We start from the raw sequence: 65991 nt of genomic DNA on the forward strand, positions 1-65991 counted from the left end.
GCCAAAGAGGCCCTTATTTCTAAATAGCCTACTGTTCTATGATACCAGCACACTTAACACATTTCCCTTGACTATAAAGCACAGACAAACAACATACATATTGCAGCAGTAATCTATTTATAAAGAGAAAACCTCCAGCATAATGTTATCATGCATAGATTCCTTTATGAGTCAATGAGCATAGTCCTTTATGGTGAGTGTGCCGCCAAGCTCAGGATGCTGCAGTGCCCTCTGTCCACAACAGAGACAATGGTCTGTGTGTGTTGACAGCCAGTCAATGGGTCTCACGATCAACCGTGGGTTTCTGGGCTATGCAACACAGTCCCTGTTCGAAACAGAAAATGGCCGCCAGCCTGCCTTTGCACTAGGCGTTGCAGGGAAAGTGCAGCAGTTTGACATCATAACCGCAGTGTCCTCTATCCAATCCAAAGGCTATAGGCTATACATTCTTAGAAAAAACGGTTCCAAACATGTTCTTCAGCTGTCCCCATAGGAGAACCTTTTTGGTTCCAAGTAGAACCCACGCATAAAATAACCCCCATCAAACAAACCTATATTCCTCCATAGGACATAAACCAAGTTCTCCCTTACGAGTCATCTAGCCTGTCTATTTCTCGTTTACAGCTTAATATTTCCCTACATCTGTCTGTGAGTTTCCATCCTAAACTCTGCCCTGCTCTGCTCTGCTCCACCCTGATGGGCCCCACACTCAGCCATTAGCTCCCTCACCATGGGCCCTGCAGTGGAGAGCCCACATTGATTCCAGCTCTCAACCCATGTTCTAAGTGATTTCTCAGACACCCAAATGGCTCCCAGAGCAGGACACCTGTTGCCATTTCCTGGAGAAATCAATAGCACTAAAAAGCCCAAGTTGAAAAAGCCCTGCATCCAGTCAGATTTCAGCTGATTAAAGAGCTTAATTTCTGTGTACATACGGTAGTTTTTTTCCTCCCCTATTGCTTATCTAAAAGCCGTTTGAAATTCTATATTCATCCAATGGATGAAAATAATTAAAAAACGAATATAAAATGCAGAAGATTCTATGAAAAAACAGAGAGATTTGAAATGAAATATAGTATGGTAAACAAGTCATTCACAAAGTGTTTTATGTGAATGAAGATGAGGTTTCAATCACTTTAATAAGATTAGTTCAAATTTTGACACAGAAAAGAAATGACATTTTGGTTAGATTGAGTTTTCATTGATTTGAGACATTTTTAAACAATTAACAATTGAATGAGTAAACTGATCCACATGTATTATGTAGCCTAGGCCTATCTATGAATAAAGCTATTTTGAGTACAGAGACAAAACAAACCTTAGCCTACTCAGTACTCAATGCCAACTAAAGGTGCTGTGTATTGCGTGCCCGTCTCTACCATGGTGTATTCTGGACACCCATCGTTCATTTAACCCCAATGACAGTTGCAAAGCCTTTTCGTCTAATCGCATTTGTCTGATTACGGAGTCTGCAAGTCCTCCAACTTCGGTTATTTTAGGAGAGATTTGGCGCGATGTTGCTATGGTCTCTCTCTGAGGGCACGATAGGGTTGACGAATTAGTTGACAAGTGTGATTTCCAGTTGATGAAAAAACAGGACTGTAAAAATGGGAAATAAAATCTGAATTAATAATATATATAGAAATGTGCAGCATTATATGGCACATAAATAAAACAAACGAAAATGTAAATAATTACATTTTAAGATCATCATATTGTAGCCTAGGCTATATGGGGGATTTCGTTACATTTTTCCATATACAAATGATTGTAGCCGAAATACAATTCCAGAAATATTCCACACTACAGTTAGACTAAATGAAATACAGACATATGAAACTAGTTGTTGCAGTTAAGGTCCATACCTTATACAAAACGTGTAAACTACTGTATAAACAGGTGTGATGGCTCAAAATACACGAATTAGCCTACACCTGCTCTAATTAAACCCCCAGAATGTGGCAGGATGCAAATCATTTCCCTAAGACATTTTAAAGAACGATATTGCTCGTTCCGATGTAATAGCTAGGCCACAACCTTCAAGGAAAATATTGTTCGAAATCTTTTATTGTAACTAAATAAGAAAATTAAATGTTAGGCTACACATGGTTGATATATTTTACTGAATGTATTTTCTAGTCTAGCCTAATTTATAGGCTAATAATTGTTCTAGTTTGCTGAAGCATGTCCGAATTGCTTTATCTTGGAATAGGCTAACGGATCACAGAAATGTAATGTTGCCAGATGAAATGTCTCTCCAACAAAATAAATACATTTTTAAAGGAAAATACAGTCATTAAAAAAGGTTTTTGAGGACCGATGGTCTACCAAATCGAATTATTAGCCTATATAAAACTATTCTCAAAAAAGAATCAGCCTACCTGTTCTCGATGCGCGACGAAACGTGCATTAGCAAATCGAATAAAAAAGTAACCTAACCTAAAACTAGACTTATTCTGAAAGCTGGGGGAAAAAATAAACACTTAATTCAGGTCCCCTTTACTTTTTTCAGAGCTCACCACTTTGAGCAGAACATATTCAAATCAACATTTGACTAGCCAACGCTTTTTAAAACATAAAGCTATTTTCGACAAAATAAAACGTCGTTCGAAGCTCCCTGGACCTCAGCAAAACTGTAGAATTACAATGAAACAAAGAAATCCAAGCGGCGTCGTTAACTTCCTGAGTATCAAATGTCAATTCCAAGCCCGTTCCCCCCATACGATTCGCCTGCCTTTCCCAACCTTTCTTTACCTGCGAGAGAGGCTCAACCCGCGGCGTTTTGTCGACTCCAGGTGCGCGATTCTCCTGTTGCCTCGTTTCCTGCCCCATGCTGCAAAGGCTCTACTTCTGCCCACAAGCCGTTGCTCCTTGTTTGGGCTGTGAGAGCAAGGATTTGCCAATGGAAAAGATAATTAGTTTGTAAGCATCTTACTATCGTACCAAAGGAATAATCCAAACCCGCCTCTGTCTCTCCTATTCTGCGATGTCACTGGCTCAAGTGCTTTTTTTTCTTTTAAGGTGGAGCTCGCGGGAGGCAAGGCAACATTAAAAGTGCTTCGATTTTGGCTGGAGGACTATTGCAGTTTGAGCAGATGAGGATTGGTTGCTCCCTGGATTAAATTATTTAATGGAGAATAATTTGGTCCAGCCCCTCTTTAGGCTATTGCTTGATTTAACAAGAGGCTCTCTATGATTCTGTATCTATGGTGCTCTGATGGTTTTGGGACTATATTGGAGAGAGACCTACGTTTTAACCATTAGGAATAATACTTTTCTATTGTAATGCCTTTTAATTGCTATTTCTAGCAAGTCTTTTGACCTCATATACACATATTACAAATTAAATAGAAGTTATCAGAAATTCGTTCAGCAAAATCCTGCTGTGGGTCATTTGACCATTGTTTTATGGAGGACAATGATACAACATGATACATGTTATATAACATCTAAACATAATAGTAAGTTCTTTTTGCAACGGACATGTACGCAAGACAGTCCTGATTGTGTCTGTCTGGATAAAGTTAGACAGGTGTTTACCTGCGGTGCCCAGCAGACAAAAGAGGCTCTGTCTAGGGTGGAAAGGAAAGGCAGAGGGGGAGGGAGGGAGTATAACGGATCGACGGACTGTACTGAATTGTATTTTTTTGAAACATTTAGAAAGGGCTGTTTGATATTACCTCTGATGATTATAATTAGTTATTTATGGATGTAGGGCAGGCAAAGCCTATCCAATCACCATTGCGCATTTCACGCAGCCTTTTTATCTGTTTTACCGACAATCTCTACATATGGTACAACACATAAACTAAATTAATATAAATAGTTAGTGCACTACTTTTTAGCTACCCACAACATCAGGCATGGCATATTAGAGTTTTTATTTTAATTTAATCATATGATTTTTCTAACTGTAGAATAGGTCTAGCTATGCTGCATTTTCTGATATTAAGCCATAGGCCTGTGATACAGAGAAAATGGCTGCATCTTCCCAGCCCCCACTCAAGGATTAGGTTTAGTCGGCTGGAATACTGTTGAGCCTGCAGTTCTTGGGTTAAATTGATGTAGGAGGATCAAATGACCGCGTCCAGATGGCCAATAATTATCAAGAAGAACTAAAAAGCAGCATTTCATATGAACACGCTGTCACAATGCGGTATACGTCTGTCCCTATTACCCATCATGTTAAGGCTGACAGTAGGCTTACACTACTTCAGTCTACCAATATGTGTATTGTAATTTACCAAACAGTTGAGATAATTGCCAAATAAATCATCATGTGCTTGTTGGATGCATGTAAGACTAAAGTGAATGAAATGTTGTCAATTGTCCGCCGACGACATCCCCTTTCTGCTATACTATTATTTCAGCACAATCATGATCTTATACAACCTGAAGAGTGAGGACCATGACGTGCAGAGTCCAAGCAGTTGACAGTCAACTCTCCGGCGAAGACGTCGCTCGATTCGTTCATAACGCATCGTCCATAACGCACAAACCGGTGAACCGACAGCCAGGCGGTGCGGTTTTACGCAGCTGAGCGCCTCACCACTAGGCCAAGGTCGCTCTACTAGGCTAAACTAGGTTTGGCATTCTTGAGCTTTGGATGTCTAATATATGCAGGTGAATTCTACCCATACTCCTCTCTGAGAGCTAACCAGAGTCCATTTACCTGCTGTTGATAATTGGACAGATATCGCAGTGGGAAAAAACGACCTAATATTTTGAAGTAATCCAAACGGCTTCAGTAGCACTATATGGGCGATCTGGTTACCTCCCTTTCAAAAAGAATAGCGACAGTGAAATCTATCCTTGGTTACTTACACATTGTCGTAGTAGTCAGCGGTGAACCTGAGCGCGGCCTAAACCTCTCCAAGTCGCATACTTGGTTTCCACCTGGAAAAGTGGAAATTCGAGCTGCGAATCATCTGTGCACGAAGCACAGTATAGAAGAAAGAGTAGCCCAATAAATATTTAAAATTCTAATTTCGCTCTGCCCCACTGTGCCATGCCATTCCAGATTACGTTTTGGGTTCAGCCTACTCTCCCACCTGCCAGGAAAGGTATCGGATGTACCGCCGCTCGTGTGGCATGGCGTCTCCTTTTCAGGGTTTAGGCTATGCGATAGCGGTGAACTGAATAAATAATGCGGGCCCTCAACATGTACACTTGTTAATGATGGACATCAGTTTTTTGATGATCATTCGAGATCTGAAGTTGATTCATCGAGCAAATTGGTGTTACAGTCTGCACTTTGTTCATCTCCCATTCACCTTTAGGGACAAGTGATGTGAAATATGCATACATTTTCGACCACATATTCTCCTTGATAGACCTTCAGTAATAAGAATAATCAAATAAATAACATTATCCTGTAGAATAGTAAGCTTATAGGACTTTTGCAAAGTCAAGGCAACCCACTGGGCACAGACTTCAATTCAAAGTCTATTCCACTGGCCCAAAGTTGTAACCACTAGGCTACCTGCCACCTATAAGCCTAGGATGCCACTTTTCCAACAAGTAATTTAGTCAAATTTCTGCCCTGCTAGAATTGCCCCGTCAACTGTAAGTGTTGTTATTGTGAAGTGGAAAGTCTAGGAGAAACATTGGCTCAGCCACAAAGTGGTAGGCTACACAAGTTCACAGAACAGGACCTCGGTGTAGCGTGTAAAACTAGTCTGTCCTCGGTTGCAACATCAGCACAACTGTTCATCGGGAGCTTCATGAAATGGGTTTCCATGGCCGAGCAGCCACACACAAGCCTAAGATCACCGTGTGCAATGCCAAGCATCAACTGGAGTGGTGAAAAGGTAGTCACCATTGGACTCTGGAGCAGTGGAAACGTGTTCTCTGGAGGGATGAATCATGCTTCACCATCTGGAAGTATGATAGACAAATCTGTGTTTGGCGATGCCAGGAGAACGCTACCTGCCCGAATGCATAGTGCCAACTGTAAAGTTTGGTGGAGGATAAATAATGGTCTTGGGCTGTTTTTCATGGTTTGGGCTAGGCCCCTTAGTTCCAGTGAAGGGAAATCTTAATGTGACAGCATACAATGACATTCTATATGATTCTGTGCTTCCAACTTTGTGGCAACAGTTTGGGAAAGGCCCAAAGCAAGGTCCATACAGAAATGGTTTGTCGAGATCGGTGTGGAAGAACTTGACTGGCCTGCACAGAGCCCTGACCTCAACCCCATCGAAATTGTTTGAGATGAATTGGAACGCTGACTGAGAGCCAGGTCTTATCGCCCAACATCAGTGCCCAACCTTACTAATGCTCTTGTGGCTGAATGGAAAGCTTTTAGTCATGTAGTGTACGTGAAATTGCACATTGATAGAAATATCACTATCCTAGATGATAAAAATAAATTGTCAGATTTATTATGTTGTTCCTCTACATTCTGATTCGCTATCATTTAATTAGTTTTATCTGATCACACTATTCGTTGCATTTTCCCGAGCCTATCATACAAAATTGATATAGCCTATAGAATAAAGGCATAATATCATGCGCAGTATGACGCATAATCATTTGGAAAATCCAATGAATTTGTTAGGGGTAGGATACATATTTTCTTTATCTCACAGTGCACATTTTGTTTCATGTTGATATGATACAATGCCAGAATGTGTGCATAAATAAATGGCCAGAATGTTTCAATACTTTTCTTAAATGAAAACGTATACATCCTCGACCTGAATTATATATTCTTAACAAATGTAAGAATATGCTTATTGGATAAAATATGTTTGTTCCAAAAAATTCATTTGCTCGATATTTCTGCCTGATTTCGAACGCAAATCTGGTGCTGCTAATCCACCCTTGTGTAGCGGATTACGACGCATTAATCTTTCTGGGATGGAAAGGACACCACACAACACCATTTACCATAGACATATCAACCAGTAGGCAAATATGTCCATACATTGGTTTTAGGTTAGATAGTCTATAATATATTGATATGTTTAGAAGGCTGGATATTTGGTGCGGGCTATGGTTACATGCAATTGTTAATAAATACAATGAAATAGGCTACACCAAATTCATTACGTTATATACAATTTAAATATTCATTTAAAATGATAGCCCGTATTTAATATGATAGGCTACTCTTTAGGGTCCATTTCTCACACGATGCAATTATTGAAATAATATCAGATTAGAATAACGGAGTCTCCATATACAACTACGGGGGAATCATTGTCAATATACATTTTGAATATATATAGGCAATATATATACATATTAGCAACATATATATAGATATATTTTCCAATGTAAAGGACGTCACGCTGCTTGCTTACAGAGTACCACTTCCTTCTGACCATACTAGTGGGTATAATGTTTTGTATTTTTTGCCTGAATCGAAAATGATGGTGATGATGCAATGTTGCTGCAGAATATTGCACTACCATTGGGCATCAGCGGCACTGTTATCCATAAACGCTCCCTCTTGAGAGTCTCTGATCATTTGAATAACATACAGCACACTTGAGGGAAAACTCGACATCAAAGCATGAGGACTTCAACACCAATAGTGTTTTAGATATTATTTCAATTTTCCATTCAAGTAGTATTTAGTAAAAAAAATTATATATAGCTTGAGGTTGTAAGTTGTGTGTGTGTGTGTGTGTGTGTGTATACCTGTATATGTGGACTGGGAGGCCTTTTTAATCAGTAGGTCATCCATTAATAAAGACCTGGGATCAATGTTCAGTAGGCCCCCACTGTGCCCCTGAAACTGAGCTGGAAACCTGAGAGAGTCTGCTGCCTGCCTGCCTGCCTGCCTGCCAGCCTGCCACCCAGCCCCAGCCAGAGAAACCCTGCCATTTTGCATGGTGTTACATTCACCCATGGGGATGTCATTTCATCCACCTGGGACCGGCACCCAGTCTCCTGACTGCCAGGCTCAGATGAGAGAGGGAAAAGCCGTCTTGTAGTTGTACTTTCATCACTAGTAGGCCTCGGCTTAGAGTTAACTCGTTTCTAGCCTCAATAGCCTGGGGAGGAGGTTCTACTTAAACATACATGTATTTGAAGCCAGGTCTGGTGTGAAATGCTGTTTGGGTGAATACCATTTCAATTATATTAAATGGAAATGGACATCGAGGGAGTAGCGTGAACCGAACTGTTGTTTTCAATTAAAATCGTCAAAAAGGAACAAAAATAGCTTCTTAGTAAATAGCAATTTCTCAAGCAAGAATTTTGCAAGGACTGTCTGGAAGTGGTCTGAGTTGGGAGCAGAAAATCTAAATTTAGCTGTTATTGGCAGATGTTTGGAACTCTATTTCTTATTGGTCTATTAACTAATTTACCGCATGGTGATGTCACCATGGAAGGCCAAAATTCCATCCCACCAAAACTGGCTGAAATTTCAAGTAGTCTTTTCAAACAGCTCTATCACTAAAAAGGCATTATCATCATTTTCACAATTTCACAGTATTATTCCAACCTCAGTGGGGAAATACATAAAACACAGGAAATCACCCATTGGACCTTTAACCATCATTGGGGGACATGCTAAACTGACCCAAAATCAGCGTCTATGGGCAACTTCATCCTACTCCATTATAAACAGAGAGGAGAGAGCATCTGGGCGGTGACCATTCCTCAATCCCACTGCGGCATTCTGGGACAGCAGGATTCTGACTCCACACCCTTGTACCAGCATCCTGCATTAAGCTCACAGAGAGCCCCACCCCCAAGCAGCGCAGCAGGAGATGTGTGCATTGTGCACGTTGTTTACAGAATTAGATTTCTCCCAATCTCAAAATGTTTCTGTAGGTTTCATTCAGTTTGGATGTTTTTAGATTGACACAGTGTGTTAGGTAATCACATTCTGTAACAACATTATACCATGGTTACAGTTTTTATTTGATTTAACATTTAAATATACAGTTTAGTCTCACTGACATCAAATCTATTTCACAAGAGAAACCTGTTAGAGATGGCAGCAGTCACTGATGACTGTTAGTAGCTAAAAAGATACACTGATGACTGTGTGTAACTCTTGGGTAAAACACATGTATTGACAAAGGAAGGCCGCTGTCCTGCAGTCCTCGCCAGTGAGTATCTTTACTCTCAGTATTCAGCTAATGGGTCCACAGGTCATCATTCACCAACTAGCCTTTCAGTAGTCGAACCAATAGCAGTCCGCTGTGGAGCCTGGGGGAATTGGGATGGTTTATAAAAGCGCCAGAGGCACAGCCCGCGGGTCACCTGACCAACAGGGCTCTGCCTCGTCCTATCAGAAGGTCAGTATGAGGTTGTGCATTACGTCATGCAGCCAGGCCCGGGTGGCGCAGCTCTTTTGACCAACGCACTGCGGATAAAGCAGCAGCTCTAAATATTTCATTGAGGAGCTCGGGTTTCTGGACTCTTGGAGGTCAGGCCTGTGGAAAAAAGCCTCTTCCTCCGCCCCTCCTCCACAGCTACAGGGAGAAGGCAGGAGGGTGGAGTGGTGTGGAGGCTGGTGTTCTTCCTCTCTGTGTAGGCTGTTGCCCGGTACTGCGTGTTTCAAATCCCACCTCTGAAGACCAAAGTGCTTGTGACTTTGAGCGACGACCAGAGGCATATCATGCTCATTTGTCCGTTTAAAAAGTTCCGCCTCAAGAATATTAGGTTCACGGCTCCCGTTTGCAACAATTAAATCAACCGACAACTGATGTCGACAGTATAACAGTGGTGGTCCTGTATAACTCATGTCTGTGTTGGGGCCTATTGGCAGTAACATGTCCATCACTGACATTCCTCCCAGTGTCCATGTCCCTTTAGGGGAGAGCCCTGGACAGGCTGGGGCTTGTCCCTTTAGGGGAGAGCCCTGGACAGGCTGGGGCTTGTCCCTTTAGGGGAGAGCCCTGGACATGCTGGGGCTTGTCCCTTTAGGGGAGAGCCCTGGACAGGCTGGGGCTTGTCCCTTTAGGGGAGAGCTCTGGACAGGCTGGGGCTTGTCCCTTTAGGGGAGAGCCCTGGACAGGCTGGGGCTTGTCCCTTTAGGGGAGAGCCCTGGACAGGCTGGGGCTTGTCCCTTTAGGGGAGAGCCCTGGACAGGCTGGGGCTTGTCCCTTTAGGGGAGAGCTCTGGACAGGCTGGGGCTTGTCCCTTTAGGGGAGAGCCCTGGACAGGCTGGGGCTTGTCCCTTTAGGGGAGAGCCCTGGACAGGCTGGGGCTTGTCCCTTTAGGGGAGAGCCCTGGACAGGCTGGGGCTTGTCCCTTTAGGGGAGAGCCCTGGACAGGCTGGGGCTTGTCCCTTTAGGGGAGAGCCCTGGACAGGCTGGGGCTTGTCCCTTTAGGGGAGAGCCCTGGACAGGCTGGGGCTTGTCCCTTTAGGGGAGAGCCTGGACAGGCTGGGGCTTGTCCCTTTAGGGGAGAGCTCTGGACAGGCTGGGGCTTGTCCCTTTAGGGGAGAGCTCTGGACAGGCTGGGGCTTGTCCCTTTAGGGGAGAGCCCTGGACAGGCTGGGGCTTGTCCCTTTAGGGGAGAGCCCTGGACAGGCTGGGGCTTGTCCCTTTAGGGGAGAGCCCTGGACAGGCTATGGCTTGTCCCTTTAGGGGAGAGCTCTGGACAGGCTGGGGCTTGTCCCTTTAGGGGAGAGCCCTGGACAGGCTGGGGCTTGTCCCTTTAGGGGAGAGCCCTGGACAGGCTGGGGCTTGTCCCTTTAGGGGAGAGCCCTGGACAGGCTGGGGCTTGTCCCTTTAGGGGAGAGCCCTGGACAGGCTGGGGCTTGTCCCTTTAGGGGAGAGCCCTGGACAGGCTGGGGCTTGTCCCTTTAGGGGAGAGCTCTGGACAGGCTGGGGCTTGTCCCTTTAGGGGAGAGCCCTGGACAGGCTGGGGCTTGTCCCTTTAGGGGAGAGCTCTGGACAGGCTGGGGCTTGTCCCTTTAGGGGAGAGCCCTGGACAGGCTGGGGCTTGTCCCTTTAGGGGAGAGCTCTGGACAGGCTGGGGCTTGTCCCTTTAGGGGAGAGCTCTGGACAGGCTGGGGCTTGTCCCTTTAGGGGAGAGCCCTGGACAGGCTGGGGCTTGTCCCTTTAGGGGAGAGCCCTGGACAGGCTGGGGCTTGTGGGCTACGACAGACTGGGGCTTGTGGGCTACGACAGACTGGGGCTTGTGGGCTACGACAGACTGGGGCTTGTGGGCTACGACAGACTGGGGCTTGTGGGCTAGGCCAGGCTGGGGCTTGTGGGCTAGGACAGGCTGGGGCTTGTGGGCTAGGACAGACTGGGGCTTGTGGGCTACGATAGACTGGGGCTTGTGGGCTACGACAGACTGGGGCTTGTGGGCTAGGACAGGCTGGGGCTTGTGGGCTAGGACAGGCTGGGGCTTGTGGGCTAGGACAGGGGGCATGTTCACAGAGGGAGAACAATGGCGGGGGTGAGGCAATTAGAGGTTTAGAGAGGGAGGCAACAGAGAAGAGAGAAAAATAGGGGGAGAGAGAGTGAGGGAGTGAAACTGAGGTAGCGAGAGAGAGGGAGTGAAACAGCGAGGTATACAGAGAGTCAGTGAGTGAAACGGAGGTAGCGAGAGAGAGAGAGAGGGAGTGAAACAGCAAGGTAGAGAGAGTGAAACAGGGAGGTAGCGAGAGAGGTAGAGCAAGTGAGGGAGTAAAACAGCAAGTTAGCGAGAGTTTTGTTTTCCCTGTTGTACTTTAACTACTTGCACATCATTACAACACTGCATATAGACATATGAACCTTTGTAAGTGTAATGTTTACTGTTAATTTGTTATTGTTAATTTCACTTTTGTTTATCTGTTTCACTTGCTTTGGCAATGTAAACATACATTTCCCATGCCAATAAAGCCCCTTAAATTGAATTGAAATTGAATTGAGAGAGAGGGACGGAGTGAAGGAGGAAGTGAGGGAGGTACAGAGAGAAAGATAGGGAGATCTACCTTCAGGTCCCTGTGAGTTCTAGGGGCTCCATCCTCCCTAAAAAAATTAAACAATGAGAAGGAAACGACATATGACACATTTTAATTCTGCTCCTCAGGATTCCCGTGTTCACATGAAAGCAGACAGAGATAGAAATCTGTAATCTGTGAGTTTATATTTTTGGGTGGAGGAGATGAATAATGCCTTATAACGTAGAGTGTAGGTACAGCAGTGATAAGGAAAGGAAATGAGAGGAGCAGCGCCATCATCTGGGCTAATGTGGAACTGCAGAAGCTTTGGGGATCAAGTGGCATCATGGCAGCTACAAACTAGCCATCCCTTCACAGTAATGTGTCTACCCCAACCATAGTGTGGTGGCTCAGATAGTAATTTTCACAATGGTGGCTGTGTAACCAGTTCACCACAGTACAGCTTGGCTCAGTACTGGTATATCAAGGTTCACCCAACTCCCATGCCCAGCATGAACTCTTTGTTAGCCCCTAGCAGAGACACTATGCGATGGTTGCTTGATCGTTCTGAAAGGATCTGGTTTCTGTAAGCACTAGAAGGCTGAAACTCCCTAGCCCTCATGAGAGTTTCTGCCATGTTGCTTACACTGATCCAGTTCTTTCATATCCATCTTGGAAGGTCCACCAATAGCTGTCTGGTTATCCACACTCCAAGCTGGTACATATTCAATAATGATAAGTTCAAGCTTTCTGCTCATTTATTCAACTTGTGAAATACAAATATATTTGGTTGCAGTCATTAACAGGTTTCAGCCACCTAGACCTGGCATACTAGCCTGAATCTCAGGATTCGCTGCACCCTGGCTGTTCATGTGGAAGTTAGAACAGTGGTCCACATTGTTCGGAGAGTTTGACACAAGTACATTGTGGGAGAGTGGACTGTAGTGAGAGAGAGGACTGTAGTGAGAGAGAGGACTGTAGTGAGAGAGAGGACTGTAGTGAGAGAGAGGACTGTAGTGAGAGAGAGGACTGTAGTGAGAGAGAGGACTGTAGTGAGAGAGAGGACTGTAGTGAGAGAGTGGACTGTAGTGAGAGTGGACTGTAGTGAGAGGCTGCCATCTAGCGGTAATAAACAGCATGACAACCATTAAAAGTGTAAGGCAGGGCTCTAACTCTGGTTCATTACAGTTATCTAAAAACTCTACTTTGAGTCAAGGCAGATCAACTCAACCATTCATAAAGGACTAATAATTCTCTAAATTGAACTTTAAGCTGAAACCAACTGTTGTCGATAGGGTTAATGTGCATACATATACACAGTTCACTACACTATGAGGGGGGAAAACTACTACTATACACTAAAACATGTACTCTGGGAACAGTGTTATAAATACTGGGCTAGATGAGGAAAATCCCCAAACTGAAACACAGACAGTTTATACACAGTTAATGTTTTATTAAAAAAAAGAACTTACAGTTTATTTATACACAACTATTTATGAGGTTATAATCCTGTAGACAGAGAGCAGTGGAGGCTGCCGGGAGGAGATATAGGAGGATGGGCTCATTGTAATGGCTGGAATGTTAGAAATGGAACAGAGTTGTGGTTTCCATGTGTTCGATACCGTTCCATTTATTCCATTCCAGCCATTACAATGAGCCCATCCTCCTATAGCTCCTCCCACCAGCCTCCTCTGATAGAGAGCGTCTGTCTTGTGACAAGCATGCCCACTTCACAATGCAGAGTAAACGGAGAGGAGAAAATGTAGAAGAGAGAGAGGGGATGAGGGACGAGGGGGGGGAAGAGGACTGAAATTCACATAAGACCAAGGACAGATAAAAATAAATAAAACACCCCTGACTTAAGTAGTAGACAGGTACCAAATACAGTTCCTATAATGTTTTTTGTTAAGCAATTTTCCATGTTGTGTTGCCCAATGTCCCCTGTAGTGAAAGCAGTAGGACTGTGTCTGGGTGTGGTGCGTTCCACTCTGGAGAAGCACAAAGACAGAACGTGAGGTGCACATGATGAATCGAGCCCCTCCACACCAGATGCATGCAAGACAAGTGCATGGGAGAGGTACAGTACAGTCAACACAGGGGTCAGGCCACGAAACAGGACTAGGGGAGGGGGACGATGGTGCAGATGGAAGCCAGGCCTCTACTTTCCCCTCTAATGTAATAGTCTGGACAGAAGCCACCAGCTGAGTCCCTCAGTACTGACTTCACTATGCACAAAGTGTGGTTGGGTGTGTGTGTGTGAGAGATTGGGTGTGTGTGCGTGGGGCTATGTACCACTATCTCTTAGTAACACTAACCTTTACTACAGTAATTGGTTTGGCCCCCTCCCACCTCGATATTACTTGGAACAGGTTGACTTGGGTCAGTGTTGATAGTGTGTTGGGGGAAATTAGATCTCACATTGGGTCAGTGTTGATAGTGTGTTGGGGGAAATTAGATCTCACATTGGGTCAGTGTTGATAGTGTGTTGGGGGAAATTAGATCTCACATTGGGTCAGTGTTGATAGTGTGTTGGGGGAAATTAGATCTCACATTGGGTCAGTGTTGATAGTGTGTTGGGGGAAATTAGATCTCACATTGGGTCAGTGTTGATAGTGTGTTGGGGGAAATTAGATCTCACATTGGGTCAGTGTTGATAGTGTGTTGGGGGAAATTAGATCTCACATTGGGTCAGTGTTGATAGTGTGTTGGGGGAAATTAGATCTCACATTGGGTCAGTGTTGATAGTGTGTTGGGGGAAATTAGATCTCACATTGGGTCAGTGTTGATAGTGTGTTGGGGGAAATTAGATCTCACATTGGTACACCTATGGTCTAATGTATTTAAGAGAGCGAGGGGCTAAACATCTAGTAGTGAAACTTTTCACAATCTTTTCAAAAATAATTTCAAATCAAAGTTGCAACAGAAGCACACATGTTTATTGGAGATTTTTGGATTGTAAGAGTCATTGAGTCCTCGACTTGGGAATTAAAAACAAACAGAAAAACAAAGGTTATAAATAGTCCTCTCATCATTGAATTAGTTTGGGGGGAATAAAAAGGAGTGAAAGAAAACAAAATGTTTACCATAGCAACAGACCACAGCTGAGTACATGTCGTCTTTGGATCGCCCCGTTTGTGGGAACATCGACACTTCTGCTTGAAAACCAAAACCATAGTTATAACAAGGACAACACAAGAGCACTCTCTTTAAAAATACCGAAATATCACATTTGCTCCCCTATGCAAGTGTCCAAAACACAAAATGGCCTCCATTGCCTTTCTCCACTTATTCTGATTGGATTTATTTTTCTTTCTTTTTCACTTTGGTACAATACTGCATAAATGTGAAAAAAAGGGGGGGAAAAAAATCATTAAATCCAAACTGAATATTTAAAATAGAAAGAAAATTCAAGTTCTAATTCTCTTCAGCATGACACAATTTGGCTGAAGCCTAAGTACATACACCTTTGTTTTAACAGCGGTGCCCGTAAATGATTTGATTAAAAACGAGAAAGAAAAGCGAAGGTTTCAATATAGAGTGAATAAATATAGGCAGCTCAGGAAACGGCAGGAGCCAATTGCAAGGTACTCTGCTGCGTATCCTTGTGACATCATTCAGTTTTTGCAGGCTCCATTTGGACTGTGAGGAAACATGGGAACCCCAAACCCACTTTCCTGATTGGAACCCAATCCATATTTGACCATCTTTATCCAGGAGCCTTGAACAGTCAAGCTTTTAGGGAACACTGAAATTTAAAACAAAGAAAAACGTGGTCTCCCATCCAAACTCTATCCCAATGTGGCCTTGATCACACTGCGCAGTGTCTGATACTTTCATCAGGCCCAATGCTTTTGTTTTGCACAGACTATCATACATTCAGTCTAGTTTCTCCACCAGTCAATTCATTGCAATTGTCTGGAATCACTCTCACGTTGATCTGTACATCTCTGAAGGGTACCAGCAGGTATAGATCCATGGAATATCTGATGTAAACCCTACAATGGACATTACCTTCAAACTTAAAAATCAGCTATTGTTGTTTTACTTATCAGACAATTGCCTGAAACAAGCTAACTCTGTAATATACCCATATGTGTCTTTAGTTGAAGACACCGCCCAGTAAACTAACTATCGCTACATCAAGTCAAAAACACATATCATAGTTTAGCGCGAGCAATAGGCAAAGTTGGTCATTTCAACAATGTTAGCAAAAAAAGACCTGCAGATATCCCCCCTGCATTTCCCCCATCTAAGAGTGAAGGGTAACCCAGGTAAATCACTAAGCCTTGTACACAACGCAACTCAATACTTCAGACAGTAGCCACACAAGCAGTACTACTTTAGTTGAGCCCTACACTAGCCTAGCGCAATACAGACCAACACAACGTCACTTCTGGATCATGCCCAAACTGTACAGAATGATGTCCCCCCACCCCAAAAAATCCTGTCTTTGCCACCAAAATAAACAAGGTCCAAATCATCTAGGAGGGAGGAGTTTGTAGGAAATAAAACCTTGTGCTTTTCTTTTTTTACAAAAATGCTTCTTGCAATTTTTTTCTACGCTCCTGTAACTTTTTTACAAAAACAGAGTGGAGGAGAATTTGTTAGGTGTCTGTGCTGTGGCCGGTGAGGTACGGTCGGCCACTTCTACCTCACTTTCCAACACATCAGCGTTTAATCCCTCATTCTGGGCATTATTCACCCCTAACAAACTTCAGTGGATACATAATACCTATGGCGTTCCAGGAAGTGATGTACTTTTCTAAAGGGGTACAGGTAGTCTGACAGCCACACCAGCTCGGACAGGCTCAGAGAGATGTAAGCGCTTTGATTGACGCGCTGGCTGGGTTCATAAGGCTCTAATGAGAAAGGTGAAGTATCACTGTACAAGCTAGGTGCTGCACACACACACACACACACACACACACACACACCATAGGCAGCTCCTAACCCCAGCCAAATGAAAAGCACAAATGAACACTAGAAAAACAACATTGGTGAAAGAAAATAGATATAGAAGCTGCAATTCCCCTCTTTCATATTACTTTAAAATACCCAATCACCTGTCTAGCAGGACAAGTCGACAGCCAACGCCGGCAGGGTGATGTATCCAATTCAAATCCAACTTTACCATTCAAACAAAAATCAAATCCAGACAGGTACAAATTCAGCTGAAGACCTGGACCATAATTGCCATGACCATGAATATGACCTAACTCTCTAGTTCCTCTTCTTCAACACATTCATGAGATAAAGAGAAGGGAAATCCCCCGGTGCCCACCTCCCACTCAGCCCAGCCTATAGAGCTAGTCTCCATTTTGTCCGGTAGTTGGTGCAGTGAGGGTAAGGCCAAAGGTCACCGGGTCAAAGGGGACATTCCAACTACCGGTGGAATGTGGGGACTGCTACCGCTAAGTCCAACGCACCTTTACAGGGATTGAAGGAGGAGAAAGCGACTGGGACATGGCAAAAACACAAAGCGGGTGGTGTGTGATATACGCCGAGGCTTGATATCCACAAAAATCCTTGTTTTAGCAATAATAATAATAATAATAATAATAATAATAATAATAATAAAATAAAAAAAATCAACTTATATGAATATGATGTCTGCTTTCTCATGGTTAGGAAATCATACAGTCTGTGGTTTTAAAGGGGAGTTGTCTCCCAGCACTACAACTCCATATCCTGGGCTTCGTCTTCAGAGAAATCCGACATGGAGCTTTCCGATGAGGAGTCGCCCTGGCCCTCCTCCTGCTCCTTGAGAGCCTCCTCTGTTGCATATTTCTGGATGTACTCTGTGGAGAGCAAGGCAGCAGGGTCAGTAAGACTCAACCTCGTTGGCTAAGCGCTCCGAGCCAGGGAGCAGACAGGCGTTTTAAAACAGGGAACAAAGCATCAGCCAGGAGTGACAGACAAGACATACTTTACTATATCAAATCTGAACAAAAGGGTAGACTATGGGGGGTATCTACTTCACATGATCAAATAGTAATAATAAAACAGAAATGCACAAACAAAACAAAAATGTAGCTGCTGTATGTCAAAGTATATTATTGACCAACAGTATTAATTTCATTAGTGAGCCTCCTGATCCTACATGGACCCATTACGCAACGTTTGAAATGAACATCTGCACTTCTGAATTCCCTTGAGACAGACAACACTGAGAAAGCAAGGCGTAGGGAGAGAAGCGTACCTTTGATTTTCTGTTTGTACTCCTCTGGTCGGTGGAGGTACATGGCGGCCGCGTCTCCGTTCAGCGGGTCGATGGGGTTGGGGTATGCCAGCAGCTGAGGCAGGAACGACTCAAAGATATTGGTGAGATCTGTGGGAGTGGACGAGAGAGGCAGCGAGAGACAGAACACAATGTTATCGATAAAACAGGGCACAATGAACATACATATGACTTGCTAAATACAATTAAAGCATTCTTTAAAAAAATAATTTCTGACATAACTGGATAGGTGATGGTTATGTAATAGAACCCTTGCTTACACCTATCCAATCACTTTAGGATTGGGCTTCTATGTAGAAATAAAATAAAAATCATCCTGCCAGAGGAAGGACCTTCCACTAGACATATGGTTGCAGGCCTTGCTTTGTCTCTGCAAGAAAATTAGCACTCAACGGAAAATGGGCAATGCTGCAGATGTCTACTGGGTGCAATGATTTATATATACACACTAGATGACCCTTAGGGGGTGCTGTTTTGAAGCCACCACACCATCTTGGAACTCCCCCACCATTGGAAGATATAGAAATGCATTTATTAATGTCTACATTTGTTTTTACCACATTTACTCTATTACAGACTTAATTATATTATGTGAGCTAAACATAATAAAAATATATATTTTTTCCCTTAAAGCATATATCTTTTTTAGATTATTAATATTATTGTCCCCACGACAACAACAAAATACATGTCATCTTGTCCTTGAAACATTTAATATAAATACTGTAGAATTCCACTCATTCTTTTGGAGGACTGCTCCTACTGGGGAGTGCCAATATGGCTGACCGGTGGCTTCAAAGCCTCTCAATGGCCAATACACAGCATCAGCAATCCAGGGTTTATATTCATTGACTGGGTGTCACTATTGCTTAAGTACAAATATAACGAGAAAATACATTACTGGGTAAAACTGTAGACTGACTGTAACCCAGTGTATGTTCCCTACCCACAATCAGGACCTAGGCCTAGAAAAGACAACGCTTCATTGATTGGCTTGTTTTTGTCCCAAGCCCTCCACTACAGTTCTGGAAATCTAATTTGTTAGAGCTCTCAAAGTCCATTACACTGCTGGAAGTCCACAATAGCCAAATCAAACATATTAGCTCATCAACTTGAGTGACTCATCTCGAACAACAAAGTCGCGGTCCAAAACACACAGAACGAACCCTGCGTGGAATGAACCAGGAGGCTTCAGAACTTCAATAATCTTCTGATAAGAAATCCATTCCATTCCATATTGATTCATCTCTAAAAACCTTCAGTTTCTATAAGTGCAGAGGTCAGCAATGTTTGGCGTCCCGTATGGGTTAATGTGAAAACTCAGTGAAAGTAAATAGTGAAGGCTAATGAAACATCTGTTGTGGATAATCACAAGGTCATTTACACCAGTGTGTTGCTGTCTTAACCTTGTCGAGCAGGGGGGTGGGGGCAGTGTCGGCTGGTTTTTGGTTTCTCCTTTCAGTTAAGACCTAGACAACCAGGTGAGGGGAGTTCCTTACTAATTAGTGACCTTAAATCATCAATCAAATACAAAGATGGGGTGAAAAAACCTGCAGACCGAGAAACTGGTCATTATTACTGAGGAATTCATTGCGATATGAAGGGGGGACAGACAGACAGACAACCAGTGCGGTTTTGTTCTCTCAGCTGAAGAGTTGTTTATTATTAGTGTCAGGAGAAGCAGCTAGGCTGTCTGTTTTCTGACTTTGCTGGCTCAGGGTATTACCTTGTTAGCCTTCTAGCACCAGTAAGAGGATTACAGGAGAACTGACCGCGCTGCGCTCCTACATGAAGCCACAACCAACACTTTTTACACTTGTTTCTCCAGTGACGCCAGCGGTCATGGTTTTGTTTTCTTTACACTGGACAGGGGAGCCGTGGCCCATGTGCCCGTGTCTCACACACGCATAGACAAACACACAAATTCACACACACACCTCCAAAACATCCAAGCTCTGAGCCACCCTACTCACCGTAAAGGGCTGTCCACGTCTGGTTGATGACATCTAAACACACTGTTCCTGACCTGGAGATGAGAGGAGAAGAGAGGGGGTTAAGGAGGAGGCTCTCTTAGACACTTCCTCTCTACACAACACGAGGAGCGCCCCAAAGTGACGTTGGTGGCAGAGGGGAATACATTCCTTAAAAATGACCCACTGAAATGCTCGAGGCAGTGTTTTCATCATGAGTGTTTTGATGTTTTGTATTCACGTCAGATTATTATGGTCAGTTAACGTAGAGGATCAGACTGTTGTTCTGTGCTTTAGATCCAATGACCCCTCTCACCATTTGATCTGGGAGACAAGCCAAACAACCCATTGATGTCCTTGAATGGACATTCAATGAAATTGAATTATATTACGCTACAGGACCTTAGAGATGGGTATGCAGGTGGGGTCATCACTAGACGCTTGCGCAAGCTCATTAGCTATTCGTTCTTATTTACGGGTTAGAGTCAAAAGGTCAGGGCCAGGGTTAAGGTCAGGGTCAAGGTCAGGGTTAAGGTCAGGGCCAGGGTTAAGGTCAGGGCCAGGGTTAAGGTCAGGGTTAAGGTCAGGGCCAGGGTTAAGGTCAGGGCCAGGGTTAAGGTCAGGGCCAGGGTTAAGGTCAGGGCCAGGGTTAAGGTCAGGGCCAGGGTTAAGGTCAGGGCCAGGGTTAAGGTCAGGGCCAGGGTTAAGGTCAGGGCCAGGGTTAAAGTCAGGGCTGGTGATTTAAGATAGATGTGGTTCGAAAAGCTCCCTGCTGCCATTGGTTCCAGCAACACAAGACAAGGTGATGAGTCTCATGAGAGAGCACCCTCTACTATTTCAGTGTTCCTTTGAAATCAGAAGTCATGATCAACCTACGCTTCATCGATGTTGGGATGGAAGATTTTATTCATGAATCCTGCAAACGAAAGAGAAAAACAATACGCAAGTCAACTATAGATGTTACGGGTTACTTCTAGTAAGAGGGAGCCGTACTACAATGGCTGACCCTGTAAAACTGCACCTATCCCGTGTTTGTGACAATAACAACACATATCTATATATTTTTTGTGTGTGTGTCAACTGAGAAATGAACCCCCACCGGCTCAATGCCTCCCCTACCTATTGATGGGGATTTGAAAGGGTATTTGTCCGGTAGATCTACTCGCACCTTCCATACGCCCCCCTCATACGCTGCTGGATGGGAGGAGACACAGAGAGAAGGGAGATAACAGACATGCCACAAGAAAAGATCACATATGCACATCCAGTGTCTTTGAGCAGCTACTGGACATCAAAACGGTAAAAAGTAGAATTAGAGACTCTGCAGGTGGCAATCTAGACCTACGAGACTCTGCAGGTCGCAATCTAGACCTACGAGACTCTGCAGGTCGCAATCTAGACCTACGAGACTCTGCAGGTCGCAATCTAGACCTACGAGACTCTGCAGGTCGCAATCTAGACCTACGAGACTCTGCAGGTCGCAATCTAGACCTACGAGACTCTGCAGGTCGCAATCTAGACCTACGAGACTCTGCAGGTCGCAATCTAGACCTACGAGACTCTGCAGGTCGCAATCTAGACCTACGAGACTCTGCAGGTCGCAATCTAGACCTACGAGACTCTGCAGGTCGCAATCTAGACCTACGAGACTCTGCAGGTCGCGATCTAGACCTACGAGACTCTGCAGGTCGCGATCTAGACCTACGAGACTCTGCAGGTCGCAATCTAGACCTACGAGACTCTGCAGGTCGCGATCTAGACCTACGAGACTCTGCAGGTCGCGATCTAGACCTACGAGACTCTGCAGGTCGCAATCTAGACCTATGCTGCCATGTGGTTGATTGGTGACCAACATTTTCACCAAATAAACCACATTAGGAACATAGATTGCGATGTGCGGTGCCTTTTCTCCATGCATGTACATAGACATCATGTAGGATTCAGTCCTAGGTTCACAGTATCTGGTATTTAAAAAAAAAAATTAAACTTTGTGTATTTTCAAATGCACAGTCCAAAACAAGTACTTTTGAGTATTTGAATGGTTATTTGTAAAAAACAAAAAACAAATAGTTGACAGCATTTTCAAATACATGCGAGTGTATTTGAGTATATCAACTACTTTCCAAGTGTATTTCCAAATACATTAAAATATTCTACAACAATAAGATATGTGAATACTTTGAATGCATGTGAAAGTAACTGGGGACTGAAATAGTACCTCAACCCAGGTCTGGTAGGCTTATATACTAATGACATCACTGAGGGAGATACTTAATATGAGTACAGGGATTACAGCAGAGAGACTGAACCATAGAAACTCTATGGACTTGACACTGCAAGGCTGTAGCCCTTCACAATGGTCAGAGGAGCAGTCTTCTCTCTTGACACCACTGACGACAACAGTCTTCTCTCTCGACACCACTGACGACAACAGTCTTCTCTCTCTACACCACTGACAACAGTCTTCTCTACACCACTGACAACAGTCAGAGGAACAGTCTTCTCCACACCACTGACATCAACAGGCAGCGTGGAGGTAAAATGAGCGGGCGTTGATTTTCCTTTGAGTCTACACAGTAATGTATTTTAGCCATAGGTTGCGAAGAGCTCTTTACTTCCAGATCAATCTCCATAATATAAAGATATCCCATGACTGGGTCCCAATGGAGAGGGCTTGTGTGTGTCATGAACTACCAGAATACCTGGTGTGGAACCAGAGGGTCGTGCCGAACTGGAACGGGACAGCGCACGCACGCACACACCCCAAAGAGTCATTTCCCAGAATGCTGTTGTCTGCATCATAACCACACACACAAACTTCCTCTCTTTATTGCTGTGCAATCAGGGGAGGGTTTGGTGCTACAGACGTTGTGAAAAACATGGTGAGAAGCATCTCCACCTACAGCTTCTGTACAGACCACGTTCCAATCCATTTTACACCCTGCCCTCGAACTTCACTCAGCATTCAGACCAGGAAGCGGACATTCCTGTGGTACCTGAGGGCTTCAGTCCAACAGGACCATCATAACTGAATCTCTGTTGTGATACTCTTATGAGTAAACTTCAGACATGATAGTGATTCATGACATGAACAAATACTTGAAACCTGTGATAGTTAGTGGTTTTTCACTTCAAAGTCAACGTTTGTCAGACGCTTTCAGACCTCAGTGGTTTAGTCCGGGATTAATGTTAATGAACTAGGCAATCACTTTAACGATGGAGAATGTCTGAAGTTATTTGATTAGGGGCGGGACTTCAAAATGGCATCTTGAACAGAAGGCAGTTAATAGGTAAATAGGACAGAAACATTTCCATAATATAAGACACTTACTTCCTTGTTGTCCATAAAACTTCACTACAAATTCATTGAGTCCGCTGAGGATTGTGACTTCGTGCTTGCTCTCAATGCTGTGTTGAAGGAGGTTAAGGATAAATGGACACACTGGATTTGAATGACAAAACAACCTGAAATGCTAGCGGAGGTGGCTGCAGCTAAATAAATAATACAATCTGTCATTTCTCTTTGTTTTGGGTCACACAAATGTTCCAACTCATTAATATGATAATGCCCCTGCTGATGGGGAAACGCTTTCTCTGTGGAATGTCACCACAAGCTTCCTCACAAGGGAGTTGAGGAGAGAACACTATAAACGGGTTGGTCGTTTAGCAACAAAACTGACACGTGCGCAACTATGGGCCAAAACTGACGGGTTGCTGACAACATATTTGGGGCGGCAGGCAGCCTAGTGGTTAGAGCTTTGGACTAGTAACCGAAAGGTTGCTGGATCGAATCCCTGAGCTGACAAGGTAAACATCTGTCGTTCTGCCCCTGAACAAGGCAGTTAACCCACTGTTCCCCGGTAGGCCATCATCGTAAATAAGAATTTGTTCTTAACTGACTTGCCTAGTTAAATAAAATAAATATTTAGTCTCCATTGTTTATTGAAAACAAATACATCTGCAAAATGAGCACTTTTTGTCTCTCCAACACTTTGTTACAGTTGGTTTGCTAACTAGAGAATTTTAGCCATATTAGCATAGAGGTGAAAAACAAGACATGATATCAAGAACAAGATGGAACTCCGCTCGGCAGCTTCTTGTCATTGTAGCTAGCTATTTGACCATCCAAAACCCTACCACAGCCCCCCCCCCCCCCCATTTGAGCGTGTGCATCATTGTCAGCTAACCAGACCTGTCTCTCCTCCGTCTATCCCGCTCAATGAGAAGAGAATAGCTTGTAAGAGGTAATGATAACCAATCAAAGGGAACAAAATCCACGGAGGCTTTCCTCGACTACCCTCTGATCTGTCAGTACGTCTATGAAATCAACGTCAACAACTAGCTGGATTATTACGTTTCCTTCATATCCACACGTGCGCCATGCCACCCACACACCTCTGCTGATCCAGACGTGTTGCCCATCCACTCAAACAGATAATAGCACCCCCACCCACTCTCTTATTATCTCTAGTGTCACCATTCTCCAGGAAAGGGAGCCCAAACACCAGGGCCATCAGATCAGACTCCAGTTTTCAAAACACACACACCCTCTCACTAGTCAACATGATACAGTACAGACAGGAAAAGACTAAGACCCAGAGACAACTGGTTTTACCACACTGCTACTGTTGTCAACCTGGCCTTTTACCACACTGCTACTGTTGTCAACCTGGCCTTTTACCACACTGCTACTGTTGTCAACCTGGCCTTTTACCACACTGCTACTGTTGTCAGCCTGGCCTTTTACCACACTGCTACTGTTGTCAACCTGGCCTTTTACCACACTGCTACTGTTGTCAACCTGGCCTTTTACCACACTGCTACTGTTGTCAACCTGGCCTTTTACCACACTGCTACTGTTGTCAACCTGGCCTTTTACCACACTGCTACTGTTGTCAACCTGGCCTTTTACCACACTGCTACTGTTGTCAACCTGGCCTTTTACCACACTGCTACTGTTGTCAACCTGGCCTTTTACCACACTGCTACTGTTGTCAACCTGGCCTTTTACCACACTGCTACTGTTGTCAACCTGGCCTTTTACCACACTGCTACTGTTGTCAACCTGGCCTTTTACCACACTGCTACTGTTGTCAACCTGGCCTTTTACCACACTGCTACTGTTGTCAACCTGGCCTTTTACCACACTGCTACTGTTGTCAACCTGGCCTTTTACCACACTCACACTGCTACTGTTGTCACCTGGCCTTTTACCACCCTGCTACTGTTGTCAACCTGGCCTTTTACCACACTGCTACTGTTGTCAGCCTGGCCTTTTACCACACTGCTACTGTTGTCAACCTGGCCTTTTACCACACTGCTACTGTTGTCAACCTGGCCTTTTACCACACTGCTACTGTTGTCAACCTGGCCTTTTAACCACACTGCTACTGTTGTCAACCTGGCCTTTTACCACACTGCTACTGTTGTCAACCTGGCCTTTTACCACACTGCTACTGTTGTCAACCTGGCCTTTACCACACTGCTACTGTTGTCAACCTGGCCTTTTACCACACTGCTACTGTTGTCAACCTGGCCTTTTACCACACTGCTACTGTTGTCAACCTGGCCTTTTACCACACTGCTACTCTTGTCAACCTCGCCTTTTACCACACTGCTACTGTTGTCAACCTGGCCTTTTACCACACTGCTACTGTTGTCAACCTGGCCTTTTACCACACTGCTACTGTTGTCAACCTGGCCTTTTACCACACTGCTACTGTTGTCAACCTGGCCTTTTACCACACTGCTACTGTTGTCAACCTGGCCTTTTACCACACTGCTACTGTTGTCAGCCTGGCCTTTTACCACACTGCTACTGTTGTCAGCCTGGCCTTTTACCACACTGCTACTGTTGTCAACCTGGCCTTTTACCACACTGCTACTGTTGTCAACCTGGCCTTTTACCACACTGCTACTGTTGTCAACCTGGCCTTTTACCACACTGCTACTGTTGTCAACCTGGCCTTTTACCACACTGCTACTGTTGTCAACCTGGCCTTTTACCACACTGCTACTGTTGTCAACCTGGCCTTTTACCACACTGCTACTGTTGTCAACCTGGCCTTTTACCACACTGCTACTGTTGTCAGCCTGGCCTTTTACCACACTGCTACTGTTGTCAGCCTGGCCTTTTACCACACTGCTACTGTTGTCAACCTGGCCTTTTACCACACTGCTACTGTTGTCAACCTGGCCTTTTACCACACTGCTACTGTTGTCAACCTGGCCTTTTACCACACTGCTACTGTTGTCAACCTGGCCTTTTACCACACTGCTACTGTTGTCAACCTGGCCTTTTACCACACTGCTACTGTTGTCAACCTGGCCTTTTACCACACTGCTACTGTTGTCAACCTGGCCTTTTACCACACTGCTACTGTTGTCAACCTGGCCTTTTACCACACTGCTACTGTTGTCAACCTGGCCTTTTACCACACTGCTACTGTTGTCAACCTGGCCTTTTACCACACTGCTACTGTTGTCAACCTGGCCTTTTACCACACTGCTACTGTTGTCAACCTGGCCTTTTACCACACTGCTACTGTTGTCAACCTGGCCTTTTACCACACTGCTACTGTTGTCAACCTGGCCTTTTACCACACTGCTACTGTTGTCAACCTGGCCTTTTACCACACTGCTACTGTTGTCAACCTGGCCTTTTACCACACTGCTACTGTTGTCAACCTGGCCTTTTACCACACTGCTACTGTTGTCAACCTGGCCTTTTACCACACTGCTACTGTTGTCAACCTGGCCTTTTACCACACTGCTACTGTTGTCAACCTGGCCTTTTACCACACTGCTACTGTTGTCAACCTGGCCTTTTACCACACTGCTACTGTTGTCAACCTGGCCTTTTACCACACTGCTACTGTTCTCATCTGGGGGCTGGGAGCAGTTTACAGCACACACACACTTTTTTTTTTAACCTTTATTTAACTAGGCAAGTCAGTTAAGAACAAATTCTTATTGACAATGACAGCATAGGAACAGAACAACAGATTTTTACCTTGTCAGCTCAGGGATTCGATCTAGCAACCTTTAGTTTACTGGCCCAACACTAACCACTAGGCTACCTGCCGCCCCATAAGTCAAGCTCTGCAGATCTACAACACGTTTCAATAGAGTGAGAATCAAATGCTTTCAACAATTGGTGTTCTGTTGCTTTGTGTGGTGTTGTGTTTTACCTGTTATGTAAAGGGGTTATGAGATTGGCCAATCTCTAGCCTGGTCCATAATCTGTATCTTTAGCCAATAGTCCTGGTGCTATTGTTGTCCTGCCATACATGACATGTTGAACAACAGTCCTGGTGCTATTGTTGTCCTGCCATACATGACATGTTGAACAACAGTCCTGGTGCTATTGTTGTCCTGCCATACATGACATGTTGAACAACAGTCCTGGTGCTATTGTTGTCCTGCCATACATGACATGTTGAACAACAGTCCTGGTGCTATTGTTGTCCTGCCATACATGACATGTTGAACAACAGTCCTGGTGCTATTGTTGTCCTGCCATACATGACATGTTGAACAACAGTCCTGGTGCTATTGTTGTCCTGCCATACATGACATGTTGAACAACAGTCCTGGTGCTATTGTTGTCCTGCCATACATGACACGTTGAACAACAGTCAGAGCCGGTGGCTGAATCAAGAGTGGCACATACAGATCTGGGACTAGGCTTGTGTTTCCCATGTGTTTGACTCCCTCATCTGGAGTGTGACACCCATTTAAATTCTATACCAAAGAGACGTTGGATAATCTGCCAGTCTTCAGGTGGATCTCTCCTCTTCTGGCCATTTAATGCCCACGACTCCAGATACACCAAGTTATTTACAGTAATCACTGAGGATTTCATCCAAAATGGCACCCTATTCCATATATAGTGCACTACTTGGTCAAAAGTAGTGCACTATGTAGGGAATATGGTTCCCCCTACCCCTTAGCACAACCGATTAAGAAAAGGATATCCCCCATCTCCCGTTACCACTCAGTACAGCATGGGGTCATGTTATCCCCCATCTCCCGTTACCACTCAGTACAGCATGGGGTCATGTTATCCCCCATCTGCCGTTACCACTCAGTACAGCATGGGGTCATGTTATCCCCCATCTCCCGTTACCACTCAGTACAGCATGGGGTCATGTTATCCCCCATCTCCCGTTACCACTCAGTACAGCATGGGGTCATGTTATCCCCCATCTCCCGTTACCACTCAGTACAGCATGGGGTCATGTTATCCCCCATCTCCCGTTACCACTCAGTACAGCATGGGGTCATGTTATCCCCCCATCTCCCGTTACCACTCAGTACAGCATGGGGTCATGTTATCCCCCATCTCCCGTTACCACTCAGTACAGCATGGGGTCATGTTATCCCCCATCTCCCGTTACCACTCAGTACAGCATGGGGTCATGTTATCCCCCCCATCTCCCGTTACCACTCAGTACAGCATGGGGTCATGTTATCCCATCTCACATCATCCAGAGATTTTAGTCTACATCCCACTCTAGTACATTAGAGCTAGATTCATCACAGAGAGATTACCCACTGCTGGCTGAGGGGGGGAGAATGCTGGAGAAGTGAGAGCGAGGGGGCTAGAGAAGTGAGAGCGAGGGGGCTAGAGAAGTGAGAGCGAGGGGGCTAGAGAAGTGAGAGCGAGGGGGCTAGAGAAGTGAGAGCGAGGGGGCTAGAGAAGTGAGAGCGAGGGGGCTAGAGAAGTGAGAGCGAGGGGGCTGGAGAAGTGAGAGCGAGGGGAGTAGAGAAGTGAGAGCGAGGGGGCCTAGAGAAGTGAGAGCGAGGGGCCTAGAGAAGTGAGAGCGAGGGGGCTAGAGAAGTGAGAGCAAGGGGGCTAGAGAAGTGAGAGCGAGGGGCTAGAGAAGTGAGAGCGAGGGGGCTAGCGAAGTGAGAGCGAGGGGGCTAGAGAAGTGAGAGCGAGGGGGCTAGAGAAGTGAGAGCGAGGGGGCTAGAGAAGTGAGAGCGAGGGGGCTGGAGAAGTGAGAGCGAGGGGGCTAGAGAAGTGAGAGCGAGGGGGCTAGAGAAGTGAGAGCGAGGGGGCTAGAGAAGTGAGAGCGAGGGGGCTAGAGAAGTGAGAGCAAGGGGGCTAGAGAAGTGAGAGCGAGGGGGCTAGAGAAGTGAGAGCGAGGGGGCTGGAGAAGTGAGAGCGAGGGGGCTAGAGAAGTGAGAGCGAGGGGGCTAGAGAAGTGAGAGCGAGGGGGCTAGAGAAGTGAGAGCGAGGGGGCTAGAGAAGTGAGAGCGAGGGGGCTAGAGAAGTGAGAGCGAGGGGGCTAGAGAAGTGAGAGCAAGGGGGCTAGAGAAGTGAGAGCGAGGGGGCTAGAGAAGTGAGAGCGAGGGGCTAGAGAAGAGAAAAGCAGCAAAAGAGAAAGGAAGAGGGAGAAAAAGAGAGAGAGTGATTCAAACAGAGAGAGCCATCATGTTCTGACACACAGCAGCAGCTGGCTGTGGATCCTGACAGAGTAGGCTGGGATCCCATTAGTGGAGTAGTGACCCACCCCCAAAGGGTTAAATCAAACTCAAGGTTATTTTAAGCTGTGCAGAACATGCAAGGGCAGATTCAGTGAGTCCCCAGCATATCACAAGAAGTGTTGCTCTCAGAAAGGAAGTATTGTAGTGTGTTGGGTAGCAACCGATAGCCATTTTGGATCACACAATTTCAAAACAAGGCTTTGACCGAGTCTAATACAACACAGACATCAGTTGATTTGATGAAGTTAAAGGAAACCGCAGCCAGACAGCAGACCACATCGCTCACGTCACAAAATACATCTACACATACATGTTACTCAATCATTGCAGCCACACTGCTCATGCGTGTCTGCGTAGCCAGGCGCTAAAATAGAACTTGCTTTTGTTTGTTTTGTTTGTCCTGCCTCTCCCATCTCCTCATAGTTTTTTTGAGCAGCACATACCCACGTGCCATCTCATTGGTTTTTAGGAGCACATACCCACGTGCCATCTCATTGGTTTTTAGGAGCACATACCCACGTGCCATCTCATTGGTTTTTAGGAGCACATACCCACGTGCCATCTCATTGGTTTTTAGGAGCACATACCCCCGTGCCATCTCATTGGTTTTTAGGAGCACATACCCACGTGGGTGTTTGAAAGAATTAAAAGAAATATCTAAATATATATTTTTTTTATCCCTTTATCTCCCCAATTTCGTGGTATCCAATTGGTAGTTACAGTCTTGTCTCATCGCTGCAACTCCCGTACAGACACGGGAGAGTTGAAGGTCTAGAGCCGTGCGTCCTCCGAAACACAACCCAACCAAGCCGCACTGCTTCTTGACACAATGCCCACTTAACCTGGAAGCCAGCCTCTCTAATGGCACAGCTAGCACTGTGATGCAGTGCCTTAGACCACTGCACCACTCGAGAGGCTGGGTGATTGAAAGATGAGCTGAAGTTCATACTCCAGTCGGTAGTGGTAATGCACCTTAAAGCTGCATTACCAGCCAACCGTCATATAAAGTCCAAAGAAGAAGCTTGAAGGACGAGAGATTACTAGAAAGGACTCGGTTGACCATTTTATCTGTGACTTAATTGTCGGAGTAGAGGACCTTTTCAGGTAAAATAACAGCCCAATGTTTATATCCCAGGACAAATTAGCTAGCAACAGCAAGCTAGCTAGCTAAATTACTATAAATGTTAAATGCTTTTGGACCTGTCCCCAAATTAATATCGTTGATTGAGTTTTTGATATGTCAACATGCGTGTCCTGATCGCGTGTGGTGTGGGTGGACAAAATCAACATGCGAGCGATGGTGCATGTGCGGTCTGAACAGCATGTCAGCCTAGTATTTATCCCTTAACGAGGACACAATGTACACACTTCTGAGTACACACTATTGACAAAACAAACCCTTCATGTGCTGTACCTGTCTATAGGAGTCTGTCTGAACACAATTCAAGACAAGGGATCAAAATGGTTGTTTTATCAAAAAGCTTGGGCCTACTCTTTGGCTTTATCTCTATGTTTATCCAGCCTTCATGTCAGGGGAATCTACCAGAAGGGAATTACTAGTGTGTTTACTAGGAGACAAATGTTCCCCTTGAGGAGGGAAAGGGATGTGTTGGAGGGTAGGGGGGAGAAGGGGAGTCAGCAGTAGTGAATTACTAGTGTGTTTACTAGGAGAGGAGGGAAAGGGATGTGTTGGAGGGTAGGGAGGAGAAGGGGAGTCAGCAGTAGTGAATTACTAGTGTGTTTACTAGGAGAGGATGGGAAAGGGATGTGTTGGAGGGTAGGGGGGAGAAGGGGAGTCAGCAGTAGTGAATTACTAGTGTGTTTACTAGGAGAGGATTGGAAAGGGATGTGTTGGAGGGTAGGGAGGAGAAGGGGAGTCAGCAGTAGTGAATTACTAGTGTGTTTACTAGGAGAGGAGGGAAAGGGATGTGTTGGAGGGTAGGGGGGAGAAGGGGAGTCAGCAGTAGTGAATTACTAGTGTGTTTACTAGGAGAGGAGGGAAAGGGATGTGTTGGAGGGTAGGGAGGAGAAGGGGAGTCAGCAGTAGTGAATTACTAGTGTGTTTACTAGGAGAGGAGGGAAAGGGATGTGTTGGAGGGTAGGGAGGAGAAGGGGAGTCAGCAGTAGTGAATTACTAGTGTGTTTACTAGGAGAGGATGGGAAAGGGATGTGTTGGAGGGTAGGGAGGAGAAGGGGAGTCAGCAGTAGTGAATTACTAGTGTGTTTACTAGGAGAGGAGGGAAAGGGATGTGTTGGAGGGTAGGGGGGGAGAAGGGGAGTCAGCAGTAGGGAATTACTAGTGTGTTTACTAGGAGAGGAGGGAAAGGGATGTGTTGGAGGGTAGGGGGGGAGAAGGGGAGTCAGCAGTAGTGAATTACTAGTGTGTTTACTAGGAGAGGAGGGAAAGGGATGTGTTGGAGGGTAGGGAGGAGAAGGGGAGTCAGCAGTAGTGAATTACTAGTGTGTTTACTAGGAGAGGATGGGAAAGGGATGTGTTGGAGGGTAGGGAGGAGAAGGGGAGTCAGCAGTAGTGAATTACTAGTGTGTTTACTAGGAGAGGAGGGAAAGGGATGTGTTGGAGGGTAGGGAGGAGAAGGGGAGTCAGCAGTAGTGAATTACTAGTGTGTTTACTAGGAGAGGAGGGAAAGGGATGTGTTGGAGGGTAGGGAGGAGAAGGGGAGTCAGCAGTAGTGAATTACTAGTGTGTTTACTAGGAGAGGAGGGAAAGGGATGTGTTGGAGGGTAGGGAGGAGAAGGGGAGTCAGCAGTAGTGAATTACTAGTGTGTTTACTAGGAGAGGAGGGAAAGGGATGTGTTGGAGGGTAGGGGGGAGACGGGGAGTCAGCAGTAGTGAATTACTAGTGTGTTTACTAGGAGAGGAGGGAAAGGGATGTGTTGGAGGGTAGGGAGGAGAAGGGGAGTCAGCAGTAGTGAATTACTAGTGTGTTTACTAGGAGAGGAGGGAAAGGGATGTGTTGGAGGGTAGGGAGGAGAAGGGGAGTCAGCAGTAGTGAATTACTAGTGTGTTTACTAGGAGAGGATGGGAAAGGGATGTGTTGGAGGGTAGGGAGGAGAAGGGGAGTCAGCAGTAGTGAATTACTAGTGTGTTTACTAGGAGAGGAGGGAAAGGGATGTGTTGGAGGGTAGGGGGGAGAAGGGGAGTCAGCAGTAGTGAATTACTAGTGTGTTTACTAGGAGAGGATGGGAAAGGGATGTGTTGGAGGGTAGGGAGGAGAAGGGGAGTCAGCAGTAGTGAATTACTAGTGTGTTTACTAGGAGAGGATGGGAAAGGGATGTGTTGGAGGGTAGGGAGGAGAAGGGGAGTCAGCAGTAGTGAATTACTAGTGTGTTTACTAGGAGAGGAGGGAAAGGGATGTGTTGGAGGGTAGGGAGGAGAAGGGGAGTCAGCAGTAGTGAATTACTAGTGTGTTTACTAGGAGAGGAGGGAAAGGGATGTGTTGGAGGGTAGGGGGGAGAAGGGGAGTCAGCAGTAGTGGCCAGCAGTCGCCTCACAGACTAACTGACACTGGGCATATTGAGCACTGCCACTAAACAGGTGATAGAGCTACATCTCCTACAGAGCAGAGCCGCCCTGCCATCACTAGCCCCGCCATCACTAGCCCCGCCATCACTAGCCCTGCCTGGCCCAATGACATGTGGCAGAGAACCTACTGTCCTTGTCTTGTCACACACACACACACACACACACACGACAGCAAGACATGAACACAAAACACACACGAAACCAGCATGCACACAAACAAAAAAAATACATTCACACAGCAAGAAACACACACTCTCTCTCTCTCTCTCTGCCTCCATACCCGGTGGCCTGTGAACGAACCCGTCCGGCGATGGATTCATGTCAATGGTCTCACCGTACATCACGATTTAGTGACAGTTTTACCATCATATCCCACTGTTTTTTTTATTGAGACAACCCAGGAAGCTGTGTAGCAGTTTATTCCTTCTTCCTGCCCAGAAAATAAAACCATGTCATTGTCAACTCCACACACAGTGATGTGAGGGCAGCTCAGGTGTTATGAGGGTGTTGGGCTACTAACCTGCCTAAACGCCAACTGTTACACTGACTGATGGACGATGTGAGAAGATGCAGCAGAAGACAGTTGGCTGTCCAGCCTGACAGCTACTAAAACAGAGGGAGATGAGATAAGCAGGTTTACCTTGCCTCTCAAGCCCTACCGCAATGTGCTAACAATTCCATACCAACTTCCACTAACTCCAGTTTGACATATGTCATTATGACACAGGAGAAGCAGTCGCTAACTCACCCTCTCCTTCCTTTCATCCCTCCTGTTTCCTCCCATCTCGTCACTAAGAACCCCTCCATCCCCCCACCTGGGATATGTATAGATTTAGTCATAATCTGTGGAGGGTCATTAGTCAATATCCCGTTACGCAAACACATAATCTAATACCTCAGGGGCCCAATCAATCGGCTTCCCTGTGAGACAACAGACATGTTTTTTAATGGATTCTGTTTGGACACTCACCAACACTGGTTTGGTCTGGTCTAGACATCACATCTTGCCTAAGGGCCTAGCCCCTCAGGCCATTCTGACCAATACTACCGTCCCTCTCTGACCCACCCAGAGTAAAAAGACTGAAAACAAACAGGATAATTATCATAAATGGCTATGTGCTGTAACGTGGTGTAACCACAAACGTTTTCCCACTTTAGAAAGAAAAGTAATGTGGAAGTTATTCAGAGACCTGACACGACATTGGCTGAACACTGAGGTGAAGTGAAGTCAGCTCTCGTCAAGAGGAATGCAGACCAGACAAAAACATCTCCTGATTCAACTCCCACCAACATAGACAACAGAAAGATGGCTGTCCCATTCTGTTCGAATCTGTGGAGCGTATCAGGCCCACTTCCAAATTCTTGCAGCCAAGATATTTAAAAGAGAGACAGAGAGAGAGCGCGCTCAGCCTGGTGAATGCTGACCTAGCCTCACGGCAGATCTGGTGATCATAACAAATCAAAATGACATCACAGCACACTGCAGGGCCGATGGCTACAGTGATGTCACTGTGTGAGTGAGAAGAGGATGATGAACCATAAAGGTGCTGAGAGAGCAGAGGCCAAGGGCTGGCAGGCAGCATACTCCTCCCTCCATTAATGCCAGGGCTCCAGTAGAGCTCTGGTGAAAAGTAGTGCACTATGTAGGGAATAGGGCTCCAGTAGAGCTCTGGTGAAAAGTAGTGCACTATGTAGGGAATAGGGTGCCATTTGGAACACAACCACTTTACACCGGCCTTGTGCGGCAGGACAAATATTTACCAACTACCCATGCCATGGTCAGCTCATTAATTACCCCCTGATTACCTGCCTACATGGATTACCTACATTATTTGTGCTTGATTCAGCTTGTCTGGCTTAAAGGACCAAGAGAATAGACCCAAAACAGAAAAACCTTCCCATCTTGCACTCCAGGCAGGATAGGGCAAATGACTATTTGAAAGGGTGAACTCAGATGCCCTTCTCAGATGTGCACCGCCACCTTTCCACTCTCTGACATAAGGCATTATAGAGAGAGAGAAAGACAGACAGAGAAAGTGTTGCCATGTGCCAATGCCAAGCAGGATTACTGTGAGTGACCTCACTACACTGAGTCTAGGAACACAAAACAGGCTGCCAGAGTAGCATGGCAACAGTCCTCGACCGAGGCCACGGCAACATGAGGAAAAGTAGGGCCGCTCCGAGCGTGATTAAATCTGCTCGCCGCCAAACTAAAACTCCCCATAGTACACTGCCAGGAAACTCCAGTGACCTGCTCCTCTCTCTCCCCCCACCCTGATCTATCACTTCATCCCCCTTATTGCTCATTAACTCCTTATTAAATCACGGACACGACTGCAGCTGTTAACCGGAGAGTTAGCCAAGCATTAGCCTGCACTGACAGAGCTGGGTTCACAGAGCTAGCAGCCTCTGGAGTATATAGCATATAGCTAGCAGCCTCTGCGGTATATAGGCCTTGTGCCTTCACAGGCTTCAAGGGTGGTAGCATAGCCAAACTCCTGAGGAGCCACCAAGGAACTATTTTACTTTCATCAACACTTAGAGACCCACTGGCTCCAGGTCATCTACAAGTCTCTGCTAGATAAAGCCCCACCTTAGCTCACTGATCACCACACCCACCCGTAGCACGCGCTCCAGCAGGAATATCTCACTGGTCATCCCCAAAGCCAATTCTTCCTTTAGCCGCCTTTCCTTCCAGTTTTCTGCTGTCAATGACTGGAATGAACTGCAAAAATCACTGAAGCTGGAGACTCATATCTCCCTCACTAGCTTTAAGCACCAGCTGTCAGAGCAGCTCACAGATCACTGCACCTGTGCATAGCCCATCCAACCACCTCATCCCCATACTGTATTTATTTATCTATCTTGCTCCTTTGCACCCCAGTATCTCTACTTGCACATTCATCTTCTGCACTACTTGCACATTCATCTTCTGCACATCTACCATTCCAGTGTTTAATTGCTATATTGTAATTACTTCGCCACCATGGCCTATGTATTGCCTTAACTCCCTTATCCTACCTCATTTGCACATACTGTATATACTTTTCTACTGTGTTATTGACTAAGTTTGTTTATTCCATGTGTAACTCTGTGTTGTTGTATGTGTCGAACTGCTTTGCTTTATCTTGGCCAGGTCATAGTTACAAGTGAGAACTTGTTCAACTAGCCTACCTGGTTAAATAAAGGTGAAATTTAAAAAAAGGACAGGATGTCTTGAATGAATCACAAAAAACATGAAAGTTAAAGACCAGTTATTGAGACAGGCTATTAGGCTTTTGCTTTAAGAACAGCAAAGTAATTAGCCTAAGCAATGTCAATGTAGCAAACTTGGAAATCAGGCTGTGAAAAGGCCATATCATTGAAGTGCTAGGTGTTGTTGTCGTCCTCCCTCCTCCACTCCTGGTCTACAGTGATAAGTGAATGCAGGTGGGGTGCCACGGTAGGAGGGAGTGGGACTGCTGCAGCCTTCCACCAGCTGTTCCCACTTCCCTTTCCTGCACTCGCCTCAGGGAACGGTTTCGTGTCGACTTTTACTCACTGTCCCAACACTCCTCCAATACTGCTCTGGGGCTTCTCAACTGGAGCCCTGTTGTACAGGACAACGCCAGTCTCTTAGACTAGGGCTGCATCCCATGGGGCTCGTGTTACAAGTAGTGCACTATGTAGGGAATAGAGTGAGATTTGGGACACAGTCTAGGGCTTCCCACCACCCATTCAGTAACCCCAAGCCTAAATTGTAACTTGGATGATCGTATAGCTTTTGGCCTAGAATAAACCAAGTTGCCACTTAGTTGTTCTCCATTTCCTCCCAATTCAGTATTGAAAAGGAGCAGCAAAATCTAATCCAAAAGAAAACCGTCTAAAACCAACACCGGAGTCAAATAAAATGGGAAAGACTGAGGAGAAACATGTCTATTCATCTGAAGGACAGGGTATGACGACATCTCTCCACAGATACTATTTTCTACAGTACAGGGGGTTTTACATGACCAGATGGTCAGGCACACTTTGATTTCTCTTGTACAAATCCCAAATATACACTACTGTTCAAAGGTTTGGGGTCACTTAGAAATGTTCTTGTTTTTGAAAAGCAAATGTTTTGTCCATTAAAATCACATAAAATTGATCAGAAATACAGTGTAGACATTGTTAATGGTGTAAATGACTATTGTAGCTGGAAACAGCTGACTTTTTATGGAATATCTACATAGGCGTACAGAGGACCATTATCAGCAACCATCACTCCTGTGTTCCAATGGCACGTTGTGTTAGCTAATCCAAGTTTATCATTTTTAAAGGCTAATTGAACATTAGAAAACATAATTGCAAAAGGGTTAGCACAGCTGAAAAGTGTTGTTCTGATTAAAGAAGCAATAATACTGGCCATCTTCAAACTAGTTGATTATCTGGAGCTTCAGCATTTATGGGTTCGATTACAGGCTCAAAATGGCCAGAAACAAAGAACTTTCTTCTGAAACTCGTCAGTCTTGTTTTGGGAAATGAAGGCTATTCCATGCAAGAAATTGCCAAGAAACTGAAGATCTGGTACAACGCTGTGTACTACTCCCTTCACAGAGCAGCGCAAACTGTCTCTAACCAGAATAGAAAGGAGTGGGAGGCCCAGGTGCACAACTGAGAAAGAGGACAAGCACATTTAGTGTCTAGTTTGAGAAACAGACACCTCACAAGTCCTCAACTGGCAGCTTCATTAAATAGTACTCGCAAAACACCAGCCTCAACGTCAAGAGGCGACTCCGGGATGCGCTGTTCTGTGAAGGGAGTAGTACACAGCGTTGTACGAGATCTTCAGATCTTCAGTTTTAACAACATTATCAATGTCTACACTGTATTTCTGATCAATTTGATGTTATTTTACAATGGACAAAAAAAAAAAAAGCTTTTCTTTCAAGAACAATGACATTTCTAAGTGACCCAACTTTTGAACGCTAGTGTATACCTGGATACGTTTTCATCCAAGACTGGCAGTGAACTTCCTTAGTTTTGATGTGAATTGAATATGGCGACCTACAGTAACGTATAGGCCCATTCATCTTTCTCTAGCAACAGCGACCTATAGAAGTCAACAAGTTAAGCTCAACAACATTTAGGGGACTGATTTCCCTACTTCCACTGGTCCTTGCATCTCACAGAGCTCATCTTCAAGACACTGGGACAGAGACACATAATATGGTCTATTTAATTCTGTGCCCTGAGACTAACTGTACAATACACAGCAATCTTACTAACTTGTCATCTAGCCTCAGGCATTCCAATTCTATTTAAATATCATCTATTCCCAACTGCATTTCCCCACTGAGGCATGGGGAGTGAGGTGGAGTACAAGCAGTAGAATGCTGCTATGGTACGTGCTGAAAATGTACTGGTCACAGACTCTACTATGGTACGTGCTGAAAATGTACTGGTCACAGACTCTCTATGGTACGTGCTGGAGATGTACTGGTCAGACTCTACTATGGTACGTGCTGGAGATGTACTGGTCAGACTCTACTATGGTACGTGCTGGAGATGTACTGGTCACAGACTCTCTATGGTACGTGCTGGAGATGTACTGGTCAGACTCTACTATGGTACGTGCTGGAGATGTACTGGTCACAGACTCTACTATGGTACGTGCTGAAAATGTACTGGTCACAGACTCTCTATGGTACGTGCTGGAGATGTACTGGTCAGACTCTACTATGGTACGTGCTGGAGATGTACTGGTCACAGACGCTACTATGGTACGTGCTGGAGATGTACTGGTCACAGACTCTACTATGGTACGTGCTGGAGATGTACTGGTCACAGACTCTACTATGGTACGTGCTGGAGATGTACTGGTCACAGACTCTACTATGGTACGTGCTGGAGATGTACTGGTCACAGACTCTACTATGCTACATGGTCACAGACTGTACTTTGGACGGGTCACACGTCTGGATATGGTTAAAAAACAACATGGAGTAATTAAGGAGAAGTGGGCCCCCCTACTTTTGCTCCAGAGGCCCAATTGGCAACATGTTTTCAGCAATATACATATATTTGTAATCAAATATCTCATGGTTCTCTCTTGAACCTCTGCAGCACACATAGCCTATTATGGTAAGAAATGTGTTTGGAACATCAAATCACTAAATTGCAGTATTGAATCGTAATATAGAATCGTGATCCATCAGATTTTATTGGATGAAATGACATAGCGTATATGATTTGAGACTGCTATTCCAATTGATCCAGCCTTTCCCAGGTGCTCTCTAGCAGCCAGGCCTAGAAAGACACACCCAGCCTGGTGATAGAGACCTTGTTAATACCTCCCTGTCCCTGGTGCTACCATCTACCCCTTGGGGTGGGGCTGCCTGTGAAAGAGCTACATTACAAAACCACTAAAGGCTAAACCTGTGTGACCCAGAAACAACACTGACTAACAGCAACAGAACAGTCCTGGGGCACACACAGCGTTGTGGAACATTCAGATAGAAATATGCTACGTAGAACAAACATGCCACTTTGACATGTAGAATAAGGAATCATGTCAGCTGTATCTGCAATAATCTACTAGTCTTCTTTCTTTGGATTACCTGCCATTTAGGGAGCTACCTTCTGCAACAACGTAACATGTTTACCACAGCACAGGGTCATGTCTGGGAACAGAGAGAGCTAGCTAGATCAGTGAGCTACACTACGGTACAGGCACTTTCCAGGGCCTAGCTCTCTCTCTTTGTCTCCTCTATGGTGTGAAATCCCCCCCACTGCAGTAATAATGGCTCCCTCCCCGAGTGAGCACTCCACGCCTCTCTCCTCCTCACTAGATCAACTATCTATTTACAGAGCATTGTGCCACGTACGATCAAACAACCAAACCAGGCATCCATCCATAAGCAGGCAGGCTTGTGATTGCATTACTTTGAATGGAGAGGGCTTAGAAAAACAAAACGCTAGGCGATTGCTTAAAGAGTGCTGCTCACTGTAGCTAAGAATAAAGGAGATGTGGACAGAGAGAAGACGTCTTTGGCAGCTTGTTGTGGGGTGGATACGGCTGTAGCTAGCAGCAGCCTTTGTCGGGAGGCTGGAAAGGGAGTGAAATTAATCATTGCACAAAAACACACGACAGGGGCTGCTTTTAGTAAGCTGATCCAGGGAGAGCCACAGAGAGAGATCCCCATCACCAGATACAGTCCAGGGAAGTGGAGTGTTGATAGGACTGATTACTGTACACATTTACTTCACTCTCATTCCACTTCTATTTAACCAGCTGATGGGCTATGGAGCAGGCTGTAATAACGTAACATTACTATTCCAGAGAATGATTAACATGTAACCTAGTGTTTCAAACCGTTGGACAGGACAAGCCATGTACACGCAGCAGCAGCAGCAACAGCAGCAGCAGCAACAGCAGCAGCAACAGCAGCAGCAGCAGCAAATGTTGGGAGACAAAGACAGGAACTTGAGTCCATCTGTTCTTCTGAGACGACTCAGCCATGCGTGCAGGAAGCCTTTACAGTTAGCACTGTGGGATTACAGAGGGCCTCAAATCTCCCACTGTCACAGACGCCCTGATCCAAGACCCTGGAAAACACAGCCTGTCACTCAAGTCTGGGCCCCTGCTATAGAACCCTGAAACAGATTTACGAATCGTAACGAAGACCATTACAAATATTGACCAATGCGAAAACAAGACGGTAGGCTGTGTGGGTCTAGTGTTTGAAAGTGTAAAACAGCATCACAAATGTAATAATACAGCAGGGTAAATATGACTTACTATTATACCCAATAGGCCTTTCTCATTGTCCCCACTGATTCAACAGGAGCCTTTCCTCCTTGTCTCAGTCACCACACAAAACCACTGGCTCCTTCCCTACAGTGTGCCAGCAATCTAGTTAGTGCAGGCCTGTAACAAAGGGGCCGTGCAGTGAAGGACCTGTTCAATGTGGCATCACATAGACTGACACAGCAGCAGAGGGTAGGATGGGGGTCACACGGTTCCTGTAAGGGCAGACAAAAGGCGTGCTGATGAGGGCCGGATGTCAGACGAGGGGGCACAACTGGGCCAAACCCGGGACAGCTAAAGCCCAGGATTGGTATTCCACTCAGTGACTGCCTGATTGACTCATTGCTTGGGATGTGTGTGCAGTGGAATGGGACACACACACAGTCTAACAAGAAGGGAAGCGTTCCTGCCAGCCCAACCCGTCGCTCCCTCACTTCTGGGGTCACTTCAGCAAAGACACAATGTAACACATGCACACCTCACCCAATGGACCCCTTCCCCCACGCACAAAAGATGCTGAGTGACGGACCTTGAGGCAGGCGACTCCAGGAATGATGACGGATAACTCAGCCCAGCGAAGCATGTGAAAACACAGCCCCCAGGCTCTCATAGCACAGCCTCCCTGAAGATTCACTGGCTGTCCGACATGCTTCAGAGAACCGCTATCCAAACACTTATTATGGGCTTTCAGTTGGGGATTCAGGCCCTATCCAGCCCAGCCTGAGAGAGGTTTAACCTTACACAACAATGTCTGCTTATGAATATCCATAATAATAAAAATATCCATGTCCTGATTAACTCTCAAGTAAGGAAAATGTGTCACTGACTCAGTACAACACAAGATGCGCAACATCAGAAAAAATGACGTAAGGAAAAAGCTGACTACATTGAAGTTCCCTACATGTTTAAGGGCACCTTCAGAAAAGTTATCTTCCCTTGTAGCGACTGCGAGTACAACTTCAAATCAAAGTTTGTCATGTGCGCCGAATACAACCTTACAGAGAAATGCTTACTTACAGGCTCTAACCAACAGTGCAAAAAAGGTGATAGGTGAACAATAGGCAAGTAAAGAAATAAAACAACAGTAAAAAGACAGGCTATATACAGGCACCGGTTAGTCAGGCTGATTGAGGTAGCATGTACATGTAGATATGGTTAAAGTGACTATGCATATATGATGAACAGAGAGGGTTGGTGGGTGGCAGGACACAATGCAGATAGCCCGGTTAGCCAATGTGCGGGAGCACTGGTTGGGTTGGCCCAAATGAGGTAGTATGTACATGAACGTATAGTTAAAGTGACTATGCATATATGATAAACAGACTAGCAGCAGCGTAAAAAGAGAGGGGGGGGTACACAATGCAAATAGTCCGGGTAGCCATTTGATTACCTGTTCAGGAGTCTTATGGCTTGGGGGTAAAAACTGTTGAGAAGCCTTTTTGTCCTAGACACTCCGGTACCCGCTTGCCATGCGGTAGTAGAGAGAACAGTCTATGACTGGGGTCTTTGAAAATGTTTAGGGCTTTCCTCAGACACCGCCTGGTGTAGAGGTCCTGGGTGGCAGGCAGCTTAGCCCCAGTGATGTACTGGGCCGTACGCACTACCCTCTGTAGTGCCTTGCGGTCAGAGGCCGAGCAATTGCCGTACCAGCCAGTGATGCAACCAGTCAGGATACTCTCGATGTTGCAGCTGTAGAACCTTTTGAGGATCTCAGGACATATGCCAAATCCTTTTAGTTTCCTGAGTGGGAATAGGCTTTGTCGTGCCCTCTTCACAACTGTCTTGGTGTGTCTGGACCATTCTAGTTTGTTGTTGATGTGGACACCAAGGAACTTGAAGCTCTCAACCTGCTCCACTACAGCCCCGTCGACGAGAATGGGGGCATGCTCGATTCTCCTTTTCCTGTAGTCCACAATCATCGCCTTAGTCTTGGTTACGTTGAGGGATAGGTTGTTATTCTGGCACCACCCGGCCAGGTCTCTGACCTCCTCCCCATAGGCTGTCTCGTCGTTGTCGGTGATCAGGCCTACCACTGTTGTGTCGTCTGCAAATTTAACGATGGTGTTGGAGTTGTGCCTGGCCATGCAGTCGTGGGTGAACAGGGAGTGCAGGAGGGGACTGAGCACGCACCCCTGTGGAGCTCCAGTGTTGAGGATCAGTGTGGCAGAGTCCAGGATCCAGGATCCAGTTGCAGAGGGAGGTGTTTACATTTAACATTTACATTTAAGTCATTTAGCAGACGCTCTTATCCAGAGCGACTTACAAATTAGTTTAGTCCCAGGATCCTTAGCTTAGTGATGAGCTTTGAGGGTACTATGGTGTTGAACACTGAGCTGTAGTCAATGAATAGCATTCTCATATAAGTGTTCCTTTTGTCCAGGTGGGAAAGGGCAGTGTGGAGTGCAATAGAGATTGCATCATCTGTGGATCTGTTTGGGAAGTATGCAAATTGGAGTGGGTCTAGGGTTTCTGGGATAATGGTGTTGATATGAGCCATTACCAACCTTTCAAAGCACTTCATGGCTACGGACGTGAGTGCTACAGGTCTGTAGTCATTTAGGCAGGTTGCCTTTGTGTTCTTGGGCACATGGACTATGGTGGTCTGCTTGAAACATGTTGGTATTACAGACTCAATCAGGGACATATAGAAAATGTCAGTGAAGACACCTGCCAGTTGGTCAGCACATGCCCGGAGCACACATCCTGGTAATCCGTCTGGCCCCACAGCCTTGTGTATGTTGACCTGTTTAAAGGTCTTACTCATGTCGGCTATGGAGAGCGTGATCAAAGTCGTCCGGAACAGCTGATGCTATCATGCATGCCTCAGTGTTGCTTGCCTCGAAGCGAGTATAGAAGTGATTTAGCTCGTCTGGAAGGCCCGTGTCACTGGGCAGCTCGCGGCTGTGCTTCCCTTTGTAGTCTAATAGTTTGCAAGCCCTGTCACATAAGACGAGCGTCGGAGACGGTGTAGTATGATTCAATCTTAGCCCTGTATTGACGCGTTGCCTGTTTGATGGTTCGTCGCAGGGCATAGCAGGATTTCTTGTAAGCTTCCGGGTTAGAGTCCCGCACCTTGAAAGCGGCAGCTCTACCCTTTCAGTGCTTAGGGTTAAGCCTACTGTACCTTTGGAATACTAGGCTAAGCGTAGCCTACACCTATTCTCAATACTAAGTGTCTACCTTCAAATATAAAAATGTTCCTTCTAACAGCTGAAATAGCCAACAATGGCTCACATTTTTGGCCATGTGTTTAAGAACTGTCTCCAAGTCTTTTAAACCATAGTTTGTAGTCATTCCATATAGCCACAGTGATATAGATAATAGCCCATTGTACTCAGTTGGTTGTGAAGTCCTGGGGGCTTCCAGTTCAACAGCCAGGGTAAATTACAGAATAATGAGACTCTCTCAGATCCTCACGAGCACCACTTCTTACACAAGTGCACCTTCACAGATCAATGCAAAGCCTACATGTTGTTGAAAAGATGCCTATCCAGTGAAATACTGCCCAGGCAGGTGAAAGAGGAGTGAGGACACAGGGTTAGGCTTATTCCCACTAGACGAGATGCTGAGAATGAAAAACACCGGTCAACCAGTACAGTATGTCACCAATTACCTGGAAATATTCAAGCAGTCAGTGTAAGTTAGCTATAGCAGTCCTATATAACAGTAGATAGAAGTGGATTTACGTAGTAGATTATAGGTATTTCACGTTGCGGGGATTACTGATGCAAGATCCATTGCCACTCAGACAGCAAGCTTTTGATGTGGTGTGAGTGATCAAGAGGGAGACATAAAGAGCGAAAGGAGAGAAACAGAAGAGGGGGAGACAGAAGAGAGAAACAGAAGAGATAGAGACAGAAGAGGGAGTGCGCCTACAGCAGCATGAAGTGTAAAAAGACATTCCATACCTCTACTTGGACTATTTCATTCAATCTGAAGGACAGACCTGACCTATTCCATGGTATGGAGGTAGGTGCCAACGTCACAGGCAGATCCACATTTTGTTTTCTGACTTAGGAACAGTTTCAAACCCTATGCTACATGGCCAGGTCATTCTGACATGAAGTCCCTATTGAGCCTGCTCTAGATTTTTATGCTCTCTTGTGCCACAGCAAATTAAGCGTGTGGTTCGTTCTCGGCGTCAGTCAGCCCCATAAGAAGTCCCTCTCCAAAGCTGGTGTGAGTTTCGGGTTTTGATTACATGGGGGAGGCTGTGGTGATGTGGAGCACAGAGAGAGGACTGTGCTGTGCTGCCTACTGCAGGGACACGCTCCACACAAAACAGCTGCTCACTTTCCCTGACCCCAACCCCGCTAATACACAAACAAGGACAACTCAAGCTTAGATGGAGGTCCGCACTCATGCACACAAATAGCATTATGTCTTGAACATATACCCCACACACAGGTCCTTGTATGTGATTGTACAGGTGGCTTCCAGTAAGAGTAAACCTGCTCTGACCCGTCACAGAGAGATCTTCAGAGGACAGTGGGGGTTCATTTCACAGCACTACACTCGTGCGTGCTCGCAATACACTGTCATGGCTTTCATGCAGGCTACAGACAAGAGCCGAAAACTAGCTGAAACAAATGCGGTTGCTAGTAAAGAGCACTTATACAAATGCCTTAGGGAGGACGGCACAATAACTAAGCCAGTGAGTAGCAGGCAGGCAGAATTCAGCATGACTCAAAACTATGGAACTCAATGAGGATTTAGTTTGAAAACGGCAAAGTAGGCCTAATGATAGAAGTGACCACTAACCACATAACTCCTGCAACTACACACAAGGATAAAATAAAAAGGCACAAGTAGGCTAAAAGCTTAACTAGAGCTACAAAAGGTTCAGCAGCAAGTATTGACTAGAAGCATTTTCACCCTACTCAAAACATGAAAAAAACTGCCTTTGTTCAACAACTTTTTCCCTGCAGCACTTGCTTTTGTGACTCTCAGCGGAGGAAGGGCTTAGTCTTGTTTGTGGTTTTCTCCAACCCCCTCCTCCTACCCCATATTTGAACAAGAACTGAGGTCACTCAATCAGCTGTTCCTAGTCCCACCCTCTACTGGTTTCCGGGTAGTAACAGACCTACCCAATGATTAAACTCGCTTCCACTGCAGGGCACACTGGGGACAAAAACAAAACTTGTTCTCCCCCCCACTCCTCCTGAATCTGGCAAGGAACTTCAATAGGCCTAGAATATTTTTCAATAACTTTGCACTGCACTTTGGCAAATATAAAGAAAATGAACTTTAAAAAAAAAAACAGTTTTGTAAATGGGAGTCCTGTTGCCTTTGTTCTTTTCTTAGTATATGTATTAAAGGCAGAAAAGGATCTATAACAAAATGGGAACTCTCGAGCTGTTGTTGAATGCAAAAGTAAATAATTAAACAGCGCACAGCACAACGCATGTCCATGAAGCCCCACAAACCTAGATGGTTAAGCCGTAATTCTCTTAACTGACTTGCCTAGTTAAATAAAGGTAAAATAAAATAGCCAATGGTTCTTTAGTGGTTATCGAAATATGAGAATAACCTTCTCTGCAAACTATTCTATTCCGCAATGCAGCCATGTTATGATAGATACAAATCCAATATTTCTGGCTACCTAGCTAAGCATACTTAACGGCTAATCAAATAAACACATTGGTATTTTCGTGATTGACAAAGCTGTTAATATTTTAACGGAAATGACAAAATAGCTAGCTATACTTCGAAGAGCACCAAATCTCAGATATGGCTCACGTTAAGTTGTCGTCGAGACTCCGTGATAGTCGAAATAAAGCAGTTTATGTCGTAGCGTTATGTAAACAAGCGTGATAAGTCAACCTGAAAATGGGATAAAAAGTACTTTAGCTAATAGCCTAAGTGACCGCAAGCTAGGACTTGAGTCTTACTCAATGTTCGTCATTTCGGTTCATAATATATAAAAATCGTGAACTTGAAATGGCATTTTCCACTAGGTAAGTTAAGGTAGCTAGCTAGGTCAACTCGAGCAAAACAACAGGATGTCCGTTTGTGTAACGATAGCTAGCTAGCTGGCCAACATTTTTTTTTATATGGGCTTGTTAGCTACTGTAACCACGTCAAAAATACTGAGCTTTGTTTATACACCTGGCTGGTTTGAAAAACAAACAAATTAACGTTATACTCCTTGTTCACAACATTTTAAATGGTTTTAAAACAAGATGGCTCAAGCTAACTAGCAGGTCATTAGCAACAAACTTGGCAACAGCACATTCTATCAGTCTCTGTGCCTGGTCTGGTTAATTAGCTAACGTTAGCTAGGCATCATAGCTAACTGTGGCATGCAATTCATCAAGGTAACGTTAGCTAGCTACCTAAGCCAAGTTATCTACTATAACGTTAACTATGTCTATTAAAATGTGTATTTCTAATGCTAGCTAACGTTGTCATTAAACGTGAGCAATAATCAATACTATTAATTTATTATACAAACTATGCATTTCAAACAGCTGTCATTACTAGCCATCTGTAGCAAGATGGAAAAAATATCGCTAGCTAACTAGTGTAAAACGTTAGCAGCTAGCTAGAATTATTCTGTTGTTTATGTTCTGAAAGGATACAGTTTCACCACGTCAGTATCCATTCGCCTTTTACCCGGACTTGGAGACGACATTTTTATATTCCACTGTAGAACACCAAGTTGTAAAGTGATGGCAGCTCAAACGTCTAGCTGTATTATCCCAAAGTTGACATTTGCTTTCGTCGCAAATGCGTATAACGAAATCTTTCCACGTCTCCTACTCTACCTGCAGCAAAGTATAGCCCTTCTCTCTCGCTGCCGAGCTCTCACTATCCTGAAGCTTCTGCTATCCCTCCGCCGATTGCGTCATATACAGGAGACAAAAAACGTCAACATAAATGGCAAAATTGTGTTAGTAGTCTTTACAGATTTATCAACGTAAAAATGTTTGATGGACAAGCTGCCACATAGCTAAGCTATTATTTTGACTATAGACTGAGATTTTAATATGAAAATAAAGTGTTTGCTTTAAAAAAAAAAATTAACAAGTGGTAATGGCACTCCCTGTGAATTGTCTCTCTCCCCCTGCCAGAACAGCCCCCCTCCCTCCTCCTTCTAATTTCCTTAATTTTGTGGCTAGAGTCAAATACTTTCTGTGGTACACATCAGAGTCAAATACTTTCTATAGAAAAAACTTTACGTCAGGATAGGCAACCGAAATGAATAATGAATGTATGTGTGTTATATTAAACATAGAGGGAGTAAAATGTTGGCAAGCAATAAACATTTCAGAACAACTATGGCTGAATTATTATCCTTACACCTTCACAAATATTAGTCGAATAAAACATGGGAGAGATGACGAATTTTGTCAAAGAGATTAATTTATAGACTAATACAAATCAGTAGCGGATTTAGGTACGGGCAACATCTTGCCAGAGGCGGCACAGGGCGTCCCCGGTGCGGGCGCTGAAGGGGGTTCACCCAGGGCGCCATACAAGCTAGAACCGCCACATACACTTGAAACAAATAGCCAAACCGAAAACTGCAGACAAAAATGCTTTCTGCTACTAAGATCAGTGAAATGTAGGCTAAACTGACAACGGAGTGAAGAGCAGAAATCCCAACTAGCAAGGAAGTTGAGCAATGAAGAACTCGAAGGGGGGTAGAATTCTGGCAGGGGTGAGATTTTCGGCACAACACCGTCCACACAAGGAGTATTCCATTAAGTACCGTCGGACAGCAGGATATCTTTCCCCACAGCCCAGTGCAAACTGCACATCGTGTAGTCCACCCGCAACCCCAGTCCAGCCCCCCACACACACAGAGCCTACTCATCAATCGCAAGGTCAAAGGCGCTGCAGAGGCAAAAGAAAATACCAAAATAGACCAGAGGGCCTCATTAATCACTGTGCTTCTCCAGTTCAGTGTGTGTGAGGGGGAGCAACCAGTGAGTTGCTGGCATCAAATCCTATCCGTTGTGCCCTTGAGCAAGGCACTTAACCCCCCACAACAACAGGCCCCCTCTCCAAAACCTGTATATGTATAGTACCAGTCAAAAGTTTGGCCACACCTACTCATTCAAGGGTTTTTCTTAATTTTTACTATTTTCTACATTGTAGAATAATAGTGAATACATCCAAACTATGAGATATATGAAATCATGTAGTAATCCATTTTTTTTTAAACAAATCAAAATATGTTTTATATTTCAGATTCTAAAAAAGTAACCACCTTTTGCATGGATGACAGCTTTGCACACGCTTGGCATTCTTTCAACCAGCTTCATGTGGTAGTCAACCGGAATGCATTTCAATCAACAGGTGTGCCTTGTTAATTGAAAGTTAATTTGTGGAATTTCTTTCCTTCTTAATGCGTTTGAGCCAATCAGTTGTGTTGTGACAAGGTAGGGGTGGTATACAGAAGATAGCCCTATTTGGTAAAAGGCCAGGTCCATATTATGGCAAGAACAGCTCAAATAAGCAAAGAGAAACGACAGTCCAACATTACTTTAAGACATGAAGGTCAGTCAATCCAGAACATTTCAAGAAATGTGAAAGTTTCTTCAAGTGCAGTTGCAAAAACCATCAAGCGCTATGAAACTGGCTCTCATGAGGACCGCCACAAGAAGACCCAGAGTTACTACCGCTGCAGAGGATAAGTTCATTAGAGTTACCAGCCTCAGAAATCGGCAATTAACTGCACCTCCGATTGCAGCCCAAATAAATGCTTCACAGAGTTCAAGTAACAGACACATCAACTGTTCAGAGGAGACTGTGTCAGAATCAGTCCTTCATGGTCAAATGGCTGCAAAGAAACAACTATTAAAAGACACCAATAAGAAGACTTGCTTGGGCCAAGAAACACAAGCAATGAACATTCGACCAGTGGAAATTTGAGTCCAAATTTGAGATTTTTGGTTCCAACCACCGTGTTCTTGTGAGACGCAGAGTAGGTGAACGGATGATCTCCACGTGTGGTTCCCACCGTGAAGCATGGAGGTGGTGTGATGGTGCTTTGCTGGTGACACTGTCTGTGATTTATTTAGAATTCAAGGCACTTAACCAGAAATACACCATCCCATCTGGTTTGCGCTTAGTTGGACAATCATTTGTTTTTCAACAGGACAATGACCCCAGACACACCACCAGGCTGTGTAAGGGCTATTTGACCAATAAGGAGAGTGATGGAGTGCTGCATCAGATGACCTGGCCTCCACAATCACCCGATCTCAACCCAATTGAGATGGTTTGGGATGAGTTGGACTGCAAAGTGAAGGAAAAGCAGCCAACAAGTGCTCAGCATGTGGGAACTGCTTCAAGACCATTGGAAAAGCATTCCATGTGACTACCTCATGAAGCTGGTTGAGAGAATGCCAAGAGTGTACAACGCTGTCAAGGCAGAGAGTGGCTACTTTGAAGAATCTCAAAATATATTTTGATTTAGCACTTTTTAGTTACTACATTATTCCATATGTGTTATTTCATAGTTTGTCTTCACTATTATTCTACAATGTAGAAAATTGTAAAAATAAATAAAAACCCTTGAATGAGTAGGTGTCCAAACATTTGCCTGGTACTGTATGTCTTTCGGAGGGGTTGGGTTAAAAGTGGAAATCAAATTTCAGTAAGTCCTTGTGTGTAATTGACCAATTAAGTGATCTTAATTAAATGTGTTTGAGTATAAAAGCTTGCATTGATCGTTGATGCAATAAAAAGCTAAAAGGCATGCTTGTCAGATTCCTCATCCAACAAAACTTGAATATCTTAAGTTATGTATTTTGGTTCCGAGTTCAGGAATATATTATTTTCATGGACACGTCCTTCTCTGTGGGATTGCTTCCAGTTCAGACAGATTCACCCCCATCATGTGGCATATTTGTTTTGACTCCCCTTCTCTCTCCCAGCAGTGAATGCACAGATGTTGGGTGGCAACTGGCAAGGCAGACCCCAGATAGCTAACATTGACAGTCCATAGGACACAGCCTCTCTCTTCTAAATAAAATGACCAGAATGGACATTCCCATTCAAGTCAACATTCCTTGATGGGATCATTCTATTTCTATGGCCTCTCTCCCCCCATAGCAACACTAGAAGGGGAAGCCAGGCCACAAAACAGCATCGCTGACAGGTTTGTTTTAGCTGCACACTTAGTACCTTTCCAGGATCCCTTAATATAATACATGTTAAGGATTTCTACCATCTTTCCCACAGTTGAATTGCCTCTTAGAAACAGAAACAGTAGAGTATAGCTTGAAACTTGTGCAACAACATAGGATACAGATGGGACCTAACCAAGGGAGTTATTTCTGAGCAAGACCAAGGCTATCAATGCAATGATGTATCAAGGACAAGCTCACAGTTAGCTGCTGCTCTCATAACAGCCATGTTTGTCTTCTCTAACTGCTTTCTCTTTTTCTAATATATTACCATTGGTTGTATAAGTCAGACTAATAGGCTACATATTATGCCTCAACCTGAGTAGCATTACTAGTACTAGGCTTGGCTGATTCTGAGATGTGAAGGAAAACACTGCACATGTTCTCTGGTTTTAAATGAGAGCAGACAAAATGGCCATCAGGGAGGACCCTGAAATGCAACTCTTCACTGCCACTGTAATGGATAATGGGCTGACCTTGAGTACCTCAGTGTGGAACCACAGGACAGCCCGGGAAGAGTTAGGGCTATTGTGTAGGTCATAGATGCTGCTGTGAAAAGACTAAGGGCCACTCAAACCAGGGCCTGTATCCACAAAGCATATCAGAGTAGGAGTGCTGGTCTAGGATCAGTTTAGCTTTTTAGATCATAATTGACAAGATTATACGGGCAGATCCTAGATCAGCACTCAGATGCTATGTGGATACAGGCCCAGATCCAAGCTTTGAACTCCAAACTACTTATTGGAACAGTGCCATCGACATGTTCCCTTTTGAAGACGCATTTGAATTTGTCATTAGTGTATCCTTCCAAAACAAATTGGATATGCCATGGGAACACATGAAAATAAAATGCAGAGTATAAATAAACATGCAGAAAGAGGAACATTTTATTAAATCCTCTTAGGAGAGTAAAAGCACATGCACAGTAAAAGGGACTGCATTGGCTAAGAAAACCACAAAGGCAAATGGAATGAAAGACTAAATCAATGTTATCCCCAAACATCCTCTGATTTCTATGGCAAATGATTTGTTCTACCTGGTTTAACATCTACAATTAAAAGATTTCCCCTGCTCCCTCCATTTAGCACTTTAGACTTGCAAACAAACAAAACCAAAAAGCTTTTTCAAAGTTTCTAAAAATATTTATGTAACAAAATTGCTTTGCAACAAAATTTAGTATGCGTAAAGTTTAGAAATCCTATATCTACGTCTTTATACTCTCTGGAAAAAACAGCACTGAAAAAAAATGACTTCCTCACAGCTTTTAGGGTAAAAATGTAAATAAATGTTTACACTTCTACATGACGGAGTATACCCTTTGAAGATAACACATATGACTTTTTTTCCAGTGTAAGCCAGATGGCTCTTTCTCACGGGGTAGATTTCAGAGTCCTTGTCCCTCATATATTCCATAGACACACGACAGGACAAGAGCACATGCGGTCTTCATAGGAGGTAAAACAAACGAGGCAAGGCGCTGGTCTGAGACCAGGCAGTGTCCGTGTGCCGTTGCATTCTGTGGTTCTAAGTTTAGTGTAAAGTCAACCCACTTTTAAAAAACTGCATTCAGAACAGAATTTCCTTGGTGGGCAATGTCCGTGAAGAACTCATCGCTTTCGAATCATGCAGCCGGGCAACATTCCAAAGTTCATTGGCAAAACCATCCTCATCGGTACTTCAATTCATACCAACCCCATTACCCCCCCCCCATGATTGTAAACCAGACTTAACGGATGGGAGAAATACACAGATAGGAAACCACTGTCAGTGAAACTAGTACAGTACAGCATACCACAGGGAAGAATATGAATGGAGAATGTCATGATGATCCTGTCTCTGGGGTGGAGAGGAAGACCTTACTGAGATGGGGAAGATACCTGCCACTGACGGAATATAGCAAACACTCTTTTAGACTTGTCATGTGGACCCTGGAGGAAAGAGGGAACAGAAGTGTTAGAAATGAAAGCTTGCTCATATAGCAGAGTTATGACCAAATGCTGAAACTGTAACAATGCAAAATACATTGCTCCATTGTAGAACATAGCCATGTCAACCCTTCATATTGTCATAATAGTATGCCGTTTTTGCAGACGCTTTTATCCAGAGTGACTTACATCATTGAGAGCATACATTTTCGTATGGGTGGTCCCAGCAGGAATCAAACCCACAATGCTAGAATTGTTAGAGCCATGCTCAACCAAGTGAGACACAGGACCACCATTTTACCACATCCAAGTTTTGATTCTCACCTGTAGGGGACTGGCTGCCTTGTTTGGGCTGAAGCACTTCTTCATAGGGAGGAGGAGAGTGAGTGCGGCCCTCCAGCCCTGCTGGCGCTCTCCCTCTTGGCCCAGTAGGGGTACACCACCAGTGGGCTGGGTGTTCTCCTTGCCTACATTCACCCAGGGGCACCAGTCTCTGTGCTGGGCTAGTGGGTCAAACACACTCCTATGCAGGGGGCCCTCCTGAAAACAAGAGAATGGAGAAAGTCAATAGGTGACTGTTGCATAGGTTGTGGCATAAGTTGTGGCACGCAACGGAGTAGGGTGAAGTTAGATGCTGCTCATGGGTCAGTTTAGTAGTTTAACTTCACCTTGAAGTGCATTCCCCTCACCCATGCACCCAGTGGCCAAGATCAGTTAGAACAAGGCAGACATTTATAAATAAGGGTGGTGTTAAAATAGATGATGGATTTGTCTGTATTATATCTGCTACAGAGTACACACACACACACACACACACACACACCAGGACAATCCCGACACACCTGGTGTAAACACAGAGGGTAAAGGCTTACAGGGCTACTGGCTGAGGAGAGGCACATGCGTTTGGGGTTGCGTTGGGGGCTGGAGCCCCCCGAAGCAGTCCCCTCGCTCCCTGTCCCCTCCCCCTGGCCTCGGCCCCCGGTCATGGGCCTCTTCCCCCTGGGCAGAGGGCCGGGCTGCTCCTCGCTGGGGCTGGGAGAGTCCCTGCTGCGGGTGCGGACCACCATGGGGGACAGACTGCCCACAGGCTGCCAAGACACAATCAACAGAGAACTTTAACAAACAGATCCATGACTAGAGGTATGAGAGTCCATGTTACAACATTCTGAAAGCTACAAAGAACCGAGAAACTGGGAAAACGGGTTTGCTAGAACTTCCAACTCATCCAAGTGCCACCTTAACCTATTCGTCCAGTTCAAGTGGCCTGCCTTGCCTGAAACCTACCTGCTCTGAGCCTCTGGTCTTGTCCTGGCTCCGCAGCCCCCTGCGGTAGGGAGTAGGAGAAGGTGAGGGCGAGGTGGGAGTCTTCCTGTCCCCCTGGGCCTCGGGTGCAGGCAGGGGTGTAGATGACGTCGGGGTGGTGGGGGACTTTGGGACGTCTCCCTCTACCTCTTTTCCTGTTCCCTCCATCTGGTGGAAGTTCCACAGACCCACTTTGCGCATGCAGAAGGAGCAGGTGAGGAGGGGGAGGCTCATGGCCTGCAGAGCTGGGCTGCAAAAACAGCAAGAGCAGAAGGTGGAAGCAAACCTATTAATAGAACATGAATACAGAGGGGGAAAAAACGAGTTGAGTTAATATGCTAAGCTGCTTTTTGCTTTCCAAAATTAAAAGTTAAGACAAGCAAATGTTTTTAACTTTCCTACATGGAGATGCCAATTCAATAAAGGCTTTTAAGTGCCACAATCTGGTAAGAGTGACCTGATATTTTTCTAATGTTACAATGTTTCGCCTCTTAATTTTTTTGTCAATAAAAATGAGATTGGGAGACATGTTCTCATATCTAACCTTCCAGTCCAGCCACAGAGGGCCACGATGCAGGCAGCCACCTGAACAGCCAGGGCCTCAGAGGTGGACTTCAGAGGGGACCTGCCCTGCTTCTTCTGTTCATCCTCAATCAACTGCAGTAGAATGCCAATCACATCCTCCGTCAAAGACTGCAGGGAAACAAAGTGGTGAGATGGGAGGGATTCTCTTTGTGCAAAGGATAATGGATCGTAGTGCAAGAAGCCATGTGGGGAAAAAGCTAAACTGCATTCCCAAACCAAGGGTTCATAGATAGACCTCCACAAGGGAAAGGGGCTAGCAGAGGAGGCTAGTATCTGGACAGAGCCCGTCTTTCTATAGGTGATTCATTGTTGTGTAGGAACATGGCTCGCCCCCCTCACCATGGTTTTAAGCTGTTCTGGCTTCATGGCAGGTAGCTGCTGCTCCAGGAGACAGGTGGTGTGAAAGCGCTCCAGGAAAGCACTGAGCAGCACTGATGGCTCGTTCGCCGGGACAAGCCAGAACCGGTCTAAAACGGCAATACAACATCACGGTCATGTTCAGTAAGGCACTCAACAGAAATAAAAAAATGACTGTTTCTTATTGGACAAGTCCAGGTAGTCTCTCCCTGTTTCAGTACATCCATACAATTTCTTCCTTTTGTTGCCTAATGAACACAGACAAATGTACCCACCTCCATTCAACGAGAGGATTAGTTAAAGTTTTGCATTACCTGGGCATGGAAAGTCTGGCCATGGACAAAACTTCTCATGCTGTGTCTGTAGTTGTCTAGTTATCTCTGCTATCCGGGAATCATCTATGGAGAGGAAAGAAGTAGGGGCAAACATTATTCCAACCGCTAAATGTATTTAGGCACAAAATTAATGACAACATTCTGTGTTTCCAACAATAAAAAAACAAAGGCTTTTGCAATAATGGTTGAAAGTTCAGCAGACGTGTCAAACCGGTTGCTCTGCTCACATTTCTGGAAGTCCAAGGTTGGCTGCAGTGATGCACAGAGGAAAGCCTGGCAACTTGAACATTTCAACATGTCACATCCCACGTTGATCCAGCCATAGCTGGCACACTTCAGGGGGGAGAGAGTCCGGGGCTTTCCTGCCCATCTCAGACAGTGCTCCCGCTAAGGACTTTTACAAAGTTTACACAGCACACTAGAAATTATCAAAATGAGCATTATGATTAAATAAATGTGAAAAGTTATTGTCTTGATGAAAAATGTGAAAAGGGGAATGTAGGCAATGTTAGTGTGTAAAAAGCAACACAAAGGGTGTGCTGTACAACTACAGTACTACTCAAAAGGTCATTCACACAACACTTTGGCAGTATAACATGTCATGTCGTGGCTTGGATGCAGAAAGGATATAGAGTAGGACTCCACTCTTGTGAAAAAGGCTTCTTTGTTAGACGCTTCACAAGGAACTTGACTGTTGCCGTTTGGTGCCACCTTATCCAGCTCCCCCTGAACACTGAAATTCACAAGAAGAAAAAAACATTTCACAGAAGGAATTTGCATTAGCTATAGGGCTAAACAAACATTCATCAAATACAACAATTCGTATAGGGTAGTTTAAAAATGTTCTGTATGATATTCTGTGTCACGCACGCTCGCAAGTCAGCAACATCTCATGTACACAGTGTAACAACCATAGAATTAGGAATTAGAATACTAGAATGGTCATGGACCTTCTGATGATGGATAAAGGTCAGCCATGTTGGTCAGGGAGTTGGTCAACCATGGTTTGCCAGTGCTGTCATAACATAGCGTAAATTATAACCTGGGTGGTTCGAGCCCTAATGCTGATTGGCTGAAAGCCATGGTATACCATGGGAATGACAAAACATTTATTTTCACTGCTCCAATTATGTTGGTAAACAGTTCATCAATAGCAATAAGGCACCTCAGGGGGTTGTGATATGGCCAATATACCATGGCTAAGACCTGTGTCCAAGCACTCCGCGTATCGTCGTATGTAGCCGTGGTATATTGGCCATACAAACGCAAAAAAAAAAAAAAAAAAGCCCCTTTTTCAGGAACCCGTCTTTCAAAAATAATTCATAAATATCCAAATAACTTCAAAGATCTTCATTATAAAAGGTTTAAACACTGTTTCCCATGCTTGTTCAATGAACCATAAACAATTAATGAACATGCACCTGTGGGACGGTCGTTAAGACACTAACAGCTTATAGACGGTAGGCAATTAAGGTCACAGTTATGAAAACTTAGGACACAAAAGAGGCCTTTCTACTGACTCTGAAAAACACCAAAAGAAAGATGCCCAGGGTCCCTGATCATCTGCGTGAACGTGCCTTAGGCATGCTGCAAGGAGGCATGACTGCAGATGTGGCCAGGGCAATACATTGCAATGTCCGTACTGTGAGACGCCTAAGACAGCGCTACAGGGAGACAGAATGGACAGCTGATCATCCTCGCAGTGGCAGACCACGTGTAACAACACCTGCACAGGATCGGTACATCCGAACATCACACCTGTGGGACAGGTACAGGATGGCAACAACTGAACGAGTTACACCAGGAACGCACAATCCCTCCATCAGTGCTCAGACTGTCCGCAATAGGCTGAGAGAGGCTGGACTGAGGGCTTATAGGGCTGTTGTAAGGCAGGTCCTCACCAGACATCACCGGCAACAACGTCGCCTATGGGCACAAACCCACCGTCGCAGGACCAGACAGGACTGGAAAAAAGTGCTCTTCACTGACGAGTCGCGTTTTTGTCTCACCAGGGGTGATGGTTGGATTCGCGTTTATCGTCCAAGGAATGAGCGTTACACCGAGGCCTGTACTCTGGAGCAGGATCGATTTGGAGGTGGAGGGTCCGTCATGGTCTGGGGCGGTGTGTCACAGCATCATCAGACTGAGCTTGTTGTCATTGCAGGCAATCTCAACGCTGTGCGTTACAGGGAAGACCTCCTCCTCCCTCATGTGGTACCCTTCCTGCAGGCTCATCCTGACATGACCCTCCAGCATGACAATGCCACCAACCATACTGCTCGTTCTGTGCGTGATTTCCTGCAAGACAGGAATGTCAGTGTTCTGCCATGGCCAGTGAAGAGCCCGGATCTCAATCCCATTGAGCACGTCTGGGACCTGTTGGATCGGAGGGCGAGGGCCATTGCCCCCAGAAATGTCTGGGCACTTGCAGGTGCCTTGGTGGAAGAGTGGGGTAACATCTCACAGCAAGAACTGGCAAATCTGGTGCAGTCCATAAGGAGGAGATGCACTGCAGTACTTAATGCAGCTGGTGGCCACACCAGATACTGACTGTTACTTTTCATTTTGACCACCCCTTTGTTCAGGGACACATTATTCAATTTCTGTTAGTCACATGTCTGTGGAACCTGTCCAGTTTGTCTGTTGTTGAATCTTATGTTTATAGAAATATTTACACATGTTAAGTTTGCTGAAAATGAACTCAGTTGACAGTGAGAGGATATTCCTTTTTTTGCTGAGTTTACCATACCCCCTCGGGCCTTACTGCTTAATTATACCACGGCATCGTTGAAAACTTGTTTCTGATTGGCTTGAAGGGCATTCCAGAGTGTGCATTATTTCCCTATAATGCACAGTATATTTGTATGGTAGAATTCAATGGCCATAGTTCATGTTTACATGTTTTGTTTGAGCTGCTTTTGAAAGCAAAAGTCAAATTGAAAACAGTATTGGTATTGTTGAATTTGATTTTCATAATAGCAAGCTAGGACTGATGGTTTGGTTAGCTAAACTAGCAAGTCTGTTTGTTTGGTGTCGTGGAAATTCTAACCAATAAGGAGAGACTGTTATTTCTTCAAACATTTATACTTTAATATCGATTAATTTTTGCAATAATGGAGCTGGTCAACGACCACCCAGAAGTGATCGTTGAGAGTCTGAATAATACAGAAACGCAAGCGGTTTATATAGAAACCCAAAAACTGCTTAGTCCTTGGTTGGTTCCACCCATCCCCAGCAGCCCGGGGCATCATAAGCTGCCTTGTTATCTTCTTGTGCCTATGTGTATTGGTTGTGTAAGATCATAGCGCACAAACAAGTGATAACAGCAGTTCCGTTTCTCCTTTCAGTTCAAGCTAGCCTCTGTTCTCTTCATATCTCCACACAGCTGTGCCCTTGGAAGATAGTAAAAGAAAAGGATAGACTCAAGAACTGTGGTCACTTTTGTCTAAAGCTGTGACCAAGTTACTCAGAAGCAAAGCTAACAGGTTATTCTGTCCCTCAAGTTCTCTCTATCCCGTTGTCACCAAGAAAGTCCTTGACTACAGGCCTAGACCAGCTGAGGGGAGTGGATGTGTAAGAGAGGAGCCAACCCTTTACAGAAGCACAGCATCAGTAGTCATGAATATCTCTCACTATTTGTTAAGCATATAGTTGTTAACTATTAATATTAAACAAATCAGGTAAATACTTCATTTCTCTCACATTGGTTACCACGGCAACTACTGCAGCTATCTAGTAAACTTGCAAGGCACTTCAGTGGAAGTTTAACACATTTCTAGTGGCAAATGTGTTAAATTATAGCCATGGTTTAAAAGGGATAATAAACTCGGGGCTGTATGCCTTCTCTGGAAAATAACGCCACTCCGCTAGCACATCGTTAAACACACCTTCCACATCCTTTATTATCTTCAATAGAACATATAGCCCCTTGTTGATCATCCCTTTCATAATGCATTTATCTGCACTGTGCGTTTGTTAGCTAGCTAGCCAGATCGTTTTAGAGGTATGATACCATGAATTGTTTTAATATACTGCCAACATTCCATTCAAACAATGCAGTCACTCCACAGCCAGACACTGATGATAGGTCTTAGACAGGTTGTAAATGCAACAAGTACTGATATTGTATCATATAATAGCACTCACATCTTTCCAAGAAAACAAACATTTAGATATTTATGACGGTCTGTTTACATATATTTTAGAGGATATTTATACAGAACATTGGTATAAAACCTGTATAAAGTATTTAAATGTGACAATATTTTAGGTTGAGAACAATTACACAATTTCTGATACCTTACTTGTATTTTCCTGCTTAAGTAAAATTAGGACTACGCCTCTACTGCCGTTCATTCCAATTACACTGGTTTGGATTTCTCCCTGACCAATATGGATGCCATTTTCACCTTATGCTGGTACTTCGAGGGTTTTAACATAACCACTCCAGTAATTTCAGTTACAAACCCTAATTTATGTACACACATGTGGACCCATGTGAGCAATCAAATATGGTAAAAAAAAAAAAAAACATAGCCAAGTTTACACTTGAAGACATTGCATGTTACTACAGTGGTGCATGCAGCAGCTACTATGAAAACAATGCTGCAATTAAATGTCTTGATCATTTGTGATTATTATTTACATTGCATATATGATTGACCGTTTACGTAACATAGCCAGCTATAATGGCTAGACAGTATTGTAAATAACAAAACAGACAAACACAAATTAGCTGTCGAGTAAGAAAGGCAACAAGAAAAAAAAAACCTGTCTCGATAAAGTGTGCAACTTGCTTGCTAATGTAATGCAACATGTGGAAATTACTAGTTAGCTAGATGGCGAGTCAGCCACAGTAAGCTAGCTAGCAAACTAGCTAACTAGTTAACGTTAGGTCCCTAAAAAATTGCATTCGTTAATTCTCCAAAAACTTACCCAGTTGATCTGTTTTCATCCGACAACACACCTGCGTTGAGAAGTTCACGGACTTTCTCTGGAGATGCTAAAACTGATTTTAATTGTCTGTTAGGAGAATTATCAAGACGATTTCCACGACTGCCAAGTGCCGCCATGATCGGTCGGTGCTAGACGCTAAATCTTCCCCCCTGAAAGAGGAACGCTATCTGTTCCGCTTGGGATATAGCCCTGCTTAGATTTCAACTCAAGTGGCCAATGTTTACAAGTCCATATAAAATCTATTATATTCTTCTAAATGTACCTTTGCTGTATCCTACTGTCAAAGTCCATACACTGTAATCGTTATACTGTTACAGTGTTATTTATAAAATATATTTTTTAACTATTTCCTTGTGAAATCTTTTGCCTTGGTGGTTAAATTATGAAATTCTTAAAGGGAGAATCCACTCAAAAATGTATATTTCAGTATTTTTTTTCACTAGTCCACTGTTGATACAGTTCCAAAATGTTTTGCATGTCAGCAGTCAAGTTTTCAAGATATTGGACTTGAGGGAAAATGTTGTTGTCTGAAGAGATAGCAATTTTTTTATTTTTTACATTTGACCTTCATTTAACTAGGCAAGTCAGTTAAGAACAAATTCTTATTTTCAATGACGGCCTAGGAACAGTGGGTTAACTGCCTTGTTCAGGGGCAGAACGGCAGATTTGTACCACGTCAATGAATTGTACACATCCCTCCAGGTGACTGTGACCTTCTCTTCAGACCAATTGGCAGTATGCCCAGAACATTGTTTTGGGAACCAAAATCAGTATCTCAGTTTGAAGGTTCCAGCTTTGAGAGAAGAAGCCTCATGAGGTGTCAGTCAGTCACGTGCAGCAAACAACATTAAAGTTAAATAATGAATAATGTAAATCATGCTTATATGACTTGTTTGTGTAGCAGTATAAGAGGACTGAAATGGAACACCCTCTTCAGAGTTTTCATCAAGCTTGGATTGAGTTTGTGAACCTCTCTGGCCATTATAATAAAGATTGATTCATTTACATTGAGTTTGAATCCTTAGTGGTGAATTTCCACGACAATCCTGGCATCATGAACAGGATGTTTGATCTTCTCGACGTGATCATTCAGTGAAGGTCTGAGAGGGAACACCGGTGGCACATTCTTGGGAAGGCGTAAAGGGAAATTCCCCACTCACTAAAGAGGGTGAGGACCCACCCGTAACAGACCTCCACTGTGGGACGCATCTGGGAGGAAACACAACATCAATGAAAACCTAGAAGGACAACTCAAATGATTTCAGTAAGTCAATTTAAATGAATGTGTAGAATAATTTTTTTTACAACAATAAAACCAAACATAAAAATAAAGAAAGGTACCATAGTCTTTTTATTTTTTAATGTTTAACCTTTATTTAACTAGGCAAGTCAGTTAAGAACAAATTCTTATTTACAATGATAGCCTACCCCAGCCAAACCTTAACCCGGACGAGGCTGGGCCAATTGTGCACCGCCCTATGGGACTCCCAATCACGGCCAGTTGAGATACAGCCTGGAATCGAACCAGGATCTGTGGTGACGCCTCTAGTACTGAGATGCAGTGCCTTAGACCGCTGTGCCACTCGGGAGCCCGAAAGTCTTAAGAGAACGCTATAACTACACATAGGAGAAGGCTAGAGTGAGAGAAGGAAAAGCCCCACTGACAATTGTCTTTAGGCATTTATGAGAAGTGTCTACGTGGTCTGAGAATCAATGATAATAGCACAAGGTTTTATTGAGCACGAGGTGCTATTTTATATGTATAGGAAGTAGCGGCAAGAGAACTGTTGAAGATACATATGTATGCATAGGAAGTAACAACAAGATAATTGTTGAAGATGCATCAGGACTAATAAGGGAGATTACTGAATGTGTTTGGGAATAGTACTGAGTGAATGTGGATGTGAATATTGTGTGATTGACTAATTAACTGAACAGGGGTTTAGTCCCGGTGTGAGAGTTGTGTGAGTGTGGGATGACGTGACAAACTGGATGTTTTTTCTAAAGAGTTCAACAAAGGATTTAATATGGGAAAGGGAAATAGTAAGAGTAGGATGGAGGATCCATTCTGGGAACCACAAGGGCGTGTAGTGTAATGGATAAAACATTTGTTAAGGGGGTACTGACCTGCTGTATTCAGCACACGTGACAAATAAAGTTTGATTTGATTTGATTGGAACCAAACATAAGACTGGACCAGGTGGACAGATGGAGATTTCTGTGAGAGGCCAACTTGAAGAGAAAGAAGGAGAAGAAGCCTGGCTGGCCTTTCTCCGAGGGCAACCGTTTCATGGGGCCCCCCTTGTATCCGCCACTACCAAATCCTCCACCAGCAGACGGAGATGGTGGCCTCCCACCCCCTCATAACCCACTTGAGGGTGGGCCTGTGCCAGGCGGAGGAGCCGTTGGATTAGGAGCTGACGGAGGGAGAGACTGGAGCTGCTACAACTGTGGGAAGTTAGGGCGTTTCTCAAGACACTGTCTTGGAGTAGGAGAAGGCCAAGGAGAGTGGCCGTCACCACCTGTCGTCGTGCAGGTGGACAAATCATTTGGAAGAGGGGGTGGATGAGGGGCTAGCAACTGTGGGATGAGGCCGAAACAGAATAATAAATTAATGAAGAAAACAATGATGAAGAACCAGAAGAGACCTGTCAACTGCTAAAATTGACCAATTTTGTCCACCCAAACTCATGGGTCATGAGTCATGACATTACTTCTGATGGTCGCTCTCTCTCCAAAGATAGATATTTGGTCATGAGTCATGACATTACTTCTCAAGGTCGCTCCCCCTCCAAAGATAGATATTTGGGTCATGAGTCATGACATTACTTCTGATGGTCGCGCCCTCTCCAAAGATAGATATTTGGTCATGAGTCATGACATTACTTCTCAAGGTCGCTCCCCCTCCAAAGATAGATATTTGGTCATGAGTCATGACATTACTTCTGAGGGTCGCGCCCTCTCCAAAGATAGATATTTGGTCATGAGTCATGACATTACTTCTGAGGGTCGCGCCCTTTCCAAAGATAGATTAGAGGCAATTAAAGCTTTGCCTAAACCTGTTATGCCCTCTCCAAAGATGCAGTACCAGTCAAAAGTTTGGACACATCTACTCATTCCAGGGTTTTTCTATGTTTGTGGATACGGGTGCTACTACCTCCACTTTTGGTAAAAGTACAAGACTTACCCCAAACCAATAAAACTATAAACACTTTTGGGATATCCTCCACCCCAGTAATACATTGTGAAACAAAACCTATGCCCTATTCCATAGGATCAATGAATGTTGAAAATGATTTTCTGTATTTACCCACCCAACCGTAAGTTGTTAGGTAGAGACTTGTTAACTAAACTTAATGCTACAATTTATTGTACCCCAGATAGAGTTTTCGTCGATATCCCAAAAGATGAGCTATTAAACCAATGAGTAAGCAGGAAAATTGAGGAGAGGGCACTCCCAGGAGGAGTGGGGGTCTGACACTGCCTCCCAGTCTATTTTGTCTCAGGTGCCAGAAACCTTATGGACAGAATATTCCAATGACAGTGGACTGTTGATCCCAAAAAGAAACTATAGTCTAGATAGCTACTTTAAAAAGGAAGCGCTCTCTGAAGTTTATTGCTCCCCTTTTAGATTGGCCAATGTATTTTATAATTTCGGCGCATTACATATGAATCTCAAAATAATAGACATTTAATGAGTGTGAAGCAGAAAGTGAATATCCAACAGAAATTGGTAATAAATATTAAGAGTAGACTTAAATGCAAACAATGCCTTCCAATAAGGAAAAAGTTATCATGTTTGTTTTGTTTGTTTTTAAACCTTACAGTGGCGGTGAAAGTAGAACACAGTTTGATAGTGATCCGTGTGCATTAGCAGTAGTGATTGAGAGGGTCTTTCCTATTGGGAAGAAAGGGAGGGTCCTAGTTGAAGGAAACAGATATGGAGACCAGTGAAAGTAACAAAGTGAATGGTAATATTAGTGGCTTTCAGATAGCACTCTAATTATTTATTTATTTATTTCACCTTTATTTAACCAGGTGGGCTAGTTGAGAACAAGTTCTCATTTACAACTGCGACCTGGCCAAGATAAAGCAAAGCAGTGTGACACAGACAACAACACAGAGTTACACATGGAGTAAACAATAAACAAGCCAATAACACAATAAACAAGTCAATGACACAGTAGAAAAAATAAAGTCTATATACAGTGTGTGCAAAAGGCATAAGGAGGTAGGCAATAAATAGGCCATAGGAACAAATAATTACAATTTAGCAGATTAACACTTGAGTGATAAATGAGCATATGATGATGTGCTAGTAGAATACTGGTGTGCAAAAGAGCAGAAAAGTAAATAAAATAAAAACAATATGGGGATGAGGAAGGTAGATTGGGTGGGCAATTTACAGATGGACTATGTACAGCTGCAGCGATCGGTTAGCAGCTCAGGTAGCTGATGTTTAAAGTTGGTGAGGGAAATAAAAGTCTCCAACTTCAGCGATTTTTGCAATTTGTTTCCGTCACTGGCAGCAGAGAACTGGAAGGAAAGGCGGCCAAATGAGGTGTTGGCTTTGGGGATGACCAGTGAGATATAACTGCTGGAACGTGTGCTACGGGTGGGTGTTGTTATCGTGACCATTGAACTGAGATAAGGCGGAGCTTTACCTAGCATAGACTTATAGATGACCTGGAGCCAGTGGGTCTGGCACCAAATATGTAGCGAGGGCCAGCCGACTAGAGCATACAGGTCGCAGTGATGGGTGGTATAAGGTGATTTGGTAACAAAACGGATGGCACTGTGATAGACTGCATCCAGTTTGCTGAGTAGAGTAATGGAAGCTATTTTGTAGATGACATCGCCGAAGTCGAGGATCGGTAGGATAGTCAGTTTTATTAGGGTAAGTTTGGCGGCGTGAGTGAAGGAGGCTTTGTTGCGAAATAGAAATTTGATTCTAGATTTGATTTTGGATTGGAGATGTTTAATATGAGTCTGGAAGGAGAGTTTACAGTCTAACCAGACACCTAGGTATTTATAGTTGTCCACATATTCTAGGTCGGAACCGTCCAGGGTGGTGATGCTAGCCAGGCTGGCAGGTGCGGGCAGCAATCGGTTGAAAAGCATGCATTTGGTTTTACTAGCATTTAAGAGCAGTTGGAGGCCACGGAAGGAGTGTTGTATGGCATTGAAGCTCGTTTGGAGGTTTGTTAGCACAGTGTCCAAGGAAGGGCCAGAAGTATACAGAATGGTGTCGTCTACGTAGAGGTGGATCAGGGAATCGTCTGCAGCAAGAGCGACATCATTGATATATACAGAGAAAAGAGTCAACCTGAGAATTGAACCCTGTGGTACCCCCATAGAGACTGCCAGAGGTTCGGACAACATGCCCTCCGATTTGACACATTGAACTCTGTCTGCAAAGTAGTTGGTGAACCAGGCGAGGCAGTCATTAGAAAAACCAAGGCTATTGAGTCTGCCGATAAGAATACGGTGATTGACAGAGTTGAAAGCCTTGGCCAGGTCGATGAAGATGGC

General features: G+C 44.6%; 2 protein-coding genes across 3 annotated transcripts; both read right to left on the reverse strand.

The window, feature by feature from the left end:
* Positions 1-14759: 14759 nt before the first annotated feature.
* Positions 14760-47704, reverse strand: LOC115199136 (ubiquitin-conjugating enzyme E2 H). 2 transcript variants are annotated; one of them, XM_029761734.1, is made up of 7 exons: positions 47442-47704; positions 23385-23461; positions 21173-21244; positions 20930-20969; positions 20057-20109; positions 18045-18173; positions 14760-17643 (listed from the first exon to the last, which is right to left on the reverse strand). In XM_029761734.1, the coding sequence occupies exons 1-7, from the start codon at positions 47492-47494 to the stop codon at positions 17519-17521; spliced, it is 549 nt and encodes a 182-aa protein (XP_029617594.1). In that variant the 5' UTR covers positions 47495-47704; the 3' UTR covers positions 14760-17518. The 2 variants fall into 2 exon arrangements, with proteins under 2 accessions (XP_029617594.1, XP_029617593.1); XM_029761733.1 differs by having other exon boundaries at positions 21173-21247.
* A 4164-nt stretch (positions 47705-51868) lies between these two features.
* LOC115199137 (nuclear-interacting partner of ALK) lies at positions 51869-60602 on the reverse strand. Its single transcript, XM_029761735.1, has 10 exons — positions 60439-60602; positions 56134-56236; positions 55731-55881; positions 55483-55566; positions 55151-55278; positions 54771-54919; positions 54209-54476; positions 53797-54012; positions 53249-53464; positions 51869-52927 (listed from the first exon to the last, which is right to left on the reverse strand). Exons 1-10 carry the CDS (start codon positions 60573-60575, stop codon positions 52856-52858), a joined length of 1524 nt encoding a protein of 507 aa, XP_029617595.1. The 5' UTR covers positions 60576-60602; the 3' UTR covers positions 51869-52855.
* Between the last annotated feature and the right edge of the window lie 5389 nt (positions 60603-65991).

This window comes from Salmo trutta, chromosome 8 (assembly GCF_901001165.1).
Source record: "Salmo trutta chromosome 8, fSalTru1.1, whole genome shotgun sequence".
Classification (NCBI taxonomy): domain Eukaryota; kingdom Metazoa; phylum Chordata; class Actinopteri; order Salmoniformes; family Salmonidae; genus Salmo; species Salmo trutta.

Coding starts and splice junctions, on each gene's coding strand:
- LOC115199137 (XM_029761735.1), bottom strand. CDS start 60,575: ATGGCGGCACTTGGCAGTCGTGGAAATCGTCTTGATAATTCTCCTAAC. Junction 54,477..54,770: donor CTCTGTGGCTGGACTGGAAG/GTTAGATATGAG, acceptor CTGTTTTTGCAG/CCCAGCTCTGCAGGCCATGA. Junction 54,013..54,208: donor AGACCAGAGGCTCAGAGCAG/GTAGGTTTCAGG, acceptor GTGTCTTGGCAG/CCTGTGGGCAGTCTGTCCCC.
- LOC115199136 (XM_029761733.1), bottom strand. CDS start 47,494: ATGTCGTCTCCAAGTCCGGGTAAAAGGCGAATGGATACTGACGTGGTG. Junction 23,462..47,441: donor GATACTGACGTGGTGAAACT/GTATCCTTTCAG, acceptor CCTTCAACACAG/CATTGAGAGCAAGCACGAAG. Junction 20,110..20,929: donor CATCCCAACATCGATGAAGC/GTAGGTTGATCA, acceptor TCTCATCTCCAG/GTCAGGAACAGTGTGTTTAG.